Source organism: Protomyctophum bolini (assembly GCF_963924005.1).
Source record: "Protomyctophum bolini genome assembly, chromosome: 18".
NCBI lineage: Eukaryota > Metazoa > Chordata > Actinopteri > Myctophiformes > Myctophidae > Protomyctophum > Protomyctophum bolini.
The window spans coordinates 9766484-9838572 of NC_137879.1; the positions used below are offsets into that span (position 1 = coordinate 9766484).

Genomic DNA, 72089 nt, shown 5'->3' on the forward strand with positions numbered 1-72089 from the left:
TTCGTCGAGACATACCACACAGAGACAGCTCTCTATCAGCGCCAGAGACTCCTTGTTGATTGGATCTGCATGGACGAAGGAGTCTCGTTATAAGCTCACTTATAACGGCCTTCCATCCTTTTCATCCTTGCGTCCCTTTTTGTGACATGACATTATAGGCAAAGAATTAAAAAGGTGCAACATGAATTCCAACGCAATCCAGCGAGTAGTTTTACAGATATCGGGTCTGGGACCACGGTTTTGGACAGACCATTGACGGCGTGTGGCTAAATATAGTTGATCCTACTGTATATATATTTTATTTTATCTTACAATTGAGTGGTGAAAAGGAGTGGGTTGTTGTGAGGTCGGACCTTTCACGAGGGCGTCTCTGGCTTGTGCCCATTCGGTTCTGCCGTCCGCGGTCAAGAGACCGAACGGAGGAAGTCTTTCCTCGGCGCTGTCTGCCATTTTCACAATTTTCTCCAGTTGGGCTAAGACATCCATCTCGTTGAGAGGCTTATTCTTCGTGGCCACGTCCAGTACAAAGAACTGAGGAGGAAAAGCGGATCACGATAAATATTTTAACTCTTACACGATCATTAAATCATGTGTCATTTGGAAGAGAGAGCGCATCCACGATGTCCAGCTGTGTCCTTGTTTGTTAATTAGCTCCCTCGTGCGTTTTGATACGTGTTAATTGCTGCGTTAGCTCACTGGTTTGTGGCACACTAGCCTAGATATGTCAGCCATTGGCTGGATATGGTGAAATAAAACTTAGATCTCCTGTTCTGATCAATAAAACATGAAGGCCCTCCAGGGAGGCTCTCAGAGAGAGTGACAGATTATTAACCACTTGAACCCTACAGCGTTGTTGTGTGTTGTCTAACCTCAATGTGTCGTCATGGCATCAGGCGCAAACAAATCAGTCAGCCCCATGGAGATGTAGAACAATTCTCCAGAAACGGGAAGCTTGCAGAGATCATGTGCTTAATAACTAATGGTATAATGTGTCAAACCCTGTGTTGTAAGGAAACGTAGAAGATTTGTTTTCTGTCAGGCCGTCATCCTTTTGTAATCTTTTTGAATCTCTCATTGAGTCATCTCCAACTTTCTAATATCTGTTGGTTTGACAACAAAACATAGAAACCGCCTGAACAACATTGTCAAGATCTGTAAGATAACAGTAAAACAAGCACATATTACTGACAGACGTGTGAACCGTGAACATCCAGACAATGTGCTCTTTGGTGCAAGGGTGACAAAATGAATAGCAAAAAAACCCCAAAGAAAAAGGCGACCAATGGCACTCACACAAATTATTAAAAAGCCTTTATGTAAAGTGGCTACTGCATGGTGTGTGTGTTTTTCACCTTGCCGTGCTGTAGCCAATTTATAATCAGGGCTTTTTCATATTTTCCACTTGGTCAGTTTTTTTCTTATTATTTTTGTTTGCATTGTTATGATCTGTTCTGCTATTGTTACTTCTTGTGTACACTACAGGCACATAAGAGTAACAAGTGCTGACCTGACCTGAGTTCCTTCTGTGACCAACAAGCATTTTGGGAATGCACTGTCACAACTAGTTCCATGCAAGGGATACTAACTTTGCTGTTTTTCCTCAAAGACTGTATCTGCCTAAACTTAAATTAAGAGAAAAAAAAGAAACACGTTTTTCAGCAAGTTGATTTGCTCAGTACTGTCCTCCTTTGCTTTTGTAGCAAATAGATCCTTCTGAACAGAACAGTTTTTGCTGCACCATTTTCCACTGTAAATAATACATAATTTAGGCCACAGACATAAACAAGTCTTGCCACAGACACATTTGGCTGTGTACAGACATGTTGAGCAGGTAGGCCTAATGAAGTTGTTGTTGTAATGGTTATTTTGAAAGGAAAATGCATGTGGTGACTGTGGTCTAACTAATCATGATGCAGAAGCAGCAACTATGCAGAGCCATTTACCAATCATATTAAGGCTATAGTTACAAGGCGACCGCTTATATTGCTTATGCCTAGAATACAAGTATGCCTGCTTGGCAGTATGCCTGCTTGGCAGTATGCCTGCTTGGCATACTTTGTTTGTACTTACTTAATTATGTTCAGTTCCTCTGTGTCTCTGTCACAAAACTGCTCGAGACAAATTGCCCCTTGTGGGATTAATCAAGTTGTTTGAATTGGATCTAATTGAATTGAATCCAACTGAATCGAATCGAGGGCAGACTTTGAATACCAACCCTACAGGCTTCAGATGAAATTAACATATATAGTGTTCTAATATATAGTTCACAGAGAAGAATATTGTGCACATCTCAATGCCTATATTCAGGCCAGGTGCTAGATGTTAGGCCTTAATGGACCAGCGCCATGTTATGATATAGGTTCCTCGGTCAGTGATCATCACACAGTGAGCTGACCTGGTTCTTACGTGCCACGATAATGTGTTCTGGTTCCGAGGCTTGGTTGACGCGGACGTCGAGAACGTCCCTCCTGGGGTCCGGGTAGCGGTAGCAGGTGAAGAGGCGCTCGTACTGCTCCATGCACATGGGTGTCCCCGCCAGCTGACCGCGAGCATAGTCCACCGGCAGCTCCCTCCTGGTGGCAGTATGGTGGGGAAATATACATGAGTGAAAGTACAAAAGTATTGGCGTCAAAATATGCTTAACCCATTTTGACCTGGAAACGATTTCTTCTAACTCCTGACTGTTTTCTTGAAAAAGCAGTTTTTCTATATGTCAGTCGTTCTCAAACACTTTCATGTCACTTTTTTCACGATTCTTCAAAAATAGCAGACCTACAAGCTCGTAGCGCGCCACTCGGTGGCGCGCTATGGATCCGAGATATAGTGGAGTAGAAATAAAAGTACCTAAAAATTGTACTTAATTAAGTACAGTACTTAAGTAAATGTACTTAGTTACTACACCATAATGTAGGCAAGTACAACACAACACAAGTTACACAACTGTGGCTGAATTGCAGTGCTACTTCTATCGAGAAATAAAAAATGGTATGGTATGCACTCTATTAAGGAGAGTACTGTTTTATTATCTGTTGTGACACTGTATGCAGTAACAGGATTGGTTTTAGGTTTCCTTCTGAATCAATTCATGACAGTTATGACTCCTGGTGGGGGCAATAAATCATGCATGGTGAACTTACGCATCAATGAGAGCCTTGTATTCCAAAACGCCTATGACGAGGTGAGCAGCAAACCTGAAATGATTGAAAAAGACAAGGAGAGGAGAAGTCACATTGTTTGCAACACATGAACTCTTCAGACTCCTTTTTGTTTTATGAATTGACTCGTTTGAACCTGTAGTAAACTATTGATTGTATGGTCACACTTTCTCTTCTTTCGGCGGAGCAGTGGTAATAATCACAGGCACAGTGGCAAATTACCAGGATGAAAGGTGCAAGCTGTTGTGTGTGCACGTGACCGAACTACAGTACGTACGTGTGTGTGTGTGTGTGTGTGTGCGTGTGTGCGTGTATGTGTGTGTGCGTGTGTGTGTGTGTGTGCGTGAGCGAGTGGTACTTGTGCAGATATGGAAAAAAACAAAGCGTCCTGTCAGATCTCGTATTGTGTGTCATTTGTCTCGCTGTTATTACGTTCAATCCCTGGATCAATGCAAAGGATGGGGCCTCGCCGCATCCCCCCCCCCCCCCCCCCCCCCCAAACGAGGACCTGACTAGCGGTCTCGGCGGAGAGCTTGGACCTGTCACTCTCAATCTAATAAGTGGCTCTGTCTGTATGTTTACCAGCTGCTCAGGGTGCTCTGGAAATATTCACTTAGTGCCGCGAGCTGACAGAAGCTAATGGCGAGTTACAGGCACAGTCTGGCTGCTGTTAGTGTCTGGCAGCAGGGCCGCTGGCTCATTTAATAACAGGCAGAAATTTAGCCAATTCATGACGTTGACAGTCACTGATACGCTGCATGTTTGTAAAAACAAAAAAAGAAGAAATCTGATCTTAATCTGCGTCCATGCTTCCCCAATGGAGCATAAAGCTCTCAGCAGCTACAGAAGTTAGTGCAGTGTTTCCCAAACACACACTCACGCATGCCTGCATTGCATTGCCTGAGCTTGTATATCTGCTATTTTAATATATATTTTTAAAGGGCTTAAGTGGTAAGACCTGAGGCCATTCTACAAATGCCTTATAAATCAGTCATTCTCAAACTTCACAAATATGTTCAAAAATAGCTGATCTACAAGCTCACAGCTTGTAGGCTACCCCTGTTTGAATGGTTTCATTTGTTTGACTTTGGACGTGGAATCAGCAGCTTAGGCCTGTAGCGTGTGACGTTTGGTGGATGCTTTTCTTCAGACACACTTATTACAGTATAGCACGAGTGTGTAGCCTGAGTGACTCCAGTGTGTAGGCCTATGTGTGTGTAGCCTGAGTGACTCCAGTGTGTAGGCCTATGTGTGTGTGTAGCCTGAGTGACTCCAGTGTGTAGCCTGAGTGACTCCAGTGTGTAAGGCCTACGTGTGTAGCCTGAGTGACTCCAGTGTGTAGCCTGAGTGACTCCAGTGTGTAAGGCCTACGTGTGTAGCCTGAGTGACTCCAGTGTGTAGACCTACGTGTGTAGCCTGGTGCTGCGTTCACACGGGCACATGCAAAGTCTACCATTCATTCTCAATGGAAGCCAGCAACATAAAGATACATGTGACGTTTGTAGCTGCTACAAAGCTACAAAAAAGAGTCAGTGAATCCTCGTGGGGTTCAGACTCATAGCGAGGATTCACTGACGCGTCTTCCAGCGGGGAGGAAGCGTCAGTGAATCCTCGCTGTGAGTCTGAACCCCCTCTACCCATATGGACTTGCCACTGTATGTAACTCATTCTTTTTTTTTTAAGATATTTTTGGGGCTTTTTGCCTTTATTGATAGATGTGACAGTGTAGTAGTAGGTAGACAGGAAACAGCGGAGTGAGATGGGGGGCGGAAGACACACAGTAAAGTTCGCACACTGTCATGCTGGATTACCAGCCAAAGTGCCTGGACCGCTAACAATTTACAATTTAGGCATGCATTTAGCAGACGCTCTTAATCCAGAGCGACTTACATTAAGCAAGAACTAAGCCGTCCCAGGCCGTATGTAACGCATTCTAATTAGATTCCGGAAAATGGCCTCCTCCTCATAGCATCCTCATTAGTGTCTGGTGTGCATGGTAGGTAGAGCACCATCAGTCATCAGTGTTTCGTGAGCAGAGGTTGGTAGAGTAGCCAAAAACATGTACTCCAGTAAAATGTATTGTTAAAATGATGATGATTCTGAATGATAAAGTAAAAGTAGTCATCCAAGTAATTACTTGAGTAAGAGTAAGACAATGTCTTGTGAAAAGACTACTCAAGTGATGAGTGTACTTCATGTGCTCGGATTTATTGTTTGAATAATCAGAACGTAAAATATAAAATGAATAAATTATACATGCTTGTCCAATGGAAATAAACAAAATTGGCTGACGTCTCTCTGAACGAATTAAAGAAATAGAACGTGCATTAAATTAAAAATGGCTAAAAAGTAATAAGCAAGTGAAATATGTGTTGAATTTAGACTACTCTATAGTAAAATTTACTTAAAAATGTTACTTAGGTAAATGTAACTAATTACGACCCACCGGCACCTCTGCTCATAAGAGGGGTGGATGAATGCCCCACACACACCCATAGACATATAGAGTTAGACACCTCTTCCGGCTCTGGGCCGTCTGTATCTCAACGGAAGGCAAAGGGAGGCAATGGCGATGCGTGATTGGATTGCATTGACAAAGCTTTACCGGGGTTCCTTGCGAAGCATAGCGGAAGCAAAACGGAAGAACGTAAGGGGACGTTAATTCGGTAGGCCAATCAGAGGCCCGACTCCCTCTTTCCCAGCAGCACTTACTTGCCTTCCGAGATTCCACTTGACTTCCTCCTCCCGTTGGAGACGGGTCGCTCCAACCAACTGCAGCGACCAATGAGGCATCTATATTTTTTTAATATTTAAGCCCACACCCATTAACCCATTTTAACCTGAGATCAGATTGTAAAAATGTCTTCTACATCCTGACAGTTTTCTGAAAAAGCCATGTTTCTATGTCAGTCGTTCTTCGATTTTTCAAAAATATAGCAGACCTACATCCTCGTAGCTTGTAGATCTGCTATTTTTCAATAGCTAAAGCATAACATAATGCTAACCTAAAATGGGTTAAAGTGAGATGGTGAGTTGCAGCAGTATATGGGGTATTGATTGATTGATTGAATGTATAACAGTACAGTTGTACTTGTAATTGTACAATTACGCAAGCAATGCTAAAATGATAACCTCGATGATTATTATGGTCATTTTCACCGAATGCAGGACACATACCTGATTGCGTCTTTCTCGACTCTGAAGGTTTGTTTGGGAAAAACCATGACAGGACTGGAGTTGACTGGCAGCGCGAGTTTGTTGTTCAAATACATGTCCTCAAGCCAGTAGTCATACACCTGAGACAGACGGGGGAACACGCAGAACAATAAGGAGTACACCATAACTTATACTATATGTCTTAACAACACATACAGTGGAAATAGCTCATATCTACAGGCTCAACGCGTCACATCTTGACAAGGACGGCGGGTTGACAGTGGTGTTTGTTCAACGAACGTCTGGGTTTTAGTGTACGGTCTACGTTTGTTTAACTTTTTTTGATTCATCTTCTTGTCTTTGATTCATGAGAGCCGCTGTACGGGCGATGGGGTGAAAAGCCATTACAGTGTATCGTGGCGTGGCGAAAAAGGGTGGTGGGTGAGAGTTGATGGGAGCGTGGGAGAGTGATGGATATCAGTGAGCTGGAGGAACCGTGGACTGACTGATCACCACGAGGATAGAACGAAGCAACAGACCCCAAGGACGAGGCTCCAATTGATCTGTGTTTTATGGCGTGGCTCTGAAAGAGAATGAAGCCTCAGCCTTATACTTGCGTGCCAGTGTCGTGCTTAGTAAATATCAGATATACAAGCTCACAGTGTGCCACGAATGTGATGCGCTGTGAGCCTGTATATCTGCTATTTACGCCATGCAACACCAGTGTGCAACTAAGTATAAATCAGGCTTAAGCCGTCAATGGGAGGGTCTGTCTGGGTGACTGTCTGCTGGAGCTAATCGCGGAAACCGCTCAACTGATCAAGGCCGAATTTCTTGTGCACGCTGTGTCGCTGTCACTGGGCTGACAAAACAGGAAAGGGCGCACACCAGTGTTGGTGAGGTGCTGGCCTAAGGCAGTAAATAACACACCAGTGTTGGTGAGGTGCTGGCCTAAGGCAGTAAATAACACACCAGTGTTGGTGAGGTGCTGGCCTAAGGCAGTAAACGAGTAAAAAATAAGAAAAAGGCTGCACACTCGTAGCCACGATGCTGTATATTTATTGACAAGAATCAGAGGTCTTCTTCAGGGAAGACCTCCGGCTGTCACTGGGCTACCATAGAATCCCACAACAGTCAAGCCATCTATATTAGGCCGCACTCACATTCGCGTGCAGCATGCGCCCGCCCCATACACACCCATTCACGGGAGGGGGGAGGTGAAGAGAAGGGAAATGAATGGGTGTGTATGGGGCGGACGCATGCTGCACGCGAATGTGAGTGCCGCCTAATGAAGTGAGGCCACACTCGAATCAGTCGAATCAGGCTGAAACCTTGCCCAGATGTGGGCGTCATATTCGTCATAGATATCATAATGTCATAGAGATGACTGGCGTCACAGACTGACCACATGCAATCAGAGATCCACATGAAGCCGCACTTTTATCTGGTCTGGTTTTATAATGTTCAGAAATGGATCTCATGATCTATCTGTGATACTGTTTTGTTGTGATATGAGCACAATCTATTCTATATGGCTGTGTGAATAATATGGTTCTCACTTTTGTATGGGAGGAAGCATGTACACCACAAAATACTGTGTGTTGTTCATTGTAAACATGGATCCAGAAAGGATTTTGCAGTGTAGAATCTGAAGATGATTGATTGATTGATTGAAGACTGTACAGACTGTACAGTTCAGTACAAGGTCTGCTAAGAGGATTTAAAAACCTAGGAAGCCGGTGACTTGTTTCCATCGGGGTCCTTCATATTCAATTCATCAGAGTTATAGGTTTCATTTTTCTTAGGATACACACATGCCTCTCTAATTGGGCGGCTCCAGCATGTCTGTTGTCCTCACTTAACTGCTGAGGTACGTCTGTCTCTGGCAGACTGCACAGATAGTTAACCTCATGAACCCGTGTGAAGATCACAACACTGACCTCATCTAACCCTGGATAACCTGGATCATAACCTAGATCTGCATGGATCCGGCCAGCAACTCTACATCTGACCTCAAACCCTTAGATCTCCATATATGGAGCTGACCTGTTCTGACATTCCATGTTTATCCTTCCCCACCTGTCCTTCCTGTTCTGACATTCCATTATGTTGATCTGACCTCATCAAACCCTGTACACTCAAGACACGCTCCATTTTGGCCAGTACAGAATTCATTCCATACAGTATGTTGATTTGACCCCCCATGCCAAAGCGCCAGCGCTCCCACAACCCACAACCCTGTTGTGGGTTCGACTTTGAACGCTGCCTAGGGTCCACGTCAGAAAGGGCATGCGGTTACGACGCGTTCCTGACGCCAAATCAAATGTGTTCAGATCTGAGCTAAATCTCCTGAAAACCCTTCCTTTTGTTTTATTATTTTAAGAACAAAACAAAAGTATAGAAAATTGACGATCCCCAAGCTTGTAGATCTGCTATTTTGTCTACTAAAGTAGGGCATTAATTCACTAAAGTGAAAAATCACCCTTGTGTGAAGTGAGGGGCGCTCTTATCGCCAAACATGATCATATAGGCCTACATCACATTCCGTGCACATGCAGCCAATCAAATCATTCCAAATGTGATACACACAACACACAAAGCTGTGCTTAGCGCCCTCAAAAAAGAAATACGATGTTTCTGCCTGACAGCAACGACATGAGATAGTTAAGACTTGTAAATTCAAGCCCAATTTAAACTCCCATTGCGCACGTTGGTATTGCATGCTAACAACAACAACAACTGATGTTTCTTCAAGCCAATAATGAGTGATATCAGGCATTATTACCCAGTTGGTCGTCTTGTCCCTTTTCTCCAGAAGCCTCTTCTGCAGTGCTTCACCGAGGCCCCCGGGGGCCCCGAACCTCTCCACTATGACCTTGGTTTTGGTGAACTGCTCCTCGGCCACCAGGTGTTGGACACATTTCAGATACGTGTCCAAAGTCTGTTTGAGCGGTGGCACCGGGACCTTGGGCAAGGCCTGGGATTATAAAAAATATATGAAAAACACAAGATGTGAGGGATGGATTAAGACTCAAGGAGGCCAATGCTGGGAGGATTAGATTATATCTTTTAGGGCCCCCCACTGTATTTATATCGGCCACAAGACTTCTCATATACGTCATCATTAGTGCCCTAAATAAACATTAAAGTCCATAGACTTGACTGGAAAACGATTTACGTCATGAGTGCTCTAAACAAACATTAAAGTTAGTCCATAGACCATGGCTCTAAAGTGTTCTAATCAAACATTAAAGTCTGTAGACTTGACTGGCTCTAAAGTGCTCTAAATACACATTGTAATATCCTCAAAGTCCATAGACTTACCTTGCAAACTATAGTGCTCTAATTTGACCTAATTTCTCCTTTCATTGTCAATGGCAAATATGAGACGTGTGTGGACAAAAGCTGTATATAGGAGGGGCTAACGACCCTCATAAAAAGGCTATACTTGGCTTAGTTAAATGAGTGAATGGCAACCCATAACTTTATGTGCTTACTTTTTTTGGTCAGGTCCTGTTCTTATCGAGATGTCTTTTAATGATTGGTCTGACTGCCTATTTTACACATTTTGTTTCTTATTGCTTTGCTTTTGTTTTAAACATTGAGCATTGAAACACTTTGTGACTGTCATTGTCTGCAAAAGGAGCATGCTCTATGAATGAAATCTACTAAACTTACTTTCTTTCTTACTTACTTACTTACTTTTCACTCTTATCATACATCATATACATCACACTCTGTGCTCAGCCAATCAAATCATCACAAATGTCATTTCTGGCCAATCACAATTTGCGTCTTCACTTTTCTGTCCTCACTTTTGGCTTCAATGTTTGTGTTTACACAGACACGAATCAAGAGGCTCTAACCAACGCCTCCCAATACATAAAACATGGTCCCTGCAGTTGATACAAAATATTTATCTCTGGGACCCAAATATACACTTTAAAATATTCAGTGTCAACACTGAGCGTGTTTCACGCAGTGTTATAATTTGGTTCCTATACTATCAGTAATTTAGCTGCAGGGACCCCACATCCAAAAGTTGCAATTTCACTGCAAATTGTTTATTTAATTGCTTGTATTATTAAAAGCAGCATTAATAATCAATCATTCAGAACTGTTTGAGATATGTGAATAAATTCCATTCCATTAGTCCCATTTATAGTCTGGTAACCTACTTGGAAAATATCCTGTTGAAGGAAAGAAAATACAAATTGTTCTGTCTGACTTTTGCAATAATTAAGAAATGACATATCCTAATGTTAGTTTCCCAGGCTGTTAACTGATCAGTATGTTGAAATTGTACTAAATCAATTCAATCTTGGATTTATAGTATATGGAATTCACTTTCTTTATATAACTGCCCAACTTTATTTAATCAAATTATTACAATTTGCATAAATATATATTGCCTCATAGTCATAAAGTGGTTGTAAATTATTTGACTTTGTACTGTTGTTGTACCCGTTAAACATCTCTGTCGGTTGTGGATGAGGAGCCAGCCAACATCAGGCGCTCAACTCCTGCAGTTGATGCCAAGTTAGCGAGTTAGCAATACTTATATTATCGGTTATTATAATCTATCCTGGCTATCAGTATATTTACATATATGTTTTAGTTCTTTGTAATTTCTGACGATCTACTCTTTTGGGAAATAATTGTGCATGGTCTACCCAGCTATTCAGACACAGTATTCATAGTAAAATAGACTAATAATAACAGCGATGATTAGATCTGATGTCCTATAGTGACTGACGCGTCAAGATAGCAATGCAATTAGTCAATATATTATATTTAAACATGCAGGCTGCAGAGTTTACGTGGCATATTATTGTTAAATTCCTTAGAAAGATGCAGTTCTCAACATTCTATCAAATCAATGTTGTGCCTTTGCACCATCACGACGAATTAACTTTAAGTGCGTAATTCCCCTGGCATGACATCCAAATTGATCAACAAACTAGTAAAACACTTTCACTTTCGTACTTCGCTCTCCCGGCCTCTCGACGGCTGTCTCTCCAGGATAGGCATCGTTGTTGTGGACCAGGTGCACTGAGCGGGAAGTAATGTGGAAAACCCTCTAAAGTTGATTGAAGTTCAGCCTTTTTCAACAAGATCGATATGTTGAAGCCTTTCAAATAGAATACAACAGTAATAATTAAGAACTATATAGGCATATCGCAAAAGGCAAATACATGACGATGCAATTAAATGCATGACTTTGGTTTTCAATTACGCCAATGTTGCATGCAGCACGCCACGCTCATGCAAAATTTGGAGGGCTGAGACATCACGAGGGATGTCAAGCATTGCTTACCTGAACAGTGGCGGAACGGTCTTTACAACTTCAAGGAGTCAAAGGGATGCTAAAGATCACATGTTGTCCCAGGTCCACTTCGCGGTGTCCTGTCCCATCACATAACTCCTCTTGTGAGCGAAGGAATGCATATCATCCACGCCGGAACATACTGTAAGCCTCGGCTTTAAACGAGCACTTTGGAGAGATGCTGAAGGTGTTTGTCTCATCCAGCCCCCTTGAGGCGCAGCAAACTCCTCCCATCGCCATCCAATTCGCGGAACATATTATTTGACAGCTTGTTTTATTTCCCTGCCCACCTCGGAACGCGAGGCGATACTTCTTTGACAACCCCAAAGTCTACAGATCTCATGCGGCGTTCTGGTGGCAACACTTGTCTGACCGACTGGAAGTCGAGCCATTCTTTATGGAATGAATCAGATATTTTGTTTCGAAGTGAAGGCAACTAAATAATTATGCTGTACTTTATTTCTCAAGAACTCTGTCGGTGCAATTATAATATAGGCTATAGTGCTGAATTCACATTTGTGCCTTTTACGCACAAAACGCAGAGCGAGGGCGCACGCGAGTAGAGCTGTTTAGTGGCATGATGAGGCAGACCACAGACCTAGTGGCCTAATGTCTTATATAGGATACACTTTTTTCCGTTTAGATTTATTTTGAAAGTATAGCAGGCTTGGCTTGTCCGTCTTTTACAAACTGTCACTCATCTGCTTTCATGTTTTTTAGCGCATTTGCGTCTGAAACTCACTTACTTTTACTTGCAGTCTTGCATGCATGTATACGGTATATGCTTATACCATGCACCACGTGTTCATCATAATAACGTGTGTGTGTGTGTGTGTGTGTGTGTGTGTGTGTGTGTGTGTGTGTGTGTGTGTGTGCGCGCGTTTGTTGTATAGTTTCTCCGCAGCAGTCAGTCACATCAAAATGGAGTAGCCTATACTTGTCTGTATACTCTATAGCCTATTTGTGAGTATATCGTGATTCTATACAGTGGGATATTATTTTATTTACCATGTTCTGCAAGCTCAAATTCATAAATCTGCTGATAATAGCTGGCAGTTTAGCCCGTAATACATGTTCAACAATTAAAGGTAAAGGCAAATCCACACCATTTTTTATTGCATATTTGAAATTAGGCTATAGTTTGTAATTTGTACAATTGAACTTGTAATTGAGAAGGAAAAGCATTGTTGTCACACAGATCAAAACAGAGATTTATTAAAAGTGTTCATGGATAGAGTGACTTCATTATACGTTTCACAACAAAATCTTTGAACTGACACACGCACACATGTACACATTCACGCACACTATGCAGAGATTCACGAGTACTTTAATGATTTACAATGTAAATATCCACATTATGTACAAAAACTCATTTGATATATTATGATACATTTTTATTTTAAACGACCAAAATATAAAATAACCTGTTACAAGATATAAAAAAATGTGTAGGTAATATCCAACAAAAATAAAATCAAGATCAAGCCGTTAATATTAAAACCATGTAGACTATACAAATATAATCTTGTGTAAGTACATTTACATATTCATAACTTCTTACAATATTCTGACACACACGATGATAAACCTCTCACAAAATCTTCACGTTTTTGACAAACGTTATACGTAGACTTATAACACAATGAAATTACAATCAAACAAACAAACAAATAAACAAACAAAAACTTTGGAAAGCGGGGCCACGCAATCAATTTGGCGATTGGGTGTTTATATTGTGCACATACTTACATGTTGAAAACTACCATTAAAACCCTTTTCTATACTATATTCAACCCATTAAAACCAGCAGAGCATCTGTGCCATTTGTATAGATTTTTACGTTGGCTATATTAAAAAATAGCAGATGTACAAGCTCGCAGCGCGTCACTCAGTGCCGCGCTGCCGCTGCGAGCTTGTATACATCCTATACATGTGCTATTTCTGAACATTTTATTTTGTTGAAAAATCTTCAAAGTGTGAGAACTACTGCTTTAGTGGGTTAAACCGGAATGTGTTGTTGTTGTTGTGGACTGTTGAACGTCAGACAGAGACAGACAAGAGTTCAAGTGCACTCTGCACCGGACGACTCCTCTGACAAGGACCGCTGTGCTTTGAAGGGCGGCTCGAACCCACCGTTCTCGTCCACCGGCAGCATGCAGTTTCCCGCGGAGCTATAGCCCTTCTTCTTTTTCCCCCTCCTCTCCTCCATCCTGATCGTATCGTAGAGCCCCTGCGGTGCCTCGTCCAGCAGGTTGTCCCTCTCCGAGTGGGACGGCTTCATTTGGCACACGTTGCGCAGCAGCAGCAGGGCCGGCGCGTAAAGCACGTTGACCAGACCCATGCCCAGGTTGAGCTGCACGAAGCCGAGGTTGTGCACTATCTGGCCGGCCACGATGGGACCCATGGCGTAGGCCACGGAGTAGGAGATGTCGGCGATGGCGTACACGCTGCCGTACACGGAGACGTGGCGCACGTCCACCAGGAAGGCGAGCGTCGGCAGGAGGGCCGTGTCCACGAGCGCGATGCCGAAGCAGATGCCGCACAGCGGGGCGATGAGCTGGCCGAACGTCTTGCACGCCGGCACCGTGCAGGAGCTGGCCCCTATTATGACCATGCCCAGGGCCCCGTAGAACCACTGCAGCTCCGGGTGCTTCGCCGCCAGTTTGACCGTTAAGTACACGCCTAGGACGTGTGGGAAGAAGGCCGGGAGCCAGGTGAGCCCCATCTCCCACTTGGTGGAGTGCATGGTTCTCTCCATGTAGTTGGCGATGGTGGGCTCCAGGAAGGCCAGGGGGATGTTGCACACCGTCAGAGCCCCGGCCACCACGACGATATACGGGTCGAGCATGAGTTTGTATATCGGCGTGCCCACCGGCATGTTCTCTCTAGTCCTGTTGGAGAACGGCTTGATGACGACCAGAAACACAATGCCGTCGATCAGGCATATCAGGGCGAGCACGATGAACGGCACCCGCTTGCCCGCGAACTCGTACAGGATCCCCCCGAAGGGGGGTGCCACCAGGCTGCCGAAGGAGATGAATGCCAGCGCGATGCCCAGAGCCGTGCTTCTCTCCGACTCCTCCGTGTATTTGTCGGCTATCATCGCGATTCCAGAGGTGTCGGCGAAAGCCGACCCTAGACCCTGTAAACTTCGGGCGACGAAAAGCGTCGCGTAGTTCTCCGCAAAGGCAAATATGCAGGTGGACACGAACATGACGGTAAGTCCTATTAAAAGTGGAATGTCATATCCGACGCGGTCTATAAAAGTTCCCGACAGCGGGTTAACCAAAAGCTGCAAGATAGCCTTCGATGCGAAAAGTACTCCTATCTGGACGTCTAAATTGTCCTTGTTGCTTTTAGCTTGGCTTGTGCTGTTGATTGAAGAATTGGGATGTATGACTACGTGGACGTGCTCTGCCTGCTCGCTCTCCAGATCGGCGAGATAATCTGGAATAATTGGCACGATTACCATGTAGAGCATATTGTCGAGTAGCAGAGCCACGCAAACGATCACTAAGATAATGCGTCTCTGATGGTGAGGATCCCTCATCGCGGTGCCAAATTGTTTAGTTCTTTCTCCCATCTCGGACAGTTTCACGGCGGCTGACTTGGCCAGCCCGGAGGATCCCCCTTCCGAATTCATCATGTGCTTTTTGTTGTTGTTGTTGTGGGTAGTAAACGTTTGCTATATGCAAAACTTTGTGCTCTCCCGTCTACAATAACTGCTTTCAGAACCACAGACTGAAATGCATGTTCTCTATGCATTTATGTTGATGGTTCCCGGCCGTCTCTTCACCTCGTCTGAGCGAAAGAACAGCCGCAGCAGTGGAACTTTTCCTCCGTTTGAGGGGGTGCTGCTTAGCTTCATCGGTGGTATAGATTCTCTTCAGGCATTCATTCTTGTTGATGTTGTTTCATGATCTGGAGATAAGTGACGTGGTGAAATCGTAGACTTTCCGCACAACAAATGTGCAGACTTTGCGTTGGCTGCTAATCCTGGGCTGAAAAGTTAGTTTTGCGCGGTTCTGCGAGCGGCTTGGCGCACTCAGGACACCCCGGGTCTGTGGTTCCAGTGCTCATATCTCCTGTCACCTGCGGTGCGCTTTGCGTTCAGCTCTGAGACCGCGGGTGGCTTCGTTGCCATTGGAACACATTGGCTCGCAGGTTTCGTGTATTTTGTGGTCCTTTTTTCTTTTTCACCACCGAGGGACTGTACGTGTGACGCATCACCAGCTTGCCCCCAAGTGGATCCTTTGCCAGTTGTGTCCCTTATGCTAATTCCCAAACATGGCAAGCCTTTTTAACCAATAAGAGCGTGTGAGCATCACCACAATACAATTCCCCTTCACGCCCCCTATGTGTTCACCGACTGACTTGACTTTTAAAAGGCAAACGTATATATGCTTTGTGCTCATATACTTACCTTGCATGGTGATCTATAGTCGTTATAGGATTCGATTAGCCATGGACAGCATTATAGTCATAGTGGCAGGGCTTTGTGTTGAGGTGTGCCTATATTAGTATAGCGAAATCACCACAGAATCACCTCAAATACCACATTTCCTTTATTTAAATGGTTTGAAATTGTGAAGCTGTTCACTTTGCATTTCCTATATCGTTTGTATAGCCTAGGCCTACTTAGTTTATTTGACAATTTGTCTAGTCTTGACAACCCCCCCCCCCACACACACACACACACACACACACACACACACACACACACACAACGAGCAACGAGAAAAACTATAACGAACGTCCAGCTGTGGATCTTTATTCTTGACTTAGTGGTATAGCAGGCTGTGACATTAGTTATCACGTCATTGTCTATGACGTGTGAGGTTTCAGTGCACTTCTGTGGCCTGCATGCTCCGGTCCGCGCCTCGTGACGCACGCACACACACACACACACACACACACACACACACACACACACACACACACACACACACACACACACACACACACACACACACACACACACACACACACACACACACACACACACACACACAGAGAGAGAGAGAGCGAGGCGGTTACGCGCAATCGAGTTTGAATTCACTTTCTTTCAGCACCACGCAGTGGTGGACAGCTCCACAGAGACTCGAGCCTCATTTATACTCCGAAGTATGACGGTGTCGCTTGCAACAACAAAAAGACTGATCTACAAGGTAACGACAGCGCATTAACAATGCGACGCATGGCATTGTTAGCTTGTAGATCTGTTTATTTTGCCAAGCATGCACCACTTCAATTCAAAGGGCTTTATTGGCATGAAAAAACATATACGTTTACATTGCCAAAGCAAACACCCTCAGGAAATACAGAATAAATTAAGCTCATTCCACAATTGTTTCAGTCAGCAATGAAACCAAAAGGCGGTAAAAAAGAAAATCTGAACGTTTATCAGTAAGTAACAAGTAAACTTGTACGCTGTCGCTATGCACTCTTACATCTCCTGACATCTCGAGAGGACGCTTTTATTTATAACACAAGGTTGTGGCGACATCTTGTGTCGATACCCTGCAAATACACGCGCTCCCGTTGAGATCTCTCTGGGGCTTCTACAGTCTACAGTAAGTACAGTAAGTACATTTACTTAAGTACTACTACTGACTACTGTACACTTAAGTACAATTTTGAGGTATATTTGTAATTTAGCTGAGTATTTCAACTACAATTATTTGAAAACTTTAGTTTGGCCTGGAGATCTCTAGCCTATATATGCGTCGCGATGCGACACTCACAACCTAAACAAGCTTGCGAGAAAGGCAAGACAAACAAAAAACTAGTTTAGCTTGTATAACTTGTATACGCCATCTATACTGTATATAATAATAACCTAAAATGAAGTACGCACCCATTCACCTTTGCACAAGCTCTCCTGCAATTGTATTGGCTACTGTCTCCCTTTGGATGCTTTGACACCTTGGGTGGGAAATCTGGTATATAGCCTTTTTTTCTATATACATACATTCATGAATCCACTTGCTGACCGGCTGTCAGTATTGAGCAATTTTTTAAACAAAAGAAGCCTGTCGGCTGCCGTATACTAAGTGACGTACATTGAGGTTTCCAACGGGGTAGAGCCATTGTCTTGAGGTGTGAACTTAAAGTTCAGTAAATGGACAAACGGATGTTATTACTCATTATAAGAATGATTCCCATGTATGCTGTGGTCCATTCCTTAAATGCATCACCGCCTGGATACCGGTGGACTACAAGAATGAGATAGTTCAACTTTTAAAGCTAGCAGGACCAGTGGTAAGAATTACATTGGATGTACCATGTACTCACTATAGAGTAATTAGGGTTGGAATGCTAATTAAGATTGTGTTATTATTAGTAATACATTCATAATCCGACTCGATATTTCATATAGCGAAACCCGAATTTACCTGCTCTATGTCTGTAGATATATCAAATCTGTCATACATTGAAAGCAAATAACTCTCAACTTACTCTGTAAACTATTAATGTACCCTCTATCACTATTGACAGCAACGACGGAAAAACGCTGCTAAAAATCCGAAAAAAGGCAGCAGTGTGCAGGTACCTTTAATGTCGTTATTTTCTCAAACATGCATGTTTGAGATGACATGTCTAGTGTGTATTATGAATGATTGAATGTATTGTGCACACTAGGCCTATTTGTCATAGGCGGATCTAGAGATAAAGGGCCCTGGGCCACCAACATGCAAATGTTTCTTAATTTGTTTTTTACACAGAGCACACGCATAATTATGACAGAACTGGGACATTCACCTGCATTTCAGCAGTATTTACCGCGAGCAATTGCAAAAGAATTGTCAAATAAATTTGAAAGTTAAGAAGAAAAATGTATAATGGATAATGTCCCAGCCAGGTAAGGCCTAACACTAGTAACACATACTAAAGGACCATACAGTCAAATATTATGATGCTATTGTATGAATGAGGGGGCCCCATTTAGAGACATTGGAGTAGATAACATAATAACATACAGTATGTAATCTTCCACAATAACTCCTTTGCTAAATCCCACCCCAAAAAGCGATTGTCCAATGCCAATCCAAATAGTTTAGCAACTGTTGCTATGCAGGTCAAGCTTTCACCACCTCATTGCTGTCAATGTTATTTTGTATAACTGTGTTGTTGAACATATACACAGCTTAACGTCGAGAAAGTTACACGACTGACCCACCAGGCAATAATACTAATGGCCGTAGTCTTACCGTGCAACATGAAAGCTCCTGTCGGGTGGTGGTTAAAAGTAGATTTCTCCCTCTGTCATTTCCTGGAATTTCTAGTTTATTTAAATAATGTCATGCAAATTTGTCCAGTGTATAGCCTACTGCAGACCTGGTTGACTAGATTTAGAAGACATTTTGATGCTCTTGCTACTGAAATGATTGATTATTTATATGGATAAATTCTGTCATTTAACATGCATCTCCATGGGGGAGAAGGACAGCCTGCCCTGTCTCCTCGATGCTATTGGACAAGGACGGGTTGGGGAGGGACTTAGCGAAGGGCTAATTTATCTAAACTAGACCTGTTGGGCCAGCCTACTTGAGAACGATGCAACTTGGGAACCTAATACTGGCCGATCTATGGTATTCCCTGTCCATGGATAAATGTCATGACTCATAGGTTTTATTTTATTTTCATTACATTACATTTTCTTTATTGTATTTGTATGTAATCATTACAATGCTGTTATGATTATACACTGAATCTTAAAACGGTCAACTTATACTTGGACTGACAATTTGACGTAGGCCTACTTTACATAATTATTGTACCGTAATTAGGCATCGGAGAGAGCAGGAGTCCCAATCACAGAGAGGAAAGAGATGTTTGGAATCGGAAATAAAAGTAAGTAATTTCCTATTCCGAATCCTGACACATCTCTGAACAAACCTTTGACATTTTTGTGGAATTGTTTTGAAATGTTCTTCACAGTTCACAGCAAAAATAAGCCTCCATGTGCTGTAACACATCTGATAGCTGAACCAGCATCTCATGTTTGAGCTATCAAACCACGCTCGGATCAACAGATAATGGCCTCTTGACACTGGGAAGCTTCACTCTCATGACACCTTTTTTGTTCCCCATCTCTGCATCTCCCCCAATCAGGGTCTTCTATCATATCCCTGGAGGAGGTGCTGGGCACTGGATCGGGTTCTCTGACCTCTCAGAAGGCGGACGTGGTCTCAGAAGCGCTTGATTCGGGTCAGGGTGAGGATGTGGCAGCTGCCATTACAGTGAGGGTGGCTCTGTCATGCAGACAGCTGGTGGTACGGCGTGGCCTGACTCTCAGGGTCATGCTTCTCGTCCTCGCTGCTGGCATCTTTGTCGATGAGCTGGTCATCCGGTTGCATTAGTGAGGGACCTCACACAGCGACACGTTGTACAGAACAGACAGTTCTTCCCAGGACGTCCTACACTGAACAACGAAAATACTCACTTCATAGCAGTATTTAAAATATACAAAGAAAACTGCCTAATGTATAGTTGAAATGTGTTTTGGAATTGTGTTAGAGGAGCATGACATGTACTCACAAATGCACTCAACTAAATTCGCTGCATTTAGTAAAAGAAAGAAAAAAAGAATATCGTCATATCCCCAAACGGACACGATATATCCCAATTATCAAGAATGGGTGAGCTGTAGTGTGTCCAGCAGTGGTGAGCGCACTGCGCACTTCATGGCACGCTCTGGTTGCGCACAAGTTGTGTGCAAGCCGCAAGTTGGCATCTCGAGAGAGTGCATCTAGTTACAGTGTAGATGTTATGACCAGAATGAGCCTGATTAAAATCAACCTCTGTGTGAGTTAATCCATGTGGGACTGCATGCAGCACGTGCTTTTGCTGATTTACATCGTTGAATTGAGACGCCAGATGTCTTTATTTGACACGTGTTTGTGATGGAAGTAGTACTCACATGTTTTACTTAAGTAGTAATTATACATTATGCATTGATTGCAGTGTATCAAATACTCTGCGGAATTCCATCTGTATAGCCTATTAACAGTAACATGTGCATGTCCATGTGCATGGCCCTTTATGTACAGTCACAATCACCTTCATTTCACTTAGTGGTTGGCAAACTAAATCCTGACGCAGCAAAAACAACATGGACATACTGTAATTAAGCTGTGTGTGGCTGTGTGCATTTGACGTCCTGTTAGCTCACTGCTAATGTTATGTTTTCTATCTAACAGCCGTTGAATTAGACCACTAGTCCACACACACGCAGGCAGCAAGGCAGTCCTTATAGTTTGCAAGAGGCCATTCTTAGTCTGAAGTCTGTGTTAATAATCTGTCGGATTGGACAGAGGCTCAGCAGAATGAACGCACCAGAAATCATAGAGGAGATGCATTAACATTTGAGATCATTTATATTGATTCCTAATAACCCTAATTTTTGATAATTAAGCTGAAAACCTTTTGTCTTGCTGTTGCCCTCAAATTTAGACCATTATTTTCTTCCAAATTGAAATTGCCTTTTGTTTTGTCCTGAACTGACTTTTGGTATGCGGTCCGGTTTAGGCCTGGCTCAGGGAAGATGACACCCTGCCATGCATAGTCCACCATGGGCACTGTTGGAGGTGTGACAGTCCTAGCAGGAAGACCATATCCTTCTGTAGGAAATAATGTTTATTTGACTTTAAAACACTTCTGGGTTCTTTTTTATCTACTTTTGTGTGCACCTTACTGTTTTTAAGTTACCAAGCCATCAACTTCAAACTTCATGTTTGACTCAACACGCACGTTCCTGCTTCTGGTGACTAATGAGTGAGGAGATTTTTTTTTAAACTTTTTGTGTGTATGGAAAATGACAAGAAAATAAAAGACAGGGTAGTTAAAATTGTGTACCACATTATGTGAGCACATGATCATTCATTATAGCGTGCACTTGATGCTGGAGTTCAAGAGTTAACATTGTTATGTCATTCCTCTGCAATCAGGCAACATGCCTTTTTAATTCTATAGGACTGTGTGCCTATATAACCCTCAATGCAAGTGCTGACTCCCTGTCCCTGATCAAGACAAGCTGACAGTCAGAGGATTTCAGCCGTTCTCACTGCACTCAGTGCAGCAGTCACACCAGGGTTACTGTGACACAGACTTAAGAGCCTATAGGCTCTCTCTCGCGCACAAGCGCGCGCGCAGCCGCGCACACACACACACACACACACACACACACACACACACACACACACACACACACACACACACACACACACACACACACACACACACACACACACACAGGGACTGGATTATTAGAGTTCACAGTGTAGCGCAGACGTCACAGTGCAGGACCTAATAGGTTTTATTCTGCTTGAGAGATGATGCTATGTTGGCCTAAAGCCTAATGCAAACCATGAGCTAAAGTAAATAATTAAATAAAATTAAATTAAATGCTTGCACTTTACTGCAGGTATAGAGTATGTCAGTCCTGGAAAAAGGCTAGCAAGATTTGTTTTTCGATTGATTTTGTCTGGAACCGGCCAAAGGTTGGCTGCTGTACAGCTTTAATTAAAGTTTCAAAAAGTAGAGCACTCACATTCAATATGATAAACGGGTCTATAACAGACAGATGATAAATTAAAAAAATGGACAATGGGAGCCAAGGTTATGTTTACAGTCTGTTTTGTTTAATGTGTTGTATTTAATAGATGTAATTACCTGGTCATTTCCTTGCGTTCATCCCATAGATAAGACAAAGCGACTTTAATCGATAACAGTAATGTATTATTGAATTAGTCAATTTGTTTGTCTGTTCTTTATTCCAAATGAACTCTGACCGTCTGTCAGGGTTAGCCCTTAGCAGAGTAACCACGCCTACCTTATGCATGCTTCTCTGATTTATACTTACTAGAGATTCATTTTTGGCAAGTGACACGGTCATATGACAAAGTATAATTATGCTTTAGTAAAGACAACTTTACTAAGACAACTGCCCCATGACAGGGTAACCCGTAATGAATGTACCTGCTGCCACTTGTAGAAATTAGGGTGACCATTTTTTTTTTGCAGTGGTCACGGCTATTCAACGATTGCAGTTATTCCAAAGGGAATAGGTAAATCAAAGAATGGGTCAAAGGGAACACAGTCATTTATTGCAAGTGGTCAACATTGGGAAAAACGAACATCATGCAGTGGCAGAGCACCTTTGGTGCATTGGGAATCATGGGGTAATTGCTCTTACAGCACCTGACATGTTGAAGTCAAACTCTGATGCATCAGATTGTAGTTCACTTCGTACAGTAGTTGAAACACGTGCAGTGTGTTGTGTAGGCAGCAGGCTGCCATGTATGTGTCACACTGTTTCGTTCGGTCTAACGTTCTGAAGTCAGTTTATACAGGTGGTAATGAATCCTATAGCGTTCACCCCTATTCTGGGGTGAACAATCAACGGAAAATAGCAGATTTACAAGCTCACAGCGCGACATAGATCGTCTATTTTCGTCCAAGAGATTTGGTGTAGATGAGAAAAGGGCGGGGTCCAAGGATATAGCCTTGGGTGACCTCGGCTGAATTTGTTTGTCGGTATTCCACTGCGCTCTGACCGACTGGCGAGTTGTCCAAGTCATCTATCAGCATTTATATTAGTTAAGGGTCACACTTAGTAAAAGTCCCTTTGCTTAGTTGAGAAGTTCATATGATATATGATAGCACAGAATATTTCCGACCACCCGTTCTTCATCAGTCTGTACAAGTGATAATATTCATTATCCGGCCGGACAATTATTTTTGGTAATATGGCATAAACTATAAACTAAGCATATTGACCTTTCTTAGTGCGACCCTTTCCTCATATAAATAATAATATAAATATAACAGATTTTAATGGACCATCTCTTCAAGGTCGCCTTAATAAGACCTGACCTGATGACACTGTACCAAAAAAAAACATTCTTCCAATGTGGAACCTATTATATTAATTATTAATACTGTATGAGTACATTGTTATTTCTAGCAAGAACGTCATAAGAGATTCCTTTTATCTTCCTTTTAACTTAATCACTGTTTCAACGATCTTCTCTCCGGTAAGGAAATTCCACAACCCTGGTCGGTAGAACTCATTTCCAAAGGAGTAGATGAGAGCATTAAAGATGGGGTTCGTCTTTGCAAGAACCGGAAGCACCTACAGGGGGAACAGAAACACGCTTTCATCTCAATACCAACTGATAGTAATGTGATTCCCTTCCATTCCATCTATATTATTATCACAGTATCTCACCATTCTTAGCTTTGGAGATATGAACGTGACGTTGTCAAAGCAAGCGTAGATGCACAGGATGATGTAGGGACCCCAGCACATAAACAAAACCCTCAGAGGCAAGCTGGTGTTGAACTGGAATGACGTTCAAGGATAAAGTTTCACTTTACATTGCAAATTTAACAGCACGGAGCATTTAATACACAAACGTATTTATACATAATAGGATGGATTACAACCTGAATTTATGCAATACTGCGTTTGAACCAGTGAAAAACTGTATAGTTACCCTGTGGTTGTGCATCTTCTTAAAGTGCTTGAAGATGGCTTGATAAGAGGTCAACAGAGTGATGGTAGGGAACAGCAGGTAGATAACCACCAGACTCGTCAGGTAGTTTGTGTAGTTGCTGTGGATTACATATACCTAATAAACACATGTGCAGTGGTGGAAAAAGCACTCAAAGTTTTTACTTAAAGTAAAATAGCAATACTGTAATGTAGAAATGCTCTGTTACTATGGATCAGTTGGGTTCTGATCAAATCAACACGTTTTACTCATCAGCAGTTTTTGAAAGGTTACTCAAAAGATAATATATTAACTATTACTAGGTACTTTAAAAAAAAAGTTATATTTCTATTACTTAAAAGTAACCAGTTAGTTTATTTTTCTCGTCCCCAGAAATTGCATCTTTTGTCCCCAAAAGTCTCACACTACCCAGTTTGTTCCGGACGGTTTAAGGCCTGCCCTTCCGCATCCAATAATTCATGCATACAGACAAGTGCGCATCTTCTCCGTATGCCTGAAAAGCAACTCGATCCCAACCCAGTCTACCATTAATGCTGACAACACTCAAGCCCACAGTAGCACCAAGGCTTGTGAAAATAGTTACTTTTGGAAAATAGTAACACATTAGTAATATTATTACTCAAAATGTAAAGTTATTAGTTATATGACTAGTTACTGGAAAAAGTTAATAAGATTACTTAAAGTTACTTTCCAACACTGATCATCAGTGGTTCTCAACCTTTTCAGGCTGCAACCCCCCCCCCCAAAATAATTATAATTGAACTGGGAGATCCTGTCCCCCACCCTGACAAGCTGGTTGAGAACCACTGATCTATACTAGCACTGGGATACGTGGCATCATCATTTAGTAAAATACAATAGTGCTCAGTCCGTGTATACATACCTGTCATTTTTAGTGTAGTCCAGTGTGCAGCAGACCTTCAGGGGCTCAAAGTCATAGGCGCCATACCCATAGAGAGGAAGAGCAGCCCAGAAGATGGACAGCCCCCAGATGACGGCACACATGAACATAGATGTGCTCCAGAAGAACTTCTGTCCTACAGGAGGATGTCAACATGAAGAGCAGCTTGATTTGAAAGAGGTGTTTTGATTTTGATTTATTTTGAAAAGCAATCCATAATATAACATTATAATCAGCGATTCAAGGATTACACATAAAAGTCCAAAGACTTATTTCCACTGAGGTCCTCAACGGAACAATACTTTAAAATACATCACAAATACATAACAGTACATGTAGGAGCCATCTTATTTGATTTGACCAAATGGCGCCCCCACTGGTTGCCTTGAGAAATGGCACCATGGTTCCCTTTAATTAAGCCACAGGCTCACAGCTGTAGGAAGAAAGACGCCAGTAGAGATACAGATTTTCAACAGCTTGCACGCAACGCACAAACAGTGCAGTTAGAGAAAGAAAGGAAAGAAAGAAAGAAAGAAAAGTAGCCTACTTTATTATTTGTTATCGAACCCTGCGCTCGTCTGTTTTTTGAGACCTTTATTTAGTTTATGTCTGGAGCCTGTTCTTGTTTTGTTTGCCCCCGTTTATTTTGAACCATACACTCACACAACGCAAACTCCTACCAATAATACCAACCTTGCAGTCATCAATCGCCATCGACAAACAACTATAGGCTACAACAAGTGAGTAAACAACAACAAGACGCCCAAGTCCCAAAGTGTGAGCACGTTAAACCGTATATCTCTGGTGAATGATTATAGAAAGAAAGGCATGTTGGCCCTACAGTACATATACATTACATACACCAGGTGTTCCCAAACCTTTTTGGACCAGGTACCCCTTTTGGGGTAGATATTTTTCCAGGTACCCCCTCATCCTCGCAACACGGATAACAATATATTTACAACCACAAGCAGTGTTTCCTGCAGGAAAAAGCTTTGGCATGGTGCTGGGCACAGGCCGCAATTTTGATTAATTAATTAATTAGATTAATTAATTAATAAGATTAATACATTAAGATGAATTTGTATTATTGCTCTTGTATTGCTATTGGAGACACTGGGGGGACACTGGGGGACACTGGGCAGGCACTGAGGAGGCACTGGGGAGACACTGGGGAGGCACTCAGGGGCACACTGGGGAGGCACTGGGAAGGCACTCGGGGGGGGGGGGGGGGGGGGCACACTGGGGAGGCACTCGGGGGGACACTGGGGAGGCACTCGGGGGGACACTGTCTAAATGTATACAGACGTCTAAATGTGTACGTCTAAATGTAGACGTCTAAATGTAGACGTCTTCTCTTATGGGGGTCCCTGGCATATCTTTTCAAATGGGGGTCCACAGGCTAAGTAGTGTCAATTTGGGGGTCCTTGACATGAAAAAGTTTGGGAACCACTGCTTTAAACACTTTAGCACTTTATGAACATGAACAAAATAGATGGGTCCCCCCTGGAACTCCCTCAGGTACCCCTGGGGGTCCCCGGACCCCACTTTGGGAACCACTGACATACACAACACAACAAGTACATCCCTATCCATCCCTCTAAGATGACCCTTTATAGGGGAACCTTTTCCAGTAGCCATTTTTTTGTCTTCTGTTTAAATATCCTCAAATTGGAGGTCAGTTTAACACTGGATCCCAGGCTATTCCACTGTGTGGCTCCTATATAAATGAATGAGCCTTTGCCCACTTTACTTTTAAAAGCAGGGAGCACCGGACCACATCTGCAATACTGGCTCTGGTGAAATGGTTGTGTTATTTGATGTCCGGGTCATTGGTGTTGACAATCATGCTCTAGATATTATTATATATTACATATAGGCCTCATTTAAGACCCTTGGGCTTCTCGCCTCATCCTATCACTTCCCTCCTGTTTTTGTATGTTTTATCAATTTATTGTATGTGCTAAATAAAAATCAAATCAAATCGGTCAATAGGAGACTCAGTAGGAGTCTCTTACCTACCGGAGACTCTGTGATGATCAAATTATTGGCCATGGTGTGGTGTGTGTGTAATTCATATAAAATAAGTCATTTTTTGGGTGAACACTTTAACCATTTAAGCCTTATTTCAATGTATTGTATAATTTCTTTACTGACAAAAATCTTATTGTTTACTTAAAATGACATGCATGCCCATAAGAGTAGCCAGGTTGAAGGTACCCATTTTGGCCGGGAACCCCTTTTGGTGTTTTAAACATTATGTTATAATTTAGCTATTGAAAAATAGCAGATCTACAAGCTCATAGCGCGCCACCGAGTGGCGCGCTACGAGCTTGTAGGTCTGCTATTTTAGAAGAATCGTGAAAATGTGTCGCAAATCTTTGAATATATATTCTTTCAGCAGGCATTGTCATACGACGGTACACTCACTGGTGCAGTACTGGTGGTATCGATCCCAGGCAACGCAAGCCATGAAACTGATGGAGGCCAGGACTGAGATCATCCCCTGGAAGGCATGGTAGGTGCAGCCGTCCTGGCCCCATGGCCACCCTCTGGGAGGACATGGATAAACGGTAAACATCTCACTCATACTGTTTTTACATCATGCATATACTGTAGAGAGAATGACCTGATAATAATATTACATAAACATGATTATAATGAGTTACGTGATTTATTTAAGACTTTATCTACATGTTAAGTCGTGTGACGTAAGTGCCTATATTCAGTTTTCAATGTCTAAATATTAAATCAAGCTAATTACAAATTAGACGTGTTTTAAAGTGAAATAGCCAATTATTGGTACAGTAGACTATGCTGAAATTGGTTAAGATAACTGCATCTAACAACCTATAGCTTAGAGCTAATTGTACTGATTGATTTCACTAGGCAAAAAGAACGACGGGCCTTCTATAAATGTCAATAGTGAAATGTTCATCCCTGTTAGAAGTTTCAAATTAATTCAAAGAGTCTTGGTACCTGAGATAGCTGGCATAAGCAGCTGACAGGGCGTTTAAGGTCAGACTCATGTCAGCCAGGGCCAGGTTGAACACTAAGAAGTTGTTTGGCGTTTGCAGTTCCTTCACTCGGAGGAAAGCCAATACTGATGCTGCATTGAGGAAGAATCCCAGCACGCCTGAAAACCCATAAGAAAAAAACTTTAATAACAATCGCCAATAACTTCTCACATCAAAGCACAAGGATATTATTGTCACTGTCACTTCAGCCCATTGAAAAGTTTTATTGTGATTGTGTATGACCAATTTTAAACAAGGTTCAAACGATGCAACAATGTCCAAACTACATTATAGACACGTACACACGGTTATGTCTGTTTGCCAATGTTTTTGTGTTATGTTGATGTATTTGCTGCTAATAATTATTTGTTGTCCTATTATTACCTTAGCTTTATCATTATTGTTATGTTGATGTTGTACAGTAGTGGCTATTGTGGATATTACCACATTTTCAGATAGTGTCCAATCCGGTACACCGTCAGCTTCAAATAACTTTGACAATGTCAAGAAGTGGTGTCCATACCCAACATCATGGGGTCTAAATTTCTCAAGGCAGAAAGACCAGCTCCAACTACTGCAGATGTGCTAATAACTTTGTGATAACGGACTCTCTAACAGACTCTCCCATACAAATTTGCTAAAATAATGTTTTATTTATTAAAATATGTCCCAAATTATAATCACATTTTAGTTTTAGTGAACCCCTCTCTTAACACATTCTAAGCTCCCTGTTCATGAGTCACATGGGCAGTACGTGTCACCAACAGAGCCGTGTCTGTGTGTGAAGTAGTGGCAATTAGCAGTGGTGGAGTAGATTTGGATTATTATTACAACACATATAGTAGTTTACCACTTCAGCCCTAACCCATTCTGACCTGAGATCAGATTCATACGAGGTTTCCACGGGACACACACTGGTCTGATTAACCCATTCTGACCTGAGATCAGATTCTAAAAATGTCAGTCGTTCTTCGAATTTTTCAAAAATAGCAGACCTACAAGCTCGTATCGCGCCACTCGGTGGCGCGATATGAGCTTGTAGATCTGCTATTTTTCAATAGCTAAAGCATAACATGATGCCAACACCAAAATGGGTGCCCGGTCAGAATGGGCTAATTATAGCCTACTTTGGCTATTTGAAAATAGCCAATCTACAAGCTCACAAAGCGCAGCATCGCGACGTGTTTCACTTTTGAAACCTGTAAAATGGGACATTCTGCATAATTGGTATAGCCTACTTTTACTTTTGGTGCTTTAACCCATTCTGGGCGGGAACCCAAAAATTCAAAAATGTAATTTTTTTTGATGCTGCTATATAAATAATTAAATATTTGAAGTTTTTCAGAAAACCTTATGTCAGGATTTAGAGGCGTTTTTAGAATCGGCCTCACAGGCCTAAATGGGGAGTATTCGAGAGTATTTCTACATTGCAGTATTGATACTTTTATTTAAGTATAGGCCACAAAATGGAGTACTTTTACAACCACTGAGTAACTATGACGTTTATTTTTTACCTATAGCCTATACATTTAATCAACTGTAATTTTTGTTAGGTTAGCAAAAATACTAACAGCAATATCCAACAGCTAACTAACTGGCTTGGTAGATTAAATATGATATCGCTAATAGAAAGCATTTATGTCCTAATTATAATATTTATATAAAAAAGTGTGTATCCATCATTTCAGCATGTTTTTGGATCGCTGGGGATAGGACACCTGTCCAATGTCCTTGTCTCTGATTTGTTCATCAACACAATGTCAGCATAGATCATTTATACTAAAACTTTGCAGCAATTATTTTGACTCAAATGTAGTCTACCCTATAAAAGCTTGCCACTGTATCATCACCACAATAAATGCAAAATAATATGCAAACATTGAACCTGATACCAGGTCATCATGGCCTCCACTGCATCAATTTAGATTTTTGCATTTTTACTTCTTCCAAAACTTCCATGATCGAATCTATCCAAAGCCACACACCACAAGTGAAATGCACATTCCACCCATACACTCCATCAGACTTTGGGTAAATTACCCTATGTGATTGTGGAGCTTTGGTGCTCTCGTACTTACCTCCAACGAGAAGAGCTGTGCCGAATGCAAACATATCAAAGTCATCGAATCCCTCCGGTAATGCCATTATGAAATGCAAAATGTTAGGGTGCACCAGTCCTTGCACAAGTCCTTGTGTTTGACAGAGTGCCACAGATTGCAACTATAGACCCCTTTATAAAGGCTCTTTCACGTGACAAAGTATACTAATGACGCTAACAAAGGACACTAATCTTTGTAAACCCTTTGAAATCCGGCGAAGAATGCAATTGGGATCTTATACTTTTCCCCCACAGTTTCATAGGCTTCACTTGCACCAAAGGTTTGCGCATTTGCTGCGCTATGGTCTGGCACCGTGCTAGAATTGTAGAATTGAATACTCTGGTCTTAATGGGTACCTTGTCAAACCTTAACCTTAATGGGTAACCTTGTCAAAATGAACACAGAATTCTTGTCTGAGGACATAACATTATCTAAGGTTCAGAGTGTGTGTGTGTGTGTGTGTGTGTGTGTGTGTGTGTGTGTGTGTGTGTGTGTGTGTGTGTGTGTGTGTGTGTGTGTGTGTGTGTGTGTGTGTGTGTGTGTGCGTGTGTGCGTGTGTGCGTGTGTGCGTGTGTGCGTGCGTGCGTGCGTGCGCGCGCGCGTGCCTCACTGACACGCACGACCTCACTGACACGCACAACCTCACTGACACAGTGAGGTCGTGCGTGTCAGTGAGGTCATTATAACATGTATGATGACTTGCTGGATAGTTTATTTACGAGCTGGCCTGCGTTTTGCAGAGGTATTTCTGTTGGCTATAGTGCCCCTCCAATGTATGGCTTTCAGAGAAAAATATCACACTCGTGTGAAGTGAGGGCGCTCTAAGTCATGTGGCTGCAACAGCCGGCGGCCCTCACTTCACACGAGTGTGATTTTTGTCCCCCTTTACAACCATATAGGACCTAAAAATAGCCCATAGGGAACAGTGACGTTTGACACTTAAACCAGTCTGAACCTTTTAAAAAGTAACATTTGGACAGATTCTGATTGCATCACAAATCTGCACACAGATTAGCACAAACGAATTGATTATGAGGTGAGGATGTGTTACAATTAGCCCTTTATCAAACAGTCCTATTGACTATAATGCACACCGCGGCCATCTTGCCATCAGAGTTTGGAAGCAGCTTTTAGTGTGTGTGCACAAACTTTGGTTAGTGCCTTCACTGCCTTGCATGCAGGTTGCCTCCACCGTCTGTGTGTGAATGTGTGTACTCACTACTCATACTATAGTGCTTTGGAAAAGGCGTTACAAAAACACAGACCGTTTACTACAAGCACCTTTTCAGAGCCGGCAGTGCATAAGTAGCATTCTGAGAAAGTATGTGAACTTTGGCCGGGGTGCTGCTTTCTCAATGCAAACAATTCCTGAAGAATTCTGTTAATCTCACTGTACCAGTTACAGTATGGGCATGTTGAAATGAAAACCGCTCTTCAGCTGAGCCAACACATCACCTCACATACGTATAGCAGTTTGATGACACATTATTATTACAATCATGTGTTTATTTCTATCAATCCCACACCATCTTTCTAAAGACATTTAATTTGACAATAACATCCCCACCACCAGAAAGACAAAGTCTGGTATGATAGCCATTTGATTGTGGTTATTTGTGAACTATTGATCACATTAATCCAGTAGGCTACTTTGAATTATGTAGGAATTTGACTGAAATGTAATTTTGTCACAAAGGTAATTATACGCATCACAGTCATCACTGATATACTGAAAGTCTAGGCTATGGCTATTATTCATCGATCTGTTTAACACGTTTTTGTGTACTGAGTGATGCTTATGGAATCGTTAATCCATATAGGTTTACCACGTTTCTTGTGTCACATGTTTCATTATTACCACATCATAATCTGCTGTTTGTTTCACAATAAAACCTAAGCTACCTTTGTAGGCTTACAACTACAAGTAAGCAACTATAAGTGACGTGTGTGTGTGTTCGTTTTGTTTTGTTTTTGTGAAACTAAAAGAATGTTTTCATTTTTCCAACAATGTTTCGAAGTTCAGAACAGATAAAAGTAATAATAACAAAACAGTGGCATATATATTGACTCCTCTGACCTCTGACTAATAGGGGTATTGCTAGGGGTCCAGGGGATGGCTCAGGTCTTCAAGATACAAAACAGGGATACCTGTACCCATGTACCTGTCAGACTACTTCAATATCTTAAAAGACACAAACTGTGGTGGTCTAATCTGCTCACACACTCACTCACGCACACACAGTCTCACGCACGCACACTCACACACACGCACGCGCACGGCGGGGCGCACAAGAGTCACATTCCACCTCTGTTGCCTTTAAAGTTTCTGCCTGGTAGGATGATGACACGATTGTTTTTTTATCAGGACTATGCTCTTTGCTCCCATCTAGTGGCCAATTGGTGTATCACCAAATGTTTGCTGTGAGTCTGTGACACAGCTGAGGCACATCAGATCAGGACATTGAGGAGTGAGGACAAGCCATAGTAGCCTACCTTTGTGATTGTGAGTAAATACGTTACCTTGTTTGTTTCGTGGAACAACTCAAATCCAAACAAAAGGTCTGCAATGCAACTATTTAATTTAAACAGGCCTGGTAAAAAAATAAATAAGAAAAAGGTACCTCCTATATAAAATTACGGTCAGGATAAGATTAGATATATAACCCATTTCTTGTGCAAATTCACTTTAATTTAAGTTTTGTCTCATGTGCCCACTTGAACCAAACCATGGACCGGCCCTATACAGTATTTGAACGCCTATCTTGTGCTTGTAAATGTAATCGACAAACCAACAATAAACCATTCAAAAAGTGTTACATTTATAATAATGTCAATAAAAAACAATGCAGCCTATCGGCTTGCAGCAGGAAGCAATAATCGTGTGTGAATGAAAATATCCCATGAGTCCCTTCTCCACTAATCCTCTGCCTTGTCCTTTATCTCAGGACCCGCCGCGGTCAGAGTAAAGCTCTGAGCTGAACACTGCGATGCATCTGTGATGCTCGACTAGACGCGATAGCAGTGGATTAGTTTATCTGTAGGTTTAGTTTGATAGTGTAGTGCTACCTTATTGGCGAGAGAAAACATGAATAGAACTGTTTTCTGTTGCATGGCGTTGCTTTTGCTTTGCCTTCCGAGGCTGTCCAGCTCATGTCCAGTACAGTGCACCTGCTATTTCCACAAATTAAACGACGGCTCTAAGGCAAGGTAAGAAATGAACTGATTTATTTTATTTTATATATAGGCCTATATAGCCTATGCATTTTTTCATTATTGTTTATTTTCAGATATTCCACATTCCCTGTGTTAATTCGGACGTTCATTGCAGTGTATAAACATTGAAATTCAGGGCAGCTCGATCTCTTCAATCACCATGTAGAGAGGATTAACTTGCAGTTTCCCCTTTAATCTCCTTTGCTTGTTACGGTAGTGAAGTATACTAGTTTTTCCCTTCCTGAAATATACAGTAATATCATATACTGTAGTGGTGAAATAAATAAAATAAATAAATAATAATGTTGTTATTTTTGGACCTACCCCATATAAAAAAAATATGTGCTTGCTGTAAATGTGCAGTGAGTGATTTTCTTTTGTTAAAACAAGTGTTAAATAGCTCTATATATAATTAGGATAGAAATCATTGATATTGTTTGTCTCTCCAGCTTTTTAGTAAACAGAAAATGCATTTTCAGGTCAGGATGCCAGGGATAAACAAGTGAAACTGGAAGTGATGACACAACGAAATGAGCAGATTAAATTGAAACTGGAACACAATAAAACTGAAGCTGAAAAATGGGTATTGGGTGAAATTGGCAACCCATCTGAACATGTATTTTCTGTTAAAGAGATGAAGAGACAGCTATTGAACAAACACTTGAATATGAATGTAGAGCTTCAACCTTTTCACAAAAAATATTATATATATTCACTTACACTACCTTTAAATATAGATAACACCCTCTTTCCCTTTTGTATTAAATAGCTTCTTATTTTTTTTTTTCTAGGAGTGTGCTTTGCAATGATCCAGAAATCACTGTGGTCCCTCCAAATTTTCCTACGGACACATCAAAACTACGCATTGAGAAGACGGCAATCACCAGGATTTCAAGAGACAACTTCCACTACCTAAACGACTTGGAGTTTTTGTGGATGTCTTTCAACTCGCTGAACTCGTTGAACGCAGGCAGTTTCCGAGGTCTGCTCAGCTTGGACGAGCTGAGGCTGGAGGGCAACGCCCTTACGACCTTTCCCTGGGAATCTCTGCCCGACATGCCCAATCTGAGGCTCCTAGACCTGCACAACAATAAAATATCCTCCATTCCCGCCGACGCAATCGCTTACATCAAGAACATCACCTATCTGGACTTATCAAGCAATGCTCTGACAACCATTCCCTCTGAAGTCCTCACAACGTGGCTGAGTGTGAAGCCGACTCAGGGCACAGATTCGTCCAAACTAATTCTCGGTAAAGCCTGAGTTATACTGGGTTGTTTCGTGGAATTGTGTTTGGCTGGCACCAAAAATAGCAGATCTACACTCTCACATTGCGTCACAGCCTTGAGTCTCAAGTGCGACATAATAGGTCACCGGAAAGTATTCTTTTTTTAAGCCACCTTGCCTTGCCAGTGGGTTATATAATGTACAGTCAGCATTTAGAATGGGGATTAGTCTTATTATAGTAATTGCATCCAATCTATTGAGTTGTCACACTTGGCCTATAGCCATCGGTGTTTGTTTTTGCTTGCTTGTATTTTCCCTTAACATAAATGACACGGCCGGCTTGGTGTCCCCTGCAGGTCTCCATGACAATCCCTTAACCTAAATGACACGGCATGCTTGGTGTCCCCTGCAGGTCTCCATGACAATCCCTTAACCTAAATGACACGGCATGCTTGTTGTCCCCTGCAGGTCTCCACGACAATCCGTGGCTGTGTGACTGCAGGCAGTACGACCTGGTCCAGTACCAGAAGTCCCCCTCGTCCTCTCTGGCTCTCATTGACACCAGGCTGCGGTGCGCGGACCCAGAGGGCCTCTCTGGGGTGCTCTTCACAGGAGTGCAGCTGCAGAGGTGCCAGGGGCCCCGTGTGCACACCGCCGTGGCCCACGTGCGGAGCTCCGTGGGCAACAATGTTCTCCTGCGCTGCGGCACCGTCGGGGTCCCCATTCCGGAGCTCTCTTGGTCCCGTGCTGACGGCAAGAAAATGAACGGCACCGGTGAGTTCATTTAAACTCATTCCAGACGGACATGGGTGTTTTGACTGTGAATAGATCAATATGTTTATTCTCGTCAGTCATGGACCATATCTGACCCCAATCTTATTTTTCTGTTTTTCAGTTCAGGAAGAGATTTCAAAGGAGGGAATAATTTGGTCGATCCTCAGCGTGCCCGCTGTCTCCTACCATGACTCTGGGAAATATGTGTGCAAAGCCACGAACCTCGTGGGAACGGCAGACGGCGTGATTTCCTTGGTTATTGGTCCTGACACGGCCAGGAGACCGAGCAGGGGAAACAAAGCTGGAGCCATTGGAGGAAGGGCAGCATACCATGAAAAACCTATGGCCAGATTTGTACCTCCACCAACCACCACTGTTGCTCAGCCCATCATTGAACCTCTCAACCGCTATGGTGTTTCTGACGCCGGTGCGGATGGGAAGACCGGCACGCCTAAAATGGTGGTGGAGAAGAAGAAGGAAGCTCTCGGCAACATTGCGGCCAATGCCTCGTCCTTACAGGCGGTTCCCGAGAGAAGGATAGTGCGATCTGTGAAGGTGATCGGCGACACTGACCACACGGTCTCTCTAAACTGGCGAGCCCCTCAGGCCACCAACATCACCGAATTCAGCGTCCTGTATGCCGTGTTTGGCGACAGGGACATGCGGCGGATCGTTGTGGATGCAGGAAAGAACCGGATCACCATCGACGGCCTCGTGCCAAAGACAAAGTACATTGCCTGCGTCTGCGTCAAGGGCCTCATCCCGAAAAAGGAGCAGTGTGTGATTTTCTCCACTGATGAGGCAGCCAGTGCCAGCGGCACTCAGAAGCTCATCAACGTGGTGGTGATAACCGTGGCGTGCGTAATCGCCGTCCCGCTGACACTGATTGTCTGCTGTGGCGCCCTAAAGAAACGCTGCATAAAGCTGCTGGGAAGGGAGCCCAAAGACATCGAGGACACCTATGTCACGTTTGAAACCATTGCTCCAGGGACCAAGGGCAAAGGTGGTGTGGAGGGGGATCAGTATCTCAACAGAATGAATCAGTCTGAATCCAACAGGCTGATCTCTGCAAGGTCGAGCGTGGATTCACAGTCCACGGCCCGGACTGAGGGGGCCCCAAACGAATACTTCTGCTGATACCAAATGTATGCCTCAGCTATTTATTAGAGGGTGGCGCTTTGCTTTTTGTATGGTTCCTGGGATGTCAGAGGCTAACACTACTGTGCTCAGAAGACTTGACCACTTCACTTATTTTGAAAATAGCTGATCTAAGAGCTCACAACACATCGCTGCATGACGTGCAAGTTATGAGCTTGTAGATTAGCCTTTTTAACGACGAAGTGTTATTTTTTTTATTTTTTTATATTCCTGTAATGGAATTACAGGAGAATTGGGACGATAAAAGGAGTAGTTACTTATTTTATATACGCACTCATCATGGATATTTTTTAGTTTTTGTCACATTCCTGGGACAATAATTTGATGACCGGGTCATCGTTAAATAGGAGACTCATTAGGAAACTCTTACCTACTGGAAACTCCACCGGTCATCAAATTATTGCCTTACGCAAATAATAATAATAATAATAATAAAATAAATAAATCTGTCACTTTTGGGGTGAATTACTATTTTAAAGTGGTTAATGAACATGCATAACTGTTAGGCTCAGGTCTATCGTATCTGTTAATTTCCAGCCAAGTGGGAATACAGGCCGCCTTTTGATGAGGTGAACTGTAAGAAAAGGGAAATGTATAATTCGTTGCTGTCGGGAGGAAACCTAACTCTTAGATTTTTGGTTTTGCATAAATCAGTGCTATTGAACACCCTTTATGTCTGTGTGTTGTTTCAAAAATATTGAACCAATGGAAAGTAGTAAAAAACGCTTTGGACAAAACCTCTTAACTCCATTGGACCCTCAAACTGTCTGCTAAAGCAACTAACTCAAACTGTCTGCTAAAGCAACTTTGATGAGGCATTATTGCTTTGTTTTGAAAATATAAAGTTTTCTTAATTTCCTGAAAAATGTAAATTTTTCATTTCCTGAGGTTTCTTCCCGACAGCAGAGATATGTAATATGATTTCAATACATAATGTGATTTCACAAAGTTTAAAGTATGAAAACCTTATTGTGTTTGTCTTGCACTTTCAAGAAGGTATATACTTTCTGAAATGTTGTCCTTAAGCTGTCCAACAATCCATTTTAGGGAAAGAAAGAGTCCTCTTGAGATGTATCCTAAGCATGCTGTCACAATCTTTTATTATGTGAATCTTAGTAGACAAGATGAGGCAGCAATTATGTCTTTAGTATATATTTTTGTCTCCGCCAGGACGGACAGCCAATGGCCAGAGTCCGTGTGTGTGTGTCTGTGTTTGTGTCTGTGAATAGCTAATCTCTGGCACCTCTGAACCGATCGGTGTGTTATCTTTGCATGCACAGTCCCAGTAGGCCAAGGAAGAACCTCTCCCCCAAATATTCCAAATCGGCCTCATGGTGGCGCTATAACGGGGCCTTCCCTTTGGACTATAGCTCTTGAAACGGTTTTACAGTCAAAGTTCATATTCCATTACGATTGGCTATAACTGCCTTCCGAAACTGCAGGCCTTGGGTAGGCAACCCAGCCTGGCGGAGACCTGCGCTCAGAGGAGCACACTTTTCTAATATACGTAATGTTACTGTAAACATTTCTAATTTGCAGTATTTAAATGTGCCAGGTTTTTTGTTGGACTCAAATCCTAACATACCATATATTTTATAATATGTATTTATAATCCATGATACATTTTATTGTATGAATGTATGATAAATAAATATTTTTTTAATACTATGTATGACGGTAAATGCAGGTCTTTCCCTATACATACGTCAGTGACGTATACGTATGTATTGACATTGCTCTTTAAACTGGGCAAATCTTAGAACACAAAAGAAAGAAAACATACTGTGTACACTTGTGAAAACGCATATGAAAATAAGCATCTCTATGAATAGAAAATATTCCCATACAGACCAATGCATTTTAAACGTAAGTCAATGGGCTCTGTGCATAACTCTAGTCTGAGGTTTCCATAAATCTTTTATAATAATAGAATACGCCCACACACTATCAGCTGGGTACAAGAGGGTAACGTTTCAGTCCCTACCGAATGCCTGAAGAAGGTCTGAAAAGCTTTTCTCTACAATGCAAAATATTTTGAAAAAAAATAATATATATATATATTTTTTAATCTTGAAATAATGAAAAACTAAAGAGGTATTTAAAGTGAAGTTATTGTATAGCACAGTTTCACAATGTTTTCACTTCGGCTGCAGTCATTTCCCTTCCGTGCTTTCCTAATTGCAGCCAATAGTAGAACCCACTGTCTCCATTGCATGGTCTTTATGAGTAACCTACTGTAACTGGTGATTATGGGTTGATGCAGGTGTTTACTCTCAACCCATACAAAGTTTGGGAAACAGTGTGTGAGTGTGTTAGATAACAGACCAGTATAATACACATTAAGACTTGAGTAAAGAGTACAATCGGTCAGTGACAAATCTTGTGGTTGGCAAGATGACAAATACAATGCTCTTAAAGGTAGAGTCAGTGATTTCACTTAATTCAAATATCACTTATTTTTTTGTTTTGTTGTGATAATCCTCTCTACTAGTGTGCTGACCATATAATGAGTTCCTCCCTGTCCCCAGTTAACCCCTGGGGGTCAAAAAAACCTTAGGTTTCGTTTTTGTTCTCTATCCTGATTGGATGAAAGCTTGTGTCCCAAGGCAAAAACGAAACCTAAGGGTTTTTGACTGAAATCACTGACACCCCCTTTAAAATCTTATTTTAAAGGTAGTAGCAAGTAGTGATGGAGACGGAGAAGAAAAGAAAAGGTGGGTGATAACGTAGTAATCTCAGTAAACCAGTAAATGGTTACATGAGTATCAATACTGTCTGTAAGAGTTACATTTTCTTTTTTTACTGTATATAGGTCTGAAGTGGTTAATGTATGTTTTGTAATAATAATAATCAAAATCTACAAAAAGTAACTATAGTTTTCAATGAATTGTAGTGGAGTAAAAGTACAATGTTAGCCTCTGAGATTTAGTGGAGTAGAAGTAAAAGTATTGAATATTGGAAATACTACCTCAAAATTGTACTTGAGTACAGCACTTAAAGTTACTTAAGTAAATGTAATTAGTTACTTTCCCTGCTCAATAATTGGCTCTGTTATGCAAATGAGCTGCGATCTGACCAGAGTACTAAATCCTAATGAGCCTGTCTGTCAGTTGGAGATACCAACTAGAGCCATTAGTCTCCTTGCCCCATGATTCATACTTCAGTGTACAAAGGTGTCGCACGCTGAAAATATAAGATGTACAAGCTCATCATCATCATTTTTCGACCGTGGTCGAGATCATGGATTTCACCATGCCACACCAGACTTTCCGGTCCTTCATTGGCCTGTCCCTAGCGATGACATCAGGGAACGACAGTTTTCTACCTCTGGACTAACCTGACGCTGCCAGATCCAAAAAGCATGCTACACAAATTTGTTTCACAGCTTATTTGGATCTGGGATCACGGAAGCAAATTCGATGATGGGGCTGTTCCTTTTTTTCAAGATACATGGTAGATGATTGGATGGGAGTGTCTGTCTATCACCGTGTGGGCGTGCAAACACAACCAATCATATCGACGTGTCTATATACCGTCACATCCGCTTTTGCACATATCCCGCCTTTAGCTCACGCTGATGAGGAGAGGCCCTTATATTATTAGTATAGTTTGACTAAAATAAAGAAAGTCCTATGTTGTTAAACAACAATGGGATATTTTCTTTTAGAAAAGTCAAATGCTATATATTGTTTTCTTTTTAATAAAGTCACTCATTTAAAAAAAGCAATAATACAGTATACTGGAAAGTAAAAAATAAATTGCGTTACACTTCAAAATAATATATATTTTGTAATTTCTGATAATTTTTTCTATATTTTGAATTTTGGACTGTATAGCCTCTATAGAGGCTATGCGCGTGACATCATCATCAAAACCAGAAGTTATGCAGGAATGCCTACTCAGTGGCAAAAAACTACTTTCTGGCCTTGACAACCCATGCATCCAAACAGAAAAGTCCTATCTGATTGCATTAAACAACGTTAAACAATGTTAAACTCACTTTGCATGTTGCTTTGCTACTCGATTTACCACTCGATGTGCCATTCACTTTAAGCATGCGCATACCCTCCTCTATAATTCCAACAGTAGTCATAACACAATGTGGTTCATTGCTAAACATAGACATTTCCTGTAGGTCTCACATGTCACTTGGTGTCTTTAAGAACTGCGTCAAGGAAGATTAGGCTTTAATAGGCTTTATTCTACCTGAACGCAGAGGTATGTCCAGTTCAACAAGGCCTATACTTCACTTGTTATGTCTCCAGGAATATGGCCACCTTTTGTGTCACTACATTGTCACATTACATTATTATTGTTTTGGCCTTATTTCAGCTTATAACTCCTGGATCATCAAATTGTCTGACTGGCTGCTCCTGCTCAAGTGACAACTTTGGAAGGTAAGCCCTAAATCTGTTATGTACCAAGTTATAGAACTTAATAACCAGTGTCGCAACCTAATTGATTAACTTTCCTGCGTGGATATTTTGTACGTTTAAAGATGTAATATGACCTAGACATTCATGTAAAAGCATGACATGTTTTCCTTATGTTCCTATAGGTCCTTACTTTGCATGGAAACCACCCTGGGGAGTATCCCAGCAAACATCTCGAACAATTTCACAAAAATACGGATAGAAAATTCACACCTCACTGAATTACCCCATGGATCTTTCTCTAAAAGTAGTGCCTTGGAGTCTCTGTGGCTCAATTTCAACAACATCACCCTGATGAATATCAAGAGCCTGGAGGGCTTGGGGATTCTCACTGAATTAAGGTTACAGGGGAATAAATTAAGTTCAGTGCCATGGACAGCGTTCCAGGACACGCCAAAACTAAAGATTTTAGATCTGAAGCACAATCGTCTAGACGCACTCCCAGAACACGCTCTGAGACATCTCTCGAGCCTGACCTACTTAGATCTATCCTTCAATGAGCTCAGTGTCATATCAAGGGACGTCTTCGTTAATTGGCCACTTTACCAGACGGCGGCGAAAACATGGGGGAAAGAGGGAATAGTCTCCAATGTTGTCCTGGCACTGCATGACAACCCGTGGCTTTGTGATTGCCGCCTCAAAGGGTTTGTCGAATTCATCAAGACGGTCAGCCCTCCTATAATCCTGATGAACTCCTATTTGACTTGCTCGGGTCCCGGTCACAAAGCGGGGAAGTTCTTCCACGAGGTCCAGCTGAAATTGTGCACAAAGCCAGAGGCCTCTGCCCCGCAGACGAATGTCACCTCGTCACTAGGAGCCAACATAACGCTCACATGTTCCGTCAAGGCCAGGCCTGACCCCACCATTCAATGGATGTACAGTCTGAAGATTATAAGAGGATTTGCTGGTAAGATTATTTTTTTTAAACTTTACCATCCATTAAACTGCCACCATCCTGTCCTGTGAGGGTAGCACTTACCATGATATTATCTAATATCCACAACCTGTGGGCTGCATTTGTTTGTTAGCGTCTGTGAAAATATTTCAAAACAATAGCCTCCCAACTGACTTTGTTGTGCTTTCTAAGCACAAATTGCTGTATGCCTCAATTTATGTGCCAGACATATAGACATATGACACATGCGCATGGATTATGTATGGCCAAAGTACAGCCACGGTGACAATAACATTGATTTGCTTTCTTTTATCCGTATGGCTGTTCAAAATTCAACGAGAGGTGATCTTGTAGATCTGCGATTTTCTTTTTATTAATTGTAAACGTTCGCCTGTAATGGCTTGCCTAGAATAGGGACGCCCAGACGCCAAGGTTAATGTGTTATTGTGACAGTGTTTTTCGCCTTTTCGTGTGACATGATTTTGTATCTCCCTCCCTTCAGTCACTGAGACACGCATGGACGATGAGACCATCAGCTCCCAGCTGATGATCCCCTCGCTCCACCTGGCGGACCGGGGCCTGTACACCTGCATGGCCAACAACTTCATCGGCAACTCCTCCGTAACCATCATGGTCAACGTGGGGCCCTTCAATTCCTCGGGCCCCATGCCTCCGCCATTCCCCATGATGTCGGACGACGAGAACGTCTACATCGACATCCGCATCGCCAAGCAGACGGTCTACGGCATCACCCTGGAGTGGTACGCGGTGACGCAGAACCCCGCAGAGACCTGGTACACCGTCCACTTTGGCCAATACGACTCGCCCAAGAAGGACATGGTCTACATCGGCCCCGGCATCAACAGCTACTCGGTCACCGACTTGTTTCCCCTCACCAAGTACGAGGTGTGCGTGGCTCTCAAGAACCAGCCGCCCCGCGACGGCCAGTGCATCGTGTTCGTGACGGGCAGCGACATCAGCGAGATGGAGCACCGGGAGAGGCTCATCCACATCATCGTGATCGTGTGCGCCATGGTGCTCGCCGTGCCGGCCGGCATGTACGCCTGCACCACAGAGTACAGGTTCGACTGCGCCGCACGCTGCACGGCCATGTGGAAGAAACGCAGGCGACGCGAGGAGGACTTGCAGCCGGCTGAGAGGCAGGGGACATTCGACAGCATGCAGGCGGCCAGCAGCGACAGCCTGTGTGGGGCCGGGGAGTCTCTGGAGGTGCAGATACTGACGCAGCGGCTGGAGGATGGCAGCAAAGGAGGAACTGCAGCTGGGTTGTATTAGTCCAATTCTTAAAAATGTCTTCTAAATCCTGAAAGTTTTCAGAAAAACGTATGTTTCTATATCAGTGGTGATCAAACTTGTTCATGTCAAGGACCCCCAAAATGATCCCCATCTCAATATATTTTGTTCCATGGACCACCAGAAACAAAGATTTGAGTTAAAAATGTTCGCTTTAAATGAATATATTCAAAGATTTGCACTATTGTTGAATAGCCAAATATTTGAATAGCCAAATCTAAAATGACACAGATGTATTCCCAGTTTTAATGGGTTTAAAGGAACGCCACCATTTCAGCCTTATATCTCCATATACAATCGGTCAGTGAATACTGCACTATTAAGATGCTACCATTTCTGTCTATTCACTGAGAGGTAGGGGTTTATACTATCGGTCACTAATGCTCACTATAAGGTTAATACCATTTCTGTCTATTCTCACTGGATTTCTAACTTCTTCTTTTTTTTAATTGATGCAACAATTATAACGTTCCGGCTAGACTGTACAGTATATTCCATTAGCTTGAAATCCCGGCTGATGACATCATCGGCTTCGGCAGGTACAGTACGTTCTGCCTCTGGGACAGGGTAAGTAGACATAAATGGTACAGTCCACTCTGCCTCTTGGACAGTGTGTTTAGACATAATGGTACAGTCCCCCCAGTGAGGAGGATTAGTGGAGACCCATACAGTATATGCAGATAAGTTTGAAAAAAGGTGAAGTATTCCTTTAAGTGAGTGAGTGAGTGTGTGTGTGTGTGTGTGTGTGTGTGTGTGTGTGTGTGTGTGTGTGTGTGTGTGTGTGTGTGTGTGTGTGTGTGTGTGTGTGTGTGTGTGTGTGTGTGTGTGTGTGTGTGTGTGTGTGTGTGTGTGTGTGTGTGTGTGTGTGTGTGTGTGTGCGTGTGTGTGACTGCGTGCGGAGTGTGGAGTTTATAAAGATTGAAATGCCTTAGTTTCTTCCTTATTGTCAGGGACCGTTTGTTACCAGAAGTCAAATGTTTGTTGTGAAATGTATTGATACTTCTTTGAGTTTAATTTGATTAATATTTTTTCTTGGTGATGTTTTGATAATTAATGCATGTGAGGTGATGCACAACAAATTGATTACGTAAATGCTTTCATGCCATGTGACTCTCCTGGTGTATGATATGGTGTGCACTGTCTGACAGTTCATTTGAGGAAATGTTAGAGCTGCGGAAAATAGTTCATTCCACCATTTAATTCTGAACAGAGATAAATTTAGCTCATTGTCTTACTTCTCACAGAATGATTTGTCATCTTGTAAGGAGTTCGGAATGAATCTGTGGATTAAGGGGGAGATAAAGATGAATGCTGAGACAGAGACTCTAATTTTTCAGCACAATTACCCAGAGGATTTGTTACATAAGCGTGCGTTTATGCATGCTAAGGAGATTAGAGTGCTTTACCATCTGAATCCTGTCTTAACCACAGAGCAGGCCATGATATTTCCATTTAAGGGCTGCTTTCCATGTAAACTGTATTGATACTGTATGTGGACGACTGAAATACAAATTATGTTGCACTTTAATGCATCTTTTTTTTTTTTTTACTAGAAACTAGAAACTAGAAAAGTGTGCTCCTTGGAGCGCAGGTCTCCACCAGACCGGGTTGCCTGTATACCAGATGGTGGTTCACATACTTTTTAGCTCAAGACGTTTGCCCGGGACGCCAACTAGAGAAAATGGTATACGTGTATCTACAAGCTAAATAATAAATGGTGCATTTATATAGAGCCTACTATATTGTCTACTTTACATAGATTGTGCATTACATTCTCTCTCACACATACATACACACACACACACACACACACACACACACACACTCATACAACAATGGCGGAGGAAACCATGCAAGGAGGAACCAACTTGCCCAAATGTGTCCTCCCCCGATTGAGTCTGGTCGCGCATGCGGAAAAAAAGTTATCCTCGTTTCTCATCATTTTGGACCATGGGCTATAGCCCATATCGTACGGCATACTATAGCGCGCCGTTTTTCATCATTTTTGAGGATTTGAAAAAAATGACGAAATGACAAAAACGATGGGTTATAGCCCATGTTTTTTGAAATTTTGAAAAAAAAAGTTAGCCTCGTTTCTCATCATTTTGGACCATGGGCTATAGCCCATATCGTACGGCATACTATAGCGCGCCGTTTTTCATCATTTTTGAGGATTTGAAAAAAATGACGAAATTACAAAAACGATGGGTTATAGCCCATGTTTTTTGAAATTTTGAAAAAAAAAGTTAGCCTCGTTTCTCATCATTTTGGACCATGGGCTATAGCCCATATCGTACGGCATACTATAGCGCGCCGTTTTTCATCATTTTTGAGGATTTGACAAAAATGAAAAAAACGATGGGTTATAGCCCATGTTTTTTGAAATTTAGAAAAAAAAAAGTTATCCTTGTTTCTCATCATTTATTATATAGGCTATCATTTCTTTATGTGCTGATCGACCAATATGTTGGGGACACATGCCTACATATTTTATCTGAGATTTGGGAACAATTTATTGATTCAGCATGAAGACTAAAGCCTTCTGAATAAATCTATACGCAAGTGTATGCCTCCGCAAATGTCTACGCCACCTAAAGAGGATTTGACGGAGTTTCCGACCAACCTACTTGAGCGTCAAGTTCACGGCCATTTCCTTGAATTCCAAATTAAAATGTGGGAAATCCACGTAAATTCCGCTAGCACGTCACGTCATGTTATCATCGTAAACGCCGTTGTGAATTTGGACCATGGTGTTGCAAAGCAAAAGAAAGCGCTGGTAGTGTACTATCCAAGCTTCTGCCTGGATATAGGGTTCGAAGCCCTACAGCGCTGTAACCTGCTAACCTTAGTCCTGTTGTATGTTCACATTAAATATGAAATTCACTATTTCACCAGTGTGAAGTCAACTTGGAGAAATGGAGAGCAAAGGGTTAAATCTGGACTGACAATCATTGCCACTGACACTCTGCTGATTGTCACTCACTCACTCACTCCCCAATTGCCTCACTAATCAGCATCAGTGCATTCACTGCACCTGAGAGTAGGGCGTTGGCCAAACACAGGAAACACACAAACCTCCATGAGAAACAGCAGTGTGCATCCAAACAGGAGCAACACACACAAACAGCAGAGCAGAACGGTGCAGCCATATAAATGCTGGAGAGACAGCCGGTGAGAGAACTGTATATCTGTGACAGATCATGCCAGTTGCATGCCAGTTCATGGACACTTGTTATTGTTTGTTGTTGTTTATGATGACTTGAGTTGAAGTTAAAGGAAACATGATGGCCAATTGGACATGAACAATGAACATGATCATTTGATTTAAAATACATTTGAATTGATTATTGATTGATAAAAACGTTTCAATGATGCTAATTAATTCAGTTTATTTAATTTACATTTCATGAGTTTATTATGTTTAAAAACTGTTTAGAAACGAATTGAGCAAAAAATGAATTGATTTAGAAATGAGTTGATTAAGAGACACTTAAGTAAAAATGATATTTAGGTGTTTAGAACATGTAAAGTATGTGTATTGATTGAATGTGCATTATACTTACATTAGTTCTTTTTTATTTTCCCTTTAAGGTTTTTCACCTTACCTGACTTACCCACTAACTGACTTACACAATACCTGTACAACTGTACTCAACTACAAAGTAAAGAAGAGTAAAAAGAAGGAAACTGTGTGGTCATTGTATGAGTGAAACCCAGTAACAATCTCCATATGGTCTGTGCCATCCCTTTCAAGCAGGGAAACTGCAAAAAATACTAAATAGCTTGACAACCAGTGTTAAGATGCTGTGTTTAGATTACCCCACCTGAAACTAATCTATAATACGATATGGGCTATAGCCCATGGTCCAAAATGATGAGAAACGAGGCTAACTCTTTTTTTCAAAATTTCAAAAAACATGGGCTATAACCCATCGTTTTTATTTTTTCATTTTTTTCAAATCCTCAAAAATGATGAAAAGCGGCGTGCTATAGTATGCCGTACGATATGGGCTATAGCCCATGGTCCAAAATGATGAGAAACGAGGCTAACTTTTTTTTTCAAAATTTCAAAAAACATGGGCTATAACCCATCGTTTTTATTTTTTCATTTTTTTCAAATCCTCAAAAATGATGAAAAGCGGCGTGCTATAGTATGCCGTACGATATGGGCTATAGCCCACGGTCCAAAATGATGAGAAACGAGGCTAACACTTTTTTTTCAAAAAAAACATGGGCTATAACCCATCGTTTTTGTCAAATTGCGAAATTGCGGAAATTGTAATTGCTGAAATTGCTGAAATGGAAATTGCGGAAATTGCGGATTTTTTTTTCCATTTTTTCATTTTTTTTAAATCCTCAAAAATGATGAAAAACGGCGCGCTATAGTATTTGCGGAATTTTTTTTTCATTTTTTCATTTTTTTCAAATCTTCAAAAATGATGAAAAACGGCGCGCTATAGTATGCCGTACGATATGGGCTATAGCCCACGGTCCAAAATGATGAGAAACGAGGCTAACTTTTTTTTTCAAAATTTCAAAAAACATGGGCTATAACCCATCGTTTTTGTCATTTCGTCATTTTTTTCAAATCCTCAAAAATGATGAAAAACGGCGCGCTATAGTATGCCGTACGATATGGGCTATAGCCCACGGTCCAAAATGATGAGAAACGAGGCTAACCTTTTTTTTCAAAATTTCAAAAAACATGGGCTATAACCCATCGTTTTTGTCAAATTGCGAAATTGCGGAAATTGTAATTGCTGAAATTGCTGAAATGGAAATTGCGGAAATTGCGGATTTTTTTTTTCATTTTTTCATTTTTTTTAAATCCTCAAAAATGATGAAAAACGCCGCGCTATAGTATTTGCAGATTTTTTTTTTCATTTTTTCATTTTTTTCAAATCCTCAAAAATGATGAAAAGCGGCGTGCTATAGTATGCCGTACGATATGGGCTATAGCCCACGGTCCAAAATGATGAGAAACGAGGCTAACACTTTTTTTTCAAAATTTCAAAAAACATGGGCTATAACCCATCGTTTTTGTCAAATTGCGAAATTGCGGAAATTGTAATTGCTGAAATTGCGGAAATTGTAATTGCGGAAATTGCGGATTTTTTTTCCCATTTTTTCATTTTTTTTAAATCCTCAAAAATGATGAAAAACGGCGCGCTATAGTATTTGCGGAATTTTTTTTTCATTTTTTCATTTTTTTCAAATCTTCAAAAATGATGAAAAACGGCGCGCTATAGTATGCCGTACGATATGGGCAATAGCCCACAGTCCAAAATGATGAGAAACGAGGCTAACTTTTTTTTTCAAAATTTCAAAAAACATGGGCTATAACCCATCGTTTTTGTCATTTCGTCATTTTTTTCAAATCCTCAAAAATGATGAAAAACGGCGCGCTATAGTATGCCGTACGATATGGGCTATAGCCCACGGTCCAAAATGATGAGAAACGAGGCTAACTTTTTTTTTCAAAATTTCAAAAAACATGGGCTATAACCCATCGTTTTTGTCATTTCGTCATTTTTTTCAAATCCTCAAAAATGTTGAAAAACGGCGCGCTATAGTATGCCGTACGATATGGGCTATAGCCCACGGTCCAAAATGATGAGAAACGAGGCTAACTCTTTTTTTCAAAATTTTAAAAAACATGGGCTATAACCCATCGTTTTTGTCATTTCGTCATTTTTTTCAAATCCTCAAAAATGATGAAAAACGGCGCGCTATAGTATGCCGTACGATATGGGCTATAGCCCACGGTCCAAAATGATGAGAAACGAGGCTACCTTTTTTTTTTCAAAATTTCAAAAAACATGGGCTATAACCCATCGTTTTTGTCATTTCGTCATTTTTTTCAAATCCTCAAAAATGATGAAAAACGGCGCGCTATAGTATGCCGTACGATATGGGCTATAGCCCACGGTCCAAAATGATGAGAAACGAGGCTAACTTTTTTTTTCAAAATTTCAAAAAACATGGGCTATAACCCATCGTTTTTGTCATTTCGTCATTTTTTTCAAATCTTCAAAAATTATGAAAAACGGCGCGCTATAGTATGCCGTACGATATGGGCTATAGCCCACGGTCCAAAATGATGAGAAACGAGGCTAACTTTTTTTTTCAAAATTTCAAAAAACATGGGATATAACCCATCGTTTTTGTCATTTTGTCATTTTTTTCAAATCTTCAAAAATGATGAAAAACGGCGCGCTATAGTATGCCGTACGATATGGGCTATAGCCCACGGTCCAAAATGATGAGAAACGAGGCTAACTTTTTTTTTCAAAATTTCAAAAAACATGGGCTATAACCCATCGTTTTTGTCATTTCGTCATTTTTTTCAAATCCTCAAAAATGATGAAAAACGGCGCGCTATAGTATGCCGTACGATATGGGCTATAGCCCACGGTCCAAAATGATGAGAAAGAGGTTAACTTTTTTTTTCAAAATTTCAAAAAACATGGGCTATAACCCATCGTTTTTGTCATTTCGTCATTTTTTTCAAATCCTCAAAAATGATGAAAAACGGCGCGCTATAGTATGCCGTACGATATGGGCTATAGCCCACGGTCCAAAATGATGAGAAACGAGGCTAACTTTTTTTTTCAAAATTTCAAAAAACATGGGCTATAACCCATCATTTTTGTCATTTCGTCATTTTTTTCAAATCCTCAAAAATGATGAAAAACGGCGCGCTATAGTATGCCGTATGGATTTGGACTATGGGCATTACATACTTAAACCTACAAACCCCATTCTAGCCTACTTAGGTTCATCTTAGGGTGGACATGTTTTCCTGAAAAGGAATCTTTGAAATGTGTCATAGTTTTAGAAATATAGTGCTTTCAAATTTGAGACATTTAACATGGGGCTCAATGGCAGCTTTATAGGCACTCAAAAATCACATTCACCTAGAAACTCCATTCACACTTTTTATTTTTCGCCTTACTGTGGAGACACATCCTGGAAGTTTTTACTTTGAAATGTTTTGTAGTTTCTGAGTTATTTAACTTAAAAGCCCAATGCATTCTCTATGGCAATAGCACAAACTTTGGCATGCTACTAGTCCTACATACTTAAACCTACCAACCCCATCCTAGCCTACTTAGGTTCATCTTAGGGTGGACATGTTTGCCTGAAAAATAATCTTTGAAATCATTAAATGATTAAATTAAATGGGTTTCAGTACAGACATTCCATGTTCAAGGCCTGTTCCTCCTACAGCTCAATGCTGCAGTAATTTGAACTTTTCAAGGCTAGAATAAAAAATAAAAACTCAAAAGCACCCGGAGACATCTGCTGAATGCCCAAAGGTGCCGTGGCGTAATGGTGTGGAGCGCTTGGCCCGATGCCTCTGCTACAGTCAGTTGGCCGGTTCAAGTCCCATGTCATGACATCAAGGTGCTGGAGGACCATCGGGAGATCCTCCTACAGCTCAATGCTGCAGTAATTTGAACTTTTCAAGGCTAGAATAAAAAATAAAAACTCAAAAGCACCCGGAGACATCTGCTGAATGCCCAAAGGTGCCGTGGCGTAATGGTGTGGACAGCTTGGCCCGATGCCTCTGCTACAGTCAGTTGGCCGGTTCAAGTCCCATGTCATGACATCAAGGTGCTGGAGGACCATCGGGAGTTCCTCCTACAGCTCAATGCTGCAGTAATTTGAACTTTTCAAGGCTAGAATAAAAAATAAAAACTCAAAAGCACCCGGAGACATCTGCTGAATGCCCAAAGGTGCCGTGGTGTAATGGTGTGGAGCGCTTGGCCCGTTGCCTGTGCTACAGTCAGTTGGCCGGTTCAAGTCCCATGTCATGACATCAAGGTGCTGGAGGACCATCGGGAGTTCCTCCTACAGCTCAATGCTGCAGTAATTTGAACTTTTCAAGGCTAGAATAAAAAATAAAAACTCAAAAGCACCCGGAGACATCTGCTGAATGCCCAAAGGTGCCGTGGCGTAATGGTGTGGAGAGCTTGGCCCGATGCCTCTGCTACAGTCAGTTGGCCGGTTCAAGTCCCATGTCATGACATCAAGGTGCTGGAGGACCATCGGGAGTTCCTCCTACAGCTCAATGCTGCAGTAATTTGAACTTTTCAAGGCTAGAATAAAAAATAAAAACTCAAAAGCACCCGGAGACATCTGCTGAATGCCCAAAGGTGCCGTGGTGTAATGGTGTGGAGCGCTTGGCCCGTTGCCTCTGCTACAGTCAGTTGGCCGGTTCAAGTCCCATGTCATGACATCAAGGTGCTGGAGGACCATCGGGAGTTCCTCCTACAGCTCAATGCTGCAGTAATTTGAACTTTTCAAGGCTAGAATAAAAAATAAAAACTCAAAAGCACCCGGAGACATCTGCTGAATGCCCAAAGGTGCCGTGGCGTAATGGTGTGGAGCGCTTGGCCCGTTGCCTCTGCTACAGTCAGTTGGCCGGTTCAAGTCATATGTCATGACATCAAGGTGCTGGAGGACCCCTGAAGAACATTTTCAATGTCCATCTAAATTCTAAAAGGATGGTTAAATATGAGTTCCCGGTAATTCCTTACATGCCAGTGTGGCGCAGGTGATAAACCGGGGGTTTGTAAACAGGACATTCAGGGTTCAAGTCCCCTGAAGAACATTTTCAATGTCCATCTAAATTCTAAAAGGCTGGTTAAATATGAGTTCCCGGTAATTCCTTACATGCCAGTGTGGCGCAGGTGATAAACCGGGGGTTTGTAAACAGGACATTCAGGGTTCAAGTCCCCTGAAGAACATTTTCAATGTCCATCTAAATTCTAAAAGGCTGGTTAAATATGAGTTCCCGGTTATACCTTACATGCCAGTGTGGCGCAGGTGATAAACCGGGGGTTTGTAAACAGGACATTCAGGGTTCAAGTCCCCTGAAGAACCTTTTCAATGTCCATCTAAATTCTAAAAGGCTGGTTAAATATGAGTTCCCGGTTATACCTTACATGCCAGTGTGGCGCAGGTTATAAACCGGGGGTTTGTAAACAGGACATTCAGTGTTCAAGTCCCCTGAAGAACCTTTTCAATGTCCATCTAAATTCTAAAAGGCTTGTTAAATATGAGTTCCCGGTTATACCTTACATGCCAGTGTGGCGCAGGTGATAAACCGGGGGTTTGTAAACAGGACATTCAGGGTTCAAGTCCCCTGAAGAACATTTTCAATGTCCATCTAAATTCTAAAAGGATGGTTAAATATGAGTTCCCGGTTATACCTTACATGCCAGTGTGGCGCAGGTGATAAACAGGGGGTTTGTAAACAGGACATTCAGGGTTCAAGTCCCCTGAAGAACCTTTTCAATGTCCATCTAAATTCTAAAAGGCTTGTTAAATATGAGTTCCCGGTTATACCTTACATGCCAGTGTGGCGCAGGTGATAAACCGGGGGTTTGTAAACAGGACATTCAGGGTTCAAGTCCCCTGAAGAACATTTTCAATGTCCATCTAAATTCTAAAAGGCTTGTTAAATATGAGTTCCCGGTTATACCTTACATGCCAGTGTGGCGCAGGTGATAAACCGGGGGTTTGTAAACAGGACATTCAGGGTTCAAGTCCCCTGAAGAACATTTTCAATGTCCATCTAAATTCTAAAAGGCTGGTTAAATATGAGTTCCCGGTAATTCCTTACATGCCAGTGTGGCGCAGGTGATAAACCGGGGGTTTGTAAACAGGACATTCAGGGTTCAAGTCCCCTGAAGAACATTTTCAATGTCCATCTAAATTCTAAAAGGATGGTTAAATATGAGTTCCCGGTAATTCCTTACATGCCAGTGTGGCGCAGGTGATAAACCGGGGGTTTGTAAACAGGACATTCAGGGTTCAAGTCCCCTGAAGAACATTTTCAATGTCCATCTAAATTCTAATTAAAAATTTACACACTGATTTCCAGAAGGACAACTTTAAAGCAGCCCAGAAATTCACCATGTTTGTGTGCCTCAATGGCCCAATGGATAAGTCAAATGATTTCAGTACTATACCTAGTAGAAGTGTGCCGGTTCGAACCCGACTCACTCCTAGTAGGCGGTGATGGTTCAAATCACTGACACCTAGAGTTGGAGTGGCCCAGTGGATAAATCAGATGATATCCATAGAATACCTAGTACAAGTATGCTGGTTCAAATCACCAACACCTAGAGTAGGAGGAGAGTAGGGGGCAGGTAGGAGGAGAGTAGGGGTCAGGTAGGAGGAGAGTAGGGTTCCGTTAGGAGGAGAGCAGGGTGGTCAGGTAGGAGGAGAGTAGAGGTCAGGCAGGAGGAGAGTATGGGTGAGGTAGGAGGAGAGTAAGGTTCAGGTAGGAGGAGAGCAGGGTGGTCAGGTAGGAGGAGAGTAGGAAGACAGTAGGGGTCAGGTAGGAAGAGAGTAGGGGTCAGGTAGGAAGGGGAGGGGCCAGGCAGGGAGAGAGTAGGAAGGAGAGGGGTCAGGCAGGAGTAGAGTCGGAAGGGGAGGGGTCAGGCAGGAGGATAGTAGGAAGGGGAGGGGCCAGGCAGGGGGATAGTAGGAAGGGGAGGGGCCAGGCATAGGGATAGTGGGGAGGGGCCAGGAAGGGGAGGGGCCAGGCAGGGATAGGGGAGGGGCCAGGCATTAGGAGAGTAGGAAGGGGACGGGCCAGGCAGGAGGAGAGTAGGAAGGGGACGGGCCAGGCAGGGGGACAGTAGGAAGGGGGAGGGGCCAGGCAGGAGGAGAGTAGGAAGGGGAGGGGCCAGGCAGAAGGAGAGTAGGAAGTGGAGGGGCCAGGCAGGGGGAGAGTAGGAAGTGGAGGGGCTAGGCAGGGGGGAGAGTAGGAAGGGGAGGGGCCAGGCAGGGGGAGAGTGGGGAGGACCCTGGCAGGAGTATGGGGAGGGGCCAGGCAGGGGGAGAGTAGGAAGGGGAGGGGCCCAGCAGGGGGAGAGTAGGAAGGGGAGGGGCCAGGCAGGGGGAGAGTGGGGAGGACCCAGGCAGGAGAATGGGGAGGACCCAGGCAGGGGGAGAGTAGGAAGGGGAGGGGCCAGGCAGGGGGAGAGTAGGAAGGGGAGGGGCCCAGCATGGGGAGAGTAGGAAGGGGAGGGGCCAGGCAGGGGGAGAGTAGGAAGGGGAGGGGCCAGGCAGGGGGAGAGTAGGAAGGGGAGGGGCCAGGCAGGGGGAGAGTAGGAAGGGGGAGAGTAGGAAGGGGAGGGGCCAGGCAGGGGGAGAGTAGGAAGGGGAGGGGCCAGGCAGGGGGAGAGTAGGAAGGGGAGGGGCCAGGCAGGGGGAGAGTAGGAAGGGGAGGGGCCAGGCAGGGGGAGAGTAGGAAGGGGAGGGGCCAGGCAGGGGGAGAGTAGGAAGGGGAGGGGGCCAGGCAGGGGGAGAGAAGCCAAAGGGGGTCTTCCTGATTTTTTTTATAATTTTCAAATTTCAAGTAGTAGTAGTAGTAGTAGTAGTAGGGAGAGTAGTTTTCCTACTACTACTACTACTACTACTACTACTACTACTACTTGAAATTTGAAAATTATAAAAAAAATCAGGAAGACCCCCTTTGGCTTCTCTCCCCCTGCCTGGCCCCTCCCCTTCCTACTCTCCCCCTGCCTGGCCCCTCCCCTTCCTACTCTCCCCCTGCCTGGCCCCTCCCCTTCCTACTCTCCCCCTGCCTGGCCCCTCCCCTTCCTACTCTCCCCCTGCCTGGCCCCTCCCCTTCCTACTCTCCCCCTGCCTGGCCCCTCCCCATACTGCTGCCTGGGTCCTCCCCACTCTCCCCCTGCCTGGCCCCTCCCCTTCCTACTCTCCCCCTGCCTGGCCCCTCCCCTTCCTACTCTCCCCCTGCCTGGCCCCTCCCCTTCCTACTCTCCCCCTGCCTGGCCCCTCCCCTTCCTACTCTCCCCCTGCCTGGCCCCTCCCCTTCCTACTCTCCCCCTGCCTGGCCCCTCCCCTTCCTACTCTCCCCCTGCCTGGCCCCTCCCCTTCCTACTCTCCCCCTGCCTGGCCCCTCCACTTCCTACTCTCCCCCTGCCTGGCCCCTCCCCATACTCCTGCCTGGGTCCTCCCCACTCTCCCCCTGCCTGGCCCCTCCCCATACTCCTGCCTGGGTCCTCCCCACTCTCCCCCTGCCTGGCCCCTCCCCTTCCTACTCTCCCCCTGCCTGGCCCCTCCCCTTCCTACTCTCCCCCTGCCTGGCCCCTCCCCTTCCTACTCTCCCCCTGCCTGGCCCCTCCCCTTCCTACTCTCCCCCTGCCTGGCCCCTCCCCTTCCTACTCTCCCCCTGCCTGGCCCCTCCCCTTCCTACTCTCCCCCTGCCTGGCCCCTCCCCTTCCTACTCTCCCCCTGCCTGGCCCCTCCCCTTCCTACTCTCCCCCTGCCTGGCCCCTCCACTTCCTACTCTCCCCCTGCCTGGCCCCTCCCCATACTCCTGCCTGGGTCCTCCCCACTCTCCCCCTGCCTGGCCCCTCCCCATACTCCTGCCTGGGTCCTCCCCACTCTCCCCCTGCCTGGCCCCTCCCCTTCCTACTCTCCCCCTGCCTGGCCCCTTCACTTCCTACTCTTCCCCCTGCCTGGCCCCTCCACTTCCTACTCTTCCCCCTGCCTGGCCCCTCCACTTCCTACTCTTCCCCCTGCCTGGCCCCTCCACTTCCTACTCTCCTCCTGCCTGGCCCCTCCCCTTCCTACTCTCCCCCTGCCTGGCCCCTCCCCTTCCTACTCTCCCCCTGCCTGGCCCCTCCCCTTCCTACTATCCCTATGCCTGGCCCCTCCCCTTCCTACTATCCCCCTGCCTGGCCCCTCCCCTTCATACTCTCCTCCTGCCTGGCCCCTCCCCTTCCTACTATCCTCCTGCCTGACCCCTCCCCTTCCGACTCTACTCCTGCCTGACCCCTCTCCTTCCTACTCTCTCCCTGCCTGGCCCCTCCCCTTCCTACCTGACCCCTACTCTCTTCCTACCTGACCCCTACTGTCTTCCTACTCTCCTCCTACCTGACCACCCTGCTCTCCTCCTACCTGAACCTTACTCTCCTCCTACCTCACCCATACTCTCCTCCTGCCTGACCTCTACTCTCCTCCTACCTGACCACCCTGCACTCCTCCTAATGGAACCCTACTCTCCTCCTACCTGACCCCTACTCTCCTCCTACCTGCCCCCTACTCTCCTCCTACTCTAGGTGTTGGTGATTTGAACCAGCATACTTGTACTAGGTATTCTATGGATATCATCTGATTTATCCACTGGGCCACTCCAACTCTAGGTGTCAGTGATTTGAACCATCACCGCCTACTAGGAGTGAGTCGGGTTCGAACCGGCACACTTCTACTAGGTATAGTAGTGATATCATTTGACTTATCCATTGGGCCATTGAGGCACACAAACATGGTGAATTTCTGGGCTGCTTTAAAGTTGTCCTTCTGGAAATCAGTGTGTAAATTTTTAATTAGAATTTAGATGGACATTGAAAATGTTCTTCAGGGGACTTGAACCCTGAATGTCCTGTTTACAAACCCCCGGTTTATCACCTGCGCCACACTGGCATGTAAGGAATTACCGGGAACTCATATTTAACCATCCTTTTAGAATTTAGATGGACATTGAAAATGTTCTTCAGGGGACTTGAACCCTGAATGTCCTGTTTACAAACCCCCGGTTTATCACCTGCGCCACACTGGCATGTAAGGAATTACCGGGAACTCATATTTAACCATCCTTTTAGAATTTAGATGGACATTGAAAATGTTCTTCAGGGGACTTGAACCCTGAATGTACTGTTTACAAACCCCCGGTTTATCACCTGCGCCACACTGGCATGTAAGGTATAACCGGGAACTCATATTTAACAAGCCTTTTAGAATTTAGATGGACATTGAAAATGTTCTTCAGGGGACTTGAACCCTGAATGTCCTGTTTACAAACCCCCGGTTTATCACCTGCGCCACACTGGCATGTAAGGTATAACCGGGAACTCATATTTAACAAGCCTTTTAGAATTTAGATGGACATTGAAAAGATTCTTCAGGGGACTTGAACCCTGAATGTCCTGTTTACAAACCCCCGGTTTATCACCTGCGCCACACTGGCATGTAAGGTATAACCGGGAACTCATATTTAACCATCCTTTTAGAATTTAGATGGACATTGAAAATGTTCTTCAGGGGACTTGAACCCTGAATGTCCTGTTTACAAACCCCCGGTTTATCACCTGCGCCACACTGGCATGTAAGGTATAACCGGGAACTCATATTTAACAAGCCTTTTAGAATTTAGATGGACATTGAAAAGGTTCTTCAGGGGACTTGAACCCTGAATGTCCTGTTTACAAACCCCCTGTTTATCACCTGCGCCACACTGGCATGTAAGGTATAACCGGGAACTCATATTTAACCATCCTTTTAGAATTTAGATGGACATTGAAAATGTTCTTCAGGGGACTTGAACCCTGAATGTCCTGTTTACAAACCCCCGGTTTATCACCTGCGCCACACTGGCATGTAAGGTATAACCGGGAACTCATATTTAACAAGCCTTTTAGAATTTAGATGGACATTGAAAAGGTTCTTCAGGGGACTTGAACCCTGAATGTCCTGTTTACAAACCCCCGGTTTATCACCTGCGCCACACTGGCATGTAAGGTATAACCGGGAACTCATATTTAACCAGCCTTTTAGAATTTAGATGGACATTGAAAAGGTTCTTCAGGGGACTTGAACCCTGAATGTCCTGTTTACAAACCCCCGGTTTATCACCTGCGCCACACTGGCATGTAAGGTATAACCGGGAACTCATATTTAACCAGCCTTTTAGAATTTAGATGGACATTGAAAATGTTCTTCAGGGGACTTGAACCCTGAATGTCCTGTTTACAAACCCCCGGTTTATCACCTGCGCCACACTGGCATGTAAGGAATTACCGGGAACTCATATTTAACCAGCCTTTTAGAATTTAGATGGACATTGAAAATGTTCTTCAGGGGTTCTTGAACCCTGAATGTCCTGTTTACAAACCCCCGGTTTATCACCTGCGCCACACTGGCATGTAAGGAATTACCGGGAACTCATATTTAACCATCCTTTTAGAATTTAGATGGACATTGAAAATGTTCTTCAGGGGTCCTCCAGCACCTTGATGTCATGACATATGACTTGAACCGGCCAACTGACTGTAGCAGAGGCAACGGGCCAAGCGCTCCACACCATTACGCCACGGCACCTTTGGGCATTCAGCAGATGTCTCCGGGTGCTTTTGAGTTTTTATTTTTTATTCTAGCCTTGAAAAGTTCAAATTACTGCAGCATTGAGCTGTAGGAGGAACTCCCGATGGTCCTCCAGCACCTTGATGTCATGACATGGGACTTGAACCGGCCAACTGACTGTAGCAGAGGCAACGGGCCAAGCTCTCCACACCATTACACCACGGCACCTTTGGGCATTCAGCAGATGTCTCCGGGTGCTTTTGAGTTTTTATTTCTTATTCTAGCCTTGAAAAGTTCAAAAAACTGCAGCATTGAGCTGTAGGAGGAACTCCCGATGGTCCTCCAGCACCTTGATGTCATGACATGGGACTTGAACCGGCCAACTGACTGTAGCAGAGGCATCGGGCCAAGCTCTCCACACCATTACGCCACGGCACCTTTGGGCATTCAGCAGATGTCTCCGGGTGCTTTTGAGTTTTTATTTTTTATTCTAGCCTTGAAAAGTTCAAATTACTGCAGCATTGAGCTGTAGGAGGAACTCCCGATGGTCCTCCAGCACCTTGATGTCATGACATGGGACTTGAACCGGCCAACTGACTGTAGCAGAGGCAACGGGCCAAGCGCTCCACACCATTACACCACGGCACCTTTGGGCATTCAGCAGATGTCTCCGGGTGCTTTTGAGTTTTTATTTTTTATTCTAGCCTTGAAAAGTTCAAATTACTGCAGCATTGAGCTGTAGGAGGAACTCCCGATGGTCCTCCAGCACCTTGATGTCATGACATGGGACTTGAACCGGCCAACTGACTGTAGCAGAGGCATCGGGCCAAGCTCTCCACACCATTACGCCACGGCACCTTTGGGCATTCAGCAGATGTCTCCGGGTGCTTTTGAGTTTTTATTTTTTATTCTAGCCTTGAAAAGTTCAAATTACTGCAGCATTGAGCTGTAGGAGGATCTCCCGATGGTCCTCCAGCACCTTGATGTCATGACATGGGACTTGAACCGGCCAACTGACTGTAGCAGAGGCATCGGGCCAAGCGCTCCACACCATTACGCCACGGCACCTTTGGGCATTCAGCAGATGTCTCCGGGTGCTTTTGAGTTTTTTTTTTTTATTCTAGCCTTGAAAAGTTCAAATTACTGCAGCATTGAGCTGTAGGAGGAACAGGCCTTGAACATGGAATGTCTGTACTGAAACCCATTTAATTTAATCATTTAATGATTTCAAAGATTATTTTTCAGGCAAACATGTCCACCCTAAGATGAACCTAAGTAGGCTAGGATGGGGTTGGTAGGTTTAAGTATGTAGGACTAGTAGCATGCCAAAGTTTGTGCTATTGCCATAGAGAATGCATTGGGCTTTTAAGTTAAATAACTCAGAAACTACAAAACATTTCAAAGTAAAAACTTCCAGGATGTGTCTCCACAGTAAGGCGAAAAATAAAAAGTGTGAATGGAGTTTCTAGGTGAATGTGATTTTTGAGTGCCTATAAAGCTGCCATTGAGCCCCATGTTAAATGTCTCAAATTTGAAAGCACTATATTTCTAAAACTATGACACATTTCAAAGATTCCTTTTCAGGAAAACATGTCCACCCTAAGATGAACCTAAGTAGGCTAGAATGGGGTTTGTAGGTTTAAGTATGTAATGCCCATAGTCCAAATCCATACGGCATACTATAGCGCGCCGTTTTTCATCATTTTTGAGGATTTGAAAAAAATGACGAAATGACAAAAACGATGGGTTATAGCCCATGTTTTTTGAAATTTTGAAAAAAAAAGTTAGCCTCGTTTCTCATCATTTTGGACCGTGGGCTATAGCCCATATCGTACGGCATACTATAGCGCGCCGTTTTTCATCATTTTTGAGGATTTGAAAAAAATGACGAAATGACAAAAACGATGGGTTATAGCCCATGTTTTTTGAAATTTTGAAAAAAAAAGTTAGCCTCGTTTCTCATCATTTTGGACCGTGGGCTATAGCCCATATCGTACGGCATACTATAGCGCGCCGTTTTTCATCATTTTTGAGGATTTGAAAAAAATGACGAAATGACAAAAACGATGGGTTATAGCCCATGTTTTTTGAAATTTTGAAAAAAAAAGTTAGCCTCGTTTCTCATCATTTTGGACCGTGGGCTATAGCCCATATCGTACGGCATACTATAGCGCGCCGTTTTTCATCATTTTTGAGGATTTGAAAAAAATGACGAAATGACAAAAACGATGGGTTATAGCCCATGTTTTTTGAAATTTTGGATCGTGGGCTATAGCCCATATCGTACGGCATACTATAGCGCGCCGTTTTTCATCATTTTTGAGGATTTGAAAAAAATGACGAAATGACAAAAACGATGGGTTATAGCCCATGTTTTTTGAAATTTTGAAAAAAAAGGTTAGCCTCGTTTCTCATCATTTTGGACCGTGGGCTATAGCCCATATCGTACGGCATACTATAGCGCGCCGTTTTTCATCATTTTTGAGGATTTGAAAAAAATGACGAAATGACAAAAACGATGGGTTATAGCCCATGTTTTTTGAAATTTTGAAAAAAAAAGTTAGCCTCGTTTCTTATCATTTTGGACCGTGGGCTATAGCCCATATCGTACGGCATACTATAGCGCGCCGTTTTTCATCATTTTTGAGGATTTGAAAAAAATGACGAAATGACAAAAACGATGGGTTATAGCCCATGTTTTTTGAAATTTTGGACCGTGGGCTATAGCCCATATCGTACGGCATACTATAGCGCGCCGTTTTTCATCATTTTTGAGGATTTGAAAAAAATGACGAAATGACAAAAACGATGGGTTATAGCCCATGTTTTTTGAAATTTTGAAAAAAAAAGTTAGCCTCGTTTCTCATCATTTTGGACCATGGGCTATAGCCCATATCGTACGGCATACTATAGCGCGCCGTTTTTCATCATTTTCATCATTTTTTTGACAAAAACGATGGGTTATAGCCCATGTTTTTGAATTTTTGAAAAAAAAAGTTAGCCTCGTTTCTCATCATTTTGGACCATGGGCTATAGCCCATATCGTACGGCATACTATAGCGCGCCGTTTTTCATCATTTTTGAGGATTTGAAAAAAATGACAAAATGACAAAAACGATGGGTTATAGCCCATGTTTTTTGAAATTTTGAAAAAAAAAGTTAGCCTCGTTTCTCATCATTTTGGACCATGGGCTATAGCCCATATCGTACGGGATACTATAGCGCGCCGTTTTTCATCATTTTTGACGATTTGAAAAAAATTACGAAATGACAAAAACGATGGGTTATAGCCCATGTTTTTGAAATTTTGAAAAAAAAAGTTAGCCTCGTTTCTCATCATTTTGGACCATGGGCTATAGCCCATATCGTACGGCATACTATAGCGCGCCGTTTTTCATCATTTTTGAGGATTTAAAAAAAATGACAAAATGACAAAAACGATGGGTTATAGCCCATGTTTTTTGAAATTTTGAAAAAAAAAGTTAGCCTCGTTTCTCATCATTTTGGACCATGGGCTATAGCCCATATCGTACGGCATACTATAGCGCGCCGTTTTTCATCATTTTCATCATTTTTTTGACAAAAACGATGGGTTATAGCCCATGTTTTTGAATTTTTGAAAAAAAAAGTTAGCCTCGTTTCTCATCATTTTGGACCATGGGCTATAGCCCATATCGTACGGCATACTATAGCGCGCCGTTTTTCATCATTTTTGAGGATTTGAAAAAAATGACAAAATGACAAAAACGAAGGGTTATAGCCCATGTTTTTTGAAATTTTGAAAAAAAAAGTTAGCCTCGTTTCTCATCATTTTGGACCATGGGCTATAGCCCATATCGTACGGGATACTATAGCGCGCCGTTTTTCATCATTTTTGACGATTTGAAAAAAATTACGAAATGACAAAAACGATGGGTTATAGCCCATGTTTTTTTAAATTTTGGAAAAAAAAGTTAGCCTCGTTTCTCATCATTTTGGACCATGGGCTATAGCCCTTATCGTACGGCATACTATAGCGCGCCGTTTTTCATCATTTTTGAGGATTTGAAAAAAATGACGAAATGACAAAAACGATGGGTTATAGCCCATGTTTTTTGAAATGTTGAAAAAAAAAGTTATCCTCGTTTCTCATCATTTTGGACCATGGGCTATAGCCCATATCGTACGGCATACTATAGCGTGCCGTTTTTCATCATTTTTGAGGATTTGAAAAAAATGACGAAATGACAAAAACGATGGGTTATAGCCCATGTTTTTGAAATTTTGAAAAAAAAAGTTAGCCTCGTTTCTCATCATTTTGGACCATGGGCTATAGCCCATATCGTACGGCATACTATAGCGCGCCGTTTTTCATCATTTTTGAGGATTTAAAAAAAATGACAAAATGACAAAAACGATGGGTTATAGCCCATGTTTTTTGAAATTTTGAAAAAAAAAGTTAGCCTCGTTTCTCATCATTTTGGACCATGGGCTATAGCCCATATCGTACGGCATACTATAGCGCGCCGTTTTTCATCATTTTTGAGGATTTGAAAAAAATGACAAAATGACAAAAACGATGGGTTATAGCCCATGTTTTTGAAATTTTGAAAAAAAAAAGTTAGCCTCGTTTCTCATCATTTTGGACCATGGGCTATAGCCCATATCGTACGGCATACTATAGCGCGCCGTTTTTCATCATTTTTGAGGATTTGAAAAAAATGACGAAATGACAAAAACGATGGGTTATAGCCCATGTTTTTGAAATTTTGAAAAAAAAAGTTAGCCTCGTTTCTCATCATTTTGGACCATGGGCTATAGCCCATATCGTACGGCATACTATAGCGCGCTGTTTTTCATCATTTTTGAGGATTTGAAAAAAATGACAAAATGACAAAAACGATGGGTTATAGCCCATGTTTTTAGAAATTTTGAAAAAAAAAGTTAGCCTCGTTTCTCATCATTTTGGACCATGGGCTATAGCCCATATCGTACGGCATACTATAGCGCGCCGTTTTTCATCATTTTTGAGGATTTGAAAAAAATGACGAAATGACAAAAACGATGGGTTATAGCCCATGTTTTTTGAAATTTTGAAAAAAAATGTTAGCCTCGTTTCTCATCATTTTGGACCATGGGCTATAGCCCATATCGTACGGCATACTATAGCGCGCCGTTTTTCATCATTTTTGAGGATTTGAAAAAAATGACGAAATGACAAAAACGATGGGTTATAGCCCATGTTATTGAAATTTTGAAAAAAAAAGTTAGCCTCGTTTCTCATCATTTTGGACCATGGGCTATAGCCCATATCGTACGGCATACTATAGCGCGCCGTTTTTCATCATTTTTGAGGATTTGAAAAAAATGACGAAATGACAAAACGATGGGTTATAGCCCATGTTATTGAAATTTTGAAAAAAAAAGTTAGCCTCGTTTCTCATCATTTTGGACCATGGGCTATAGCCCATATCGTACGGCATACTATAGCGCGCCGTTTTTCATCATTTTTGAGGATTTTAAAAAAATTACGAAATGACAAAAACGATGGGTTATAGCCCATGTTTTTGAAATTTTGAAAAAGAAAAGTTAGCCTCGTTTCTCTTCATTTTGGACCATGGGCTATAGCCCATATCGTACGGCATACTATAGCGCGCCGTTTTTCATCATTTTTGAGGATTTGAAAAAAATGACAAAATGACAAAAACGATGGGTTATAGCCCATGTTTTTTGAAATTTTGAAAAAAAAAGTTAGCCTCGTTTCTCATCATTTTGGACCATGGGCTATAGCCCATATCGTACGGCATACTATAGCGCGCCGTTTTTCATCATTTTTGACGATTTGAAAAAAATGACGAAATGACAAAAACGATGGGTTATAGCCCATGTTTTTGAAATTTTGAAAAAAAAAGTTAGCCTCGTTTCTCATCATTTTGGACCATGGGCTATAGCCCATATCGTACGGCATACTATAGCGCGCCGTTTTTCATCATTTTTGAGGATTTGAAAAAAATGACGAAATGACAAAAACGATGGGTTATAGCCCATGTTTTTTGAAATTTTGAAAAAAAAAGTTAGCCTCGTTTCTCATCATTTTGGACCATGGGCTATAGCCCATATCGTACGGCATACTATAGCGCGCCGTTTTTCATCATTTTTGAGGATTTGAAAAAAATGACGAAATGACAAAAACGATGGGTTATAGCCCATGTTTTTTGAAATGTTGAAAAAAAATGTTAGCCTCGTTTCTCATCATTTTGGACCATGGGCTATAGCCCATATCGTACGGCATACTATAGCGCGCCGTTTTTCATCATTTTTGAGGATTTGAAAAAAATGACGAAATGACAAAAACGATGGGTTATAGCCCATGTTTTTTGAAATTTTGAAAAAAAAAGTTAGCCTCGTTTCTCATCATTTTGGACCATGGGCTATAGCCCATATCGTACGGCATACTATAGCGCGCCGTTTTTCATCATTTTTGAGGATTTGAAAAAACTGACGAAATGACAAAAACGATGGGTTATAGCCCATGTTTTTTGAAATTTTGAAAAAAAAAGTTAGCCTCGTTTCTCATCATTTTGGACCATGGGCTATAGCCCATATCGTACGGCATACTATAGCGCGCCGTTTTTCATCATTTTTGACGATTTGAAAAAAATTACGAAATGACAAAAACGATGGGTTATAGCCCATGTTTTTGAAATTTTGAAAAAAAAAGTTAGCCTCGTTTCTCATCATTTTGGACCAGGGGCGGAGCTACCGGGGGGGTGAGGGGGGTGGTCACACCCCGGCCCGGACCTCCGGGGGGCCCGGGCTGTCAGATGATCGATTGACGATTTTTTTACACAGTCACTCACGACTGATAAAACCAGCGGGCCCCCACGAATCCCGCAATTAACCAGATACAGAGCTTATATAGCCTATAATAGCCTACACTTTAGCAAAATATCATGTATGATGAGAATGTACTGCGCTGGACTGTACAAGCACCGTGGAGTCTGTCTCACACTCTCTCCAACAAACATCCCAGCCACGCTCCAAAAGTGCAAGTCTCTCTCTGACGCCCTGTGGAAGTCCGTTCCGCAGCCCTCTGGTGATATTCTCACTCCCGTGCGCGGGTTTTCAAATCCCAGCAAATAAACAAAACCACGTAACTACTCACCGACACAAAGCCTGCTAGACCTTGTTAAAAGTCTATTTTCGTATCTGGGAAGCGTCTCAGGTCCCCAGCTTCTCTAAAATACACTGTGCCATCTTAATAACGCAATGTACCCTGCATTTTACCGGGCAGTCATTTCTTCTACTATGGCATTTTCGGGTTTTGCCTGCGCCGATCTGGTTGGATTAATTTTATTTAATGATTAAAATAGTGCATTTTATAGAGAAGCTGGGGCTGCAGAAGGGACTTCCACAGAGAGAGACTCGCTGTATAAGCGGTCCAGGGCTACAAAAGTGGCAGCACCTGTCACTCATTAGTAGGCTAATCACTCTGTGAGAATTTAGGAGTGCATATACATGTTTGGACTTCCTTTTCTCCACAACGGACTGTTTCGATTCTAAACCCCTTCTTGTTGCTTTTCCCTGTGTGCGATCAATCAGCAAGTGAAACAGAACACAAAGATGAGTAGTAGCCTATTTTTTTTTTTAACACGCAGCACCTCTCTCTCTCTCTCTCTCTCTCTCTCTCTCTCTATGTCTCTCTCTCTCTCTCGTGTGTGCATTGCTGCGCAATGTCACAGACACAGACGCGATCAACCAAATATAACACTTTCCCGGCCTCTATCTGTGACTGTGATCAGCTCAGCAGCAACTGTTAACGTAATTATTTTTTCTTCCGTTCGGGTGGGGGGGGGGGGGGGGGGGGGGGTGCTGTTGGGAGTCTGGTTCGGTGAGGCCCGGTCGTGCTGTCTCACCCCCCGGCCCGGCCCAATGTTGTTCCGCCACTGTTTTGGACCATGGGCTATAGCCCATATCGTACGGCATACTATAGCGCGCCGTTTTTCATCATTTTTGAGGATTTGAAAAAAATGACGAAATGACAAAAACGATGGGTTATAGCCCATGTTTTTTTTAATTTTGAAAAAAAAAGTTAGCCTCGTTTCTCATCATTTTGGACCATGGGCTATAGCCCATATCGTACGGCAAACTATAGCGCGCCGTTTTTCATCATTTTTGAGGATTTGAAAAAAATGACGAAATGACAAAAACGATGGGTTATAGCCCATGTTTTTTGAAATGTTGAAAAAAAATGTTAGCCTCGTTTCTCATCATTTTGGACCATGGGCTATAGCCACGGCATACTATAACGTGCCGTTTTTCATCATTTTTGAGGATTTGAAAAAAATGACGAAATGACAAAAACGATGGGTTATAGCCCATGTTTTTTGAAATTTTGAAAAAAAAAGTTAGCCTCGTTTCTCATCATTTTGGACCATGGGCTATAGCCCATATCGTACGGCATACTATAGCGCGCCGTTTTTCATCATTTTTGAGGATTTGAAAAAAATGACGAAATGACAAAAACGATGGGTTATAGCCCATGTTTTTTGAAATTTTGAAAAAAAAAGTTAGCCTCGTTTCTTATCATTTTGGACCATGGGCTATAGCCCATATCGTACGGCATACTATAGCGCGCCGTTTTTCATCATTTTTGATGATTTGAAAAAAATGACGAAATGACAAAAACGATGGGTTATAGCCCATGTTTTTGAAATTTTGAAAAAAAAGTTAGCCTCGTTTCTCATCATTTTGGACCATGGGCTATAGCCCATATCGTACGGCATACTATAGCGCGCCGTTTTTCATCATTTTTGAGGATTTGAAAAAAATGACAAAATGACAAAAACGATGGGTTATAGCCCATGTTTTTTGAAATTTTGAAAAAAACAGTTAGCCTCGTTTCTCATCATTTTGGACCATGGGCTATAGCCCATATCGTACGGCATACTATAGCGCGCCGTTTTTCATAATTTGTGAGGATTTGAAAAAAATGACGAAATGACAAAAACGATGGGTTATAGCCCATGTTTTTTGAAATTTTGAAAAATAATGTTAGCTCATCATTTTGGACCATGGGCTATAGCCCATATCGTACGGCATACTATAGTGCGCCGTTTTTCATCATTTTTGAGGATTTGAAAAAAATGACAAAATGACAAAAACGATGGGTTATAGCCCATGTTTTTGAAATTTTGAAAAAAAAAGTTAGCCTCGTTTCTCATCATTTTGGACCATGGGCTATAGCCCATATCGTACGGCATACTATAGCGCGCCGTTTTTCATCATTTTTGATGATTTGAAAAAAATGACGAAATGACAAAAACGATGGGTTATAGCCCATGTTTTTGAAATTTTGAAAAAAAAGTTAGCCTCGTTTCTCATCATTTTGGACCATGGGCTATAGCCCATATCGTACGGCATACTATAGCGCGCCGTTTTTCATCATTTTTGAGGATTTGAAAAAAATGACAAAATGACAAAAACGATGGGTTATAGCCCATGTTTTTTGAAATTTTGAAAAAAAAAGTTAGCCTCGTTTCTCATCATTTTGGACCATGGGCTATAGCCCATATCGTACGGCATACTATAGCGCGCCGTTTTTCATAATTTGTGAGGATTTGAAAAAAATGACGAAATGACAAAAACGATGGGTTATAGCCCATGTTTTTTGAAAATTTGAAAACAAAAGTTAGCCTCGTTTCTTATCATTTTGGACCATGGGCTATAGCCCATATCGTACGGCATACTATAGCGCGCCGTTTTTCATCATTTTTGATGATTTGAAAAAAATGACGAAATGACAAAAACGATGGGTTATAGCCCATGTTTTTGAAATTTTGAAAAAAAAGTTAGCCTCGTTTCTCATCATTTTGGACCATGGGCTATAGCCCATATCGTACGGCATACTATAGCGCGCCGTTTTTCATCATTTTTGAGGATTTGAAAAAAATGACAAAATGACAAAAACGATGGGTTATAGCCCATGTTTTTTGAAATTTTGAAAAAAAAAGTTAGCCTCGTTTCTCATCATTTTGGACCATGGGCTATAGCCCATATCGTACGGCATACTATAGCGCGCCGTTTTTCATAATTTGTGAGGATTTGAAAAAAATGACGAAATGACAAAAACGATGGGTTATAGCCCATGTTTTTTGAAATTTTGAAAAATAATGTTAGCTCATCATTTTGGACCATGGGCTATAGCCCATATCGTACGGCATACTATAGTGCGCCGTTTTTCATCATTTTTGAGGATTTGAAAAAAATGACAAAATGACAAAAACGATGGGTTATAGCCCATGTTTTTGAAATTTTGAAAAAAAAAGTTAGCCTCGTTTCTCATCATTTTGGACCATGGGCTATAGCCCATATCGTACGGCATACTATAGCGCGCCGTTTTTCATCATTTTTGAGGATTTGAAAAAAATGACGAAATGACAAAAACGATGGGTTATAGCCCATGTTTTTTGAAATTTTGAAAAAAAAAGTTAGCCTCGTTTCTCATCATTTTGGACCATGGGCTATAGCCCATATCGTACGGCATACTGTAGCGCGCCGTTTTTCATCATTTTTGATGATTTGAAAAAAATGACGAAATGACAAAAACGATGGGTTATAGCCCATGTTTTTGAAATTTTGAAAAAAAAGTTAGCCTCGTTTCTCATCATTTTGGACCATGGGCTATAGCCCATATCGTACGGCATACTATAGCGCGCCGTTTTTCATCATTTTTGAGGATTTGAAAAAAATGACAAAATGACAAAAACGATGGGTTATAGCCCATGTTTTTTGAAATTTTGAAAAAAAAAGTTAGCCTCGTTTCTCATCATTTTGGACCATGGGCTATAGCCCATATCGTACGGCATACTATAGCGCGCCGTTTTTCATAATTTGTGAGGATTTGAAAAAAATGACGAAATGACAAAAACGATGGGTTATAGCCCATGTTTTTTGAAATTTTGAAAAATAATGTTAGCTCATCATTTTGGACCATGGGCTATAGCCCATATCGTACGGCATACTATAGTGCGCCGTTTTTCATAATTTTTGAGGATTTGAAAAAAATGACAAAATGACAAAAACGATGGGTTATAGCCCATGTTTTTGAAATTTTGAAAAAAAAAGTTAGCCTCGTTTCTCATCATTTTGGACCATGGGCTATAGCCCATATCGTACGGCATACTATAGCGCGCCGTTTTTCATCATTTTTGAGGATTTGAAAAAAATGACGAAATGACAAAAACGATGGGTTATAGCCCATGTTTTTTGAAATTTTGAAAAAATAAGTTAGCCTCGTTTCTCATCATTTTGGACCATGGGCTATAGCCCATATCGTACGGCATACTATAGTGCGCCGTTTTTCATCATTTTTGAGGATTTAAAAAAAATGACGAAATGACAAAAACGATGGGTTATAGCCCATGTTTTTGAAATTTTGGAAAAAAAAAGTTAGCCTCGTTTCTCTTCATTTTGGACCATGGGCTATAGCCCATATCGTACGGCATACTATAGCGCGCCGTTTTTCATCATTTTTGAGGATTTGAAAAAAATGACAAAATGACAAAAACGATGGGTTATAGCCCATGTTTTTTGAAATTTTGAAAAAAAAAGTTAGCCTCGTTTCTCATCATTTTGGACCATGGGCTATAGCCCATATCGTACGGCATACTATAGCACGCCGCTTTTCATCATTTTTGAGGATTTGAAAAAAATGAAAAAATAAAAACGATGGGTTATAGCCCATGTTTTTTTTTATTTTGAAAAAAAGAGTTAGCCTCGTTTCTCATCATTTTGGACCATGGGCTATAGCCCATATCGTATTATAGATTAGTTTCAGGTGGGGTAATCTAAACACAGCATCTTAACACTGGTTGTCAAGCTATTTAGTATTTTTTGCAGTTTCCCTGCTTGAAAGGGATGGCACAGACCATATGGAGATTGTTACTGGGTTTCACTCATATAATGACCACACAGTTTCCTTCTTTTTACTCTTCTTTACTTTGTAGTTGAGTACAGTTGTACCGGTATTGTGTAAGTCAGTTACCCAGCTAACATGTCCATGTGGGCACCATATGGGGTGTATGTGTGTTTATGGGTACCAAGTGGGCATGGGCTAGAACTGGGCAATTATACTGGGTTCCAGGTAGGTTCTATGTGGGCTAAGTGGGCATGGGCTTGAACTGGGCAAATATTGTGGGTTCGATATGGGTTACAAATGGGCCAAGTGGGCATGGGTTAGAACTGGTCAACATGTATGGGTCCCTTGTGGGATATATATGGGCTAAGCGGGCATGGGTTAGAACTGGGCACGCATGTCTGTGTCCCATATGGGTTACGTATGGGCTAAGTGGGCATGGGTTAGAACTGGTCACCCATGTCTGGGTCCTATATAGGTTATGCATGGGCTAAGTGTGCATGGGTAAGAACTGGGCATCCACACCTGGGTCCCTTGTGGGTTATTCATGGGCTAAGTGGGCATGGGTTAGAACTGGTCACCAACACCTGTGCCCCTTATGGGTTTATATGGGCTAAGTGGGCATGGGTTAGCACTGGTCACCCATGTATGGGTCCTATATAGGTTATGTATGGGCTAAGTGGGCATGGGTTAGAACTGGTCACCCATGTCTGGGTCCTATATATGTTATGTATGGGCTAAGTGTGCATGGGTAAGAACTGGGCATCCACACCTGTGTCCCTTGTGGGTTATTCATGGGCTAAGTGGGCATGGGTTAGAACAGGTCACCAACACCTGGGTCCCTTATGGGTGTATATGGGCTAAGTGGGCATGGGTTAGCACTGGTCACCCATGTATGGGTCCTATATAGGTTATTTATGGGCTTAGTGGGCAAGGGTTAGAACTGGTCACCCATGTATGGGTCCCTTGTGGGATATATATGGGCTAAGTGGGCATGGGTTAGAACTGGTCATCAATATATGGGCCTCTTGTGGGATATATATGGGCTAAGTGTGCATGGGTTAGAACTGGTCACCCATTTCTGGGTCCTATATATGTTATTTATGGGCTAAGTGGGCATGGGTTAGAACTGGTCACCCATGTCTGGGTCCTATATAGGTTATGTATGGGCTAAGTGTGCATTGGTAAGAACTGGGCATCCACACCTGGGTCCCTTGTGGGATATATATGGGCTAAGTGTGCGTGGGTTAGAACTGGTCACCCATGTCTGGGTCCTATATAGGTTATTTATGGGCTTAGTGGGCAAGGGTTAGAACTGGTCACCCATTTCTGGGTCCTATATATGTTATTTATGGGCTTAGTGGGCATGGGTTAGAACTGGTCACCCATGTATGGGTCCCTTGTGGGATATATATGGGCTAAGTGGGCGTGGGTTGGAACTGGTCATCCATATATGGGCGTCTTGTGGGATATATATGGGCTAAGTGTGCGTGGGTTAGAACTGGTCACCCATGTCTGGGTCCTATATAGGTTATGTATGGACTAAGTGTGCATGGGTAAGAACTGGGCATCCACACCTGGGTCCCTTGTGGGGAAAGTGGTGAAAAAGGGCGCCAAAGTTTGTAAAAATGTCACCTTTGCATCCAAAAACAACATATTTCCTGTGATTTTTTCTAATGAAGGGGCATGTATTCCCACTTACTTTTTTGCCCCGATTCCAACGGTGGTGGTCTTATCTCTCTACGACGTCAGGAAGTGGGTGTAAACGCCAACTTCCTGTCCCCAGCCCCCCGAAATGTTGTGGAAAAAACCGAGACCATTTTCGGACTCAGCACAACGAGCTGAAGACGCTGATATCTGTTTCCCAGCACAGGGACT

At 42.5% G+C, this 72089-nt stretch overlaps 5 protein-coding genes across 5 annotated transcripts in view; 2 read left to right on the forward strand and 3 right to left on the reverse strand.

The window, feature by feature from the left end:
* chatb (choline O-acetyltransferase b) overlaps positions 1 to 11342 on the reverse strand; it is a gene marked incomplete at both ends in the record, with an annotated part of 17852 nt that extends 6510 nt beyond the window's left edge. Inside the window, 7 exons of the mRNA XM_080789339.1 lie at positions 1 to 65; positions 354 to 531; positions 2396 to 2573; positions 3138 to 3191; positions 6333 to 6451; positions 9097 to 9288; positions 11298 to 11342. The exon at positions 1 to 65 is cut by the window's left edge and continues 105 nt beyond it. Coding sequence (XP_080645465.1) covers positions 1 to 65; positions 354 to 531; positions 2396 to 2573; positions 3138 to 3191; positions 6333 to 6451; positions 9097 to 9288; positions 11298 to 11342 — 831 coding nt within the window. The remainder of the gene's footprint in view (positions 66 to 353; positions 532 to 2395; positions 2574 to 3137; positions 3192 to 6332; positions 6452 to 9096; positions 9289 to 11297) is intronic.
* Positions 11343 to 13702: 2360 nt separating this feature from the next.
* Positions 13703 to 15286, reverse strand: slc18a3b (solute carrier family 18 member 3b; the record flags this gene model as incomplete). Its single annotated transcript, XM_080788466.1, has 1 exon — positions 13703 to 15286. One exon carries the CDS (start codon positions 15284 to 15286, stop codon positions 13703 to 13705), a length of 1584 nt encoding a protein of 527 aa, XP_080644592.1.
* An 8346-nt stretch (positions 15287 to 23632) lies between these two features.
* Positions 23633 to 30221, reverse strand: rgrb (retinal G protein coupled receptor b; the record flags this gene model as incomplete). The annotated part of the gene is made up of 7 exons (XM_080789340.1): positions 23633 to 23776; positions 23873 to 23986; positions 24141 to 24258; positions 25042 to 25195; positions 27490 to 27611; positions 28039 to 28195; positions 30155 to 30221. 7 exons carry the CDS (start codon positions 30219 to 30221, stop codon positions 23633 to 23635), a joined length of 876 nt encoding a protein of 291 aa, XP_080645466.1.
* Positions 30222 to 33284: 3063 nt separating this feature from the next.
* Positions 33285 to 36526, forward strand: lrit1b (leucine-rich repeat, immunoglobulin-like and transmembrane domains 1b; the record flags this gene model as incomplete). Its single annotated transcript, XM_080789342.1, has 4 exons — positions 33285 to 33382; positions 34180 to 34640; positions 35084 to 35389; positions 35511 to 36526. 4 exons carry the CDS (start codon positions 33285 to 33287, stop codon positions 36524 to 36526), a joined length of 1881 nt encoding a protein of 626 aa, XP_080645468.1.
* Positions 36527 to 40873: 4347 nt separating this feature from the next.
* LOC308333148 (leucine-rich repeat, immunoglobulin-like domain and transmembrane domain-containing protein 2) lies at positions 40874 to 43171 on the forward strand (the record flags this gene model as incomplete). The annotated part of the gene is made up of 3 exons (XM_080789343.1): positions 40874 to 40944; positions 41106 to 41887; positions 42378 to 43171. The coding sequence occupies exons 2-3, from the start codon at positions 41119 to 41121 to the stop codon at positions 43169 to 43171; spliced, it is 1563 nt and encodes a 520-aa protein (XP_080645469.1). The 5' UTR covers positions 40874 to 40944; positions 41106 to 41118.
* Positions 43172 to 72089: the final 28918 nt, after the last annotated feature.